Genomic DNA, 70018 nt, shown 5'->3' with positions numbered 1-70018 from the left:
CCAGCAGCTTGGCATGCTGCTGCTCCATGCCAGCCTTGCTCTGAGCCATCCTCTCATTGCAGTAGAAGATCCTCTCACCCACGGAGTGTGAGCAGGCAGGGAGCATTTGATCCACACTGGTCACGTCACATGGGTCTGCGCATTCTGCCGCTGGATGTGGCGTCCCCGTAATGAGGCTGGTACTTACTGTGCATTAGAAGCAGCCACTGCTTAAGCCTCAATATCTCGGCCATTTAATTTAATGGGTTTTTTTTAAATACCAAAAGCAATTAAGTTCACATTGTGAGCTAATCGCCTACAAAATTTCATTTCAAAGATGCTCAGACTGTTTGTGAGGGAATTGCTGGAAAGCAGCCCAAATATGCCACCTCATCTGTCTGTTTGTCCTTCTTTGCCTTCCCTCTTTCCCAACCAGAGTTAAGCAGACTTCTCAAAAGGAAACAATCACATTCTCAGTTCCTTGCATTTCTGATAGTTTTTACCTGGTGTGAATTTTGGATGTCTAAGTTAAATGCCAGTGATTGGTGAGAATTATAGTGCTCAGCTGGTACTACAACAGTAGAAAACAGGGTTTTGAGGTCTGGCTGATGGGCAAAAGCCAGGCAGCTGTTATTGGGGAGTGAGTGGGCACACAGATGTGTACCCAGGCCAGGAGGATACAGTGGGAGCTCTGATATTAACTTGTGTCACCACTGCCTTGAGGCCATGTGTCTGTGCTACTGTCCCTGGGGTTATAAGAGGTGCCTGAGCAGTAACACCCAAACCTTGCACAAGCCCTTCTGCATTGGAAAAGTGTTCTGGGTGCACTGTTGGCAGCATGTCCACCGTGTCCGACGGTGGCTCGCCTCACATGCCTGCCTTCCTGATCCTCCTCCTTCCTTAGCAGCTCCAGCCCACAGCATTCATCCGTGGCAGTCCCTGCAGGGACCAGCTTGCCTGTAGGCTGCAAGGCTTTATCAGATTGGAGAAGAGCCGGAGGTCTTTGTCAGAGATTACTTGTTCTCCTAAACAACCATGTTACTGAATATGGAATAATCCCTCCTCAGCATCTAGCTGGGGGTTTTGTTTCCTTCACTGTGGGCTATCATGTTAACGCTCTCTCCTTAAAGCACCTTTGCCAGCTGAGTCACCCACATGATGCCCATCACCTGACCAGCACAGTGGGCAGGGGCACACTCCACACCACTGCCCACCTGTGTATTTGGCTGAGCCATGCATGGCTGCCATCCCATTTTGGCTGTGGTGTTGCCTTCTCCGTATTCCCATTGCCATCCCCCCAGCCGGTTTCCCTGGCTGGCAGTGGGGAGGTGATTTATGGAGTCCCACATGCACCCAGTGAGTCCAGCTCTCTGTGTTTCAGGGAGATCCATCGCACAGGGAGGGGAGGTCACTGCGTTGCAGGTTTGCTAACCTTGCCCGCTTATTAAAAATGGTAAAAGCGTCCCTCAGGACTCGTGAAGTATAGATCCAAAGAGCTCCATATGCTGTTCCCCTTAATGAGATGTCTGCCTGAAGAGCAATAGCAAAACACACCATCCAGTGCAGGGTCCCTATAGCTAGATGGCCTGGCTGTAAACAGAGCCGTCCGTCTTAATGGGCTATCGTGTAAAAACTTCTCCCAGTCAATAAATCAAAGGGGCTCCATTTATATCATGTGCTGCCTTCGCTATTAGGCTGCCTCTGGATGGCATGTTCTGATACAGAGCTCCCCGGGCCTGCCAGACGAGGCCAGAGGCTCTAATAGGCATTTAATTTAGGCTTCCCCTTGCTGATACCCATGCAGAGTTCAGCATCTGGGACTCGGCAGGGGCTCCCTCATGGTTTGAGATGGCCCTGCTGTGCAGGAAAGGGCACCCATGGATCGGCACCTGGCAGGCATCACCTCTCCTGCCCTGCTGGGTAGGAGCCTCTGGTGTACAGAGAACCAGACCCTCTCTGTGAAGGGGTGTGTGGGTTTGGTGAGCACCCCTACTCGTTCAGGAGCAGCAGCCAGAGCCTGGCGCAGTTATTTATTTTTCATCCCCTCCCTTGCGCTGCTCGGATGCCACCAGAGGGAAGTTCCGCTTCAGCCACCATCCCAGGCAGAGATATTAGTCCTCATTACTAATTAAAGGAAGCAGGAGTAATTGACGGATGGTGGATGGCAGGGGAGCCAGTGTGATGAACAGCCCCTGTCCCTGTGCCGGGGACGCATGCTGAGCACTACCTGTTAGCTACAAATAAACAAACCTGATAAATAATAAATAGTTTGAGAAGAGTGGGCAAGCATTATTTAAATTAATAGGGATTAGAGGAAGAGGTCTGAAAGAGCATTCCTCCAGATGAGCTATCCCTGGACAGACAGGGACTCATTTGTTGCAGACTGGAGTAAACAAGGAGATGGGGAGGATTCATCACAGCAGGGCCTTGCAGCGCTTCTCAGGCTGGTAAGAGCGTGGCTGTACTTTTCCTGGCCAGCCCTGCACCAGGGCTCCTGTGTCCCTGCTGCCTCGCTGGTGTCACTGTGCTGTCACACCTCTGGTGCTAGGCTGGGCCACTGGGTGCTCTGAGGGAGTCAGGGTGCTGTGGCAGAGCAGTGGGGAGTGGATGCTGAGCTCTGGCTGCTGGCAGGGTCCCACACCACGACAGGACAAGTTTTCCCAGACAGCTCGATGGCCCCCTGCAGTCTGCCTCCACCAGGTACAGGCTGGTCCCAGCCAGCGAATCCGGCCGCAGAGGGGGTCTCTCCTCACCCCCTGACATTTGGATACCACCCTGCCTGCTCAGGGGAGGAGGCTGGGGGTGGCGGAGGAAGGGGGAATGCTGCGGGAAGCAGGGGAAAGAGGGGAGGACAGACGCTCTGCTCGCTATCACATCTACTCCATCTTATCACCACAGTAATTTGATGATAAAAAATAATCCGAGGCTGGAAAGGAAACACGTGTAGTGGAGTAAAGATTGAATGTAGGTGGATTGTGCCCTGGGGCGGTGGCTGGGAGATAGAAGGAAATGTCCTTCTGTTTGACATACTGCCGAGTCGCAGCCGTGCCCCCGCCTCGCCTCGCCCTGCCCGAGGCACGGGGAGCCCGCTGGCCCGTGGGCCATGTGCCGGGCAGGAGGGTGCCTGTTGCGGCCCCCCGACACCTCCTACCCCTCCACCTGCATCTCCTGTGACCCCAGTACCCTGCGGAGTGCTGGCCCCTACCCTCCCACCCCACAACTCGCTCCCAGCACACTTCTGGTTATATTTTTTTTCCCTTTGGTTATGCTTCACAACTCATTTTATCAGCTGTCAGTAACCAAATGTCTTTTTTAAGGAGTGGGTTATAGCCACTAATGTACTGAATGCTATTGCACTGGCTGCAGTTAGTGTTCCACGGCTAAATTACTATAATTAATGTTCCACTAGAACTGTTTGTAACAGGCGGCTGCGGGAGCCCCAGGTCTGGGCTTTCACAGCCACTGAATTATCTCCTCCCCGGAGAAAGCGCCTCCCGCAGAGCGGGGGACGAGGTCAGCACCGGGACGGGCCCGCGCTAGCCGAGCCAAACTCCAGCAGATGAGTGGCCCGGGAGGTGTTCCCGGGGCACAGAGTCCCGGTGTGTCCCCATCTGGGCTGCTGTGCCCCTGGGAGCGCAGCTGGCTGTGCAGGGGCTGCGCTGGAATTCCTGCTGGCATTGTCAGGGCGCTGCTGCATCGCCAGGGCTTCGCTCATCGCCCTCCGCGATTGCGTTTTAAAGGTGGAACACAGTGCCTAGAGAGAGAAACGCTTCCAAAACTCGCTAAGGGCAGACAGCAGAGATGTTTCCCTGTGCCGGACATGGCACTTCAGCCCACGCTCCACACCAAGTCTGCACCCAATACCATCCCTGCCCTCCCTGCTCCCCCATCGCCTCCCAGTGAGGCCGGAGGTGCAGGGAAAAAATGTGCTCGGCGGGCACACACACCCCTTGTTTCGCTAAATGCATTGTTCAATACCTGCAACAAACAGATTAGCCGAGGCTTTATCAGGGACAAGAGAAGGGAGAGCAGTGTGATAATGGTTTTCAGCAAATCCTCGGGCTGTCACAGATTAGAGCCGCGGCAGGAGCATTATCAGCCCTTTCCTCCTCTCCCCATCACCTCCCCCTTTGTCTCTTCTCACCATCGGATTTCTCCAGCCAATCTATCCCTGAGAGAGCCGGGCAGATACAAGAAGAAGTCGGTTTCCATCTGATCTGCAATTGGTTTTTCTCAGCAGCCGATCCGTGTCGCAGCATTGATCCGTGGGCCCCCCAGCGCTTGTCACCTTGCGTGTCTGGAGAGGAAGGTGGCCGAAGGAAGGGGGGCTGGGGTGGGGGTGCTTTAAACTTGCTGTGTGCCATTGATCTGCAGGCGGGAGCGTGGCCAGGCCAGCCCTGCCAGGCAGGAGGGCACGAGCCTCCTCATCAGAGGAGTTTAAGTGGCTGTGACCTTCTTAGTAAAGGAGAGGAATGTCTTTGGAAGGCCAGCAGAAGGAGGGGGCCGGCCCCAGGCCCTGGGACAGGTGTTTGGGAGCTGTCCACCCCTCGTCATGTCACCAAGGAACAGCCCGATGAGACTGACACTGGGGTGCTGGGAGCCTCCCAGGCACCCTCGTCTCTCAGAGGTGTCACCCACTTCACCCACATCCCCATTTCTGCTCTCACCTCTCTGTGCCACACTGCAGCATGGCCAGGCAGGAGTGGGGACCCCTTGTCTTGGCTCTGTAGTTTGCCCAAGCCTGAGGGAGAGAAGCTGCTGTTGGGTTAACTCCAGTGGGTGGGCAGCTTTCTTAACGAGACCTGAAGCTGCAGAAAGTTGTTTTTTCCTTCTAAATGTGGGATACAAGGCTGTCTTTTATCCCAGTGACTGCAGTCAGCTCCCACAGGCCCCATCGGGTAGGGGTTTGTTGAAATACCTGGATGCTGGAGCCACAGCCCAGTGCTGCACCAAGCAGGACCCAGCATCTTTGGAGTCAAGCTGGGACATCCTGTCTGTGCCACCTCTCCCCCTCGTACCCTTCTGCCAGGCTCCTGCTAGGGTAGAGCTGTGGCAGCTCTGCCTCATCTCGCCTTTTCTGGCTGACCTGAGGGATGGTATGCCAGTGGGTGGGAGGGCAAGAGGGGATATAACAAGTAATGGCCCCAAGTGTGGAAACAGTGTTAATAAAGTGTATTTCACTTTTAATTTTGGCATATAATGTAATGATCTTTTTTAAGGCCCTATCATATTATCTGCATGACTAGATTATTGAGTCTTCATCATCTCCAGATAAATTTATGACCAGGATGATGCTTGGAATTTATTATCAGTCAATAGAGCTCAATACTGTAACAAGGCGTGTAATAAGATATACATATTTAATGATCCGGAGTAAAACAGCCCCGCTAATGGGCAGGATGAGACGGAGGCTGGAGCGTTAATTTCCATCCCCTGCCCCTTTCCATGAGAGCTTGCACCATTCAGCTGGGATGCAGCCCCAGGGTCCCGTGCGTTGCCTGAGGTCGGGAGCAGGGACTGGCTGTGGGGGATACAGAGGAGCACAGCCCTCATGCTGCTGTGGCTGTGAGCACGTGCCTGCTGCACGTATGCGCTCGTGGGAAGGCACATGTGCCACCCACCCCTGCAGAGATGTGCAGGTCTGTCTCACACAGCACACAAATCTCTTACATGGCTTTGCAGGTCTGGCTGACATCCCCGTCTGGCTCAGGTAAGGACCGTCACACATCTGCTTTGCAGGTGGCTCTCTCCAGCCCAGCAGTCTGGGCAAGCTTTGCACAAAGCTGCTGTTCCAGCAGCTGCTGAGATAGCTGGAAAAGCCACAGAGTGCTTTTTGTGTTCCAGGGGCAGGCCTGAAATCCTGCCTCTGGGACAATGCAGGGCTCTCCAGCTCAACAAGCAGAGCCGGGGCAGACAGGTGCACTCTGTCCACACCACATGAGGACATTTCTGGCCCAGCAAAGCCTTTGGTGGGGACACCGTTGCATATGGCCTCACAGAGGGACCCATGCTCCAGCTCACCTGGCTGTCTCCGTGTCAGGAGACCAGAGAGCACCAGAGCAGGCACAGCCCAGGGACATAGCAGGTCTGTGTGCCCAAACACCCTGGCCCTGTGTGTAGCTGCCTACAGACTGTCATGTTGAACAGAGGGCCATCTCCTTTGCCAGGTTATATTTTGAGCTGCCAGCGCTGATTTTTCCAGCCTTTTGGGATGTTATTAAATTACTTCCCAAGGACTTTTAATAAGCACTTTTGTTACCTTTGAAGCGTGCAGCTTTGTGGGAAGATTACAGTCCCGCATCCATCTCGCTGGGAGAGAAACAATGGCAGCAGGGCTGGTGTTTGATCTCTCCTCCAGAAGGCGAGAGAGGGTTTGGGTTAGACAAAGAGGTGAGCTGCTGATTTAGAGCTAATGTTTAAAAATAGGCAGGTCTCCCTCCAAGATAGAGAGACCTGCCCTCCTCTGTGTAATCGCCTGCCTCTGCCTCGCTGGACTTGCAGAAACACAGCTCGCTTTATTTGAAGGCTTCGAGTGCAGCATCGCAGTTTGATTCTTGGTCCTTTTAAAGCAATAACTAGGCCATCTGACCAAGCTTTAAAGAGCAGGAGAACTTTCCATTAGGACTTGCGACACACTCTTGGCAGCACTGGAATTGCATTCTTGCCTTTCATTTTCTTTCTCTGACATCTCATGTCACTCAGGCAGGAGAAACTCAGCTTTATAAACTCACTCATATCTACCTTGAAATTTCTCCCTAATTAGGGTCCCCATCCCAGTGGTGGGACTGGGTGTCAGGGAATGGATGTGGAACACAGCCAACAGCAGTGGTGTAGGTCAAACCAAACTGCTCCCTGCAGCTCAGAGACCACCTGGCCCCAGCAGCGTCAGGGGCAGGGAGACGGTATCTCCCATGTCTGTGCCCACAGCTCTCACACAAGAGAAACAAAGCCACCATCCCTGCCATGCCAAGCATCTGCATGCCAGGCTCCCGTGCTGCCCTCGGCAGGGACCATCGGATGAGTTACAGCACCACGAGCACCCAGCTCCTGCCAGGCATGCCTTCACTGCAGGGAGAAAAGGTGTCAAGGGAGTCGAATTCCCTTTATCTGTGGATAACTACTGCTGCCTTTAACAGCCTGGAATAAACTAGCCATAAATATCATGATCATAAGTGCTTAGATATGGCAACTTTACACTGAACAGAGGTTTTAACCTTCCCTGCGGAGGATATCCAGCTCTACATCACTGACTGTTTCCATTCAGCTGCACGGCCAAAGACAAGCTATTGATGAGCTGCTCAGAGCAGCTGCACCAGCTACTGGCCACCTCTCAGCCCAGTCTTACCCCAGTCCTTATCCCAGTTTTGGACTCCCTCCTGCTTTCAGGTCCAGACAAGAGTCCTGCTGCCCTCTCCCCCACTGCCAGCATTCTTTCTTCCTCTAAGGAATCACCTGCAGTTTACTGGGCTCCTGTGGGGATCCCATCTTATATTCTCATTCCCACCCACAAGGAGGGTCCTGAGCCCCCAACTTCTGCAGCAACTTGTCCCTGAGCCAGGCCAGGGGTCTGGTATCAGCAAGAGGGCAGTTTGCATCCTCCCTGCACCTTGCCAATGCCCCGCCGTGACTTTATTTTGCATGGCGACTTTGAGGGGAGCTGTAAAACACTCAGACGAGTTAAATAATACACGACAGTGTACGGTATAAATTACAGGAAGCCAGCGGTGGAGCGACATTGTATGCTGAATAAATTAAAGGCTGCGTGACTTACAGGCAAGATTGATCTGCCGAGCATTTTGTTTAGTGACGTGCTTGTCATAAGGGAGAGCTAATTACAGGCGCGGAGGCGCGCGGCTCCGGCGCTGGGGAGCACAGAGCAAACTGGGCTCACGAATGTCAGCGGGGTCCTTGCACTTCCAGGATTTGCTCTTTCTGAGGCCAGCCACATGCCAGACCCCGTTAGCTGGATGCCTGCTGTTTTCCCAGGGTCATCCAGCACTGTCACAACCTAGGAAAAGGACTGTGCTGTCACAGGGAGCTGCCATGGTCTGGAAGTGGGTGTGCTGGTGTGGGGGACACAGGCAGCTGGTGGCTCTGGGGTCTGCCCTGAGCAAGGGCTGGTGTTGGGTCTGCCTCAGCAGCCTAAGGGAAATGGAGATATCCAATGCTGAGCCCATTCTAAATGGAGCAGAGCCATATAGGAGTGCATCCTTTGCTCCTGTGGCATTTTGAGCCCAGCGCTGCTCACAAGGTGACACAAGGATTTCACTGCTCTGGGATACCCAGGGCTGGCTGAGCAGCAAAGCTGAGAGCTACGGGGGCTGATTTGGGGACTGAAGAGTACAAAAAGGCAAGTACAATTCAGAAATTAAGTAGGGATCTTGTAATAGCAGCATGCTGCCATGAGCCAGCAAGGGAGGGGGCAGTCTTCTTCAGGTCAAAGTTTGGACTGCATAATTTTGGGGAAGATGTGCTTTACCCACAGGAATGTGGGAGACTGTCGAGAGGCTTGGATTCAGCTGGATGACTTTAACCACTAAACTTGGGGCTGAGTTTGGAGGCTTGTCCTGCTGGGCTCCAGAGCAGGGATGGCTCCTGTGCCAGGACATCTGTCCCCATTGCCTGCACACAGCTGAGGGATGCCATGCAGGCTGTGTGCAGCCCTTGAGGTCACAGCAGAGGCTGCACCATGGGGCTGGTGGAACAGGGACCTCCCTGGCCTGCCACAAGGGTGCCGGTGGCTGGAGACCACAGTCCGGAGCGGGCCGGCCGTGGGGATGTGCTCCCCTCCGGCTCGGCCGGCTCGGCGGTTGTCTGTCACTCGCTGGGATTATGAGTAGTGAGTGTAATGCATCGGCGTATGAATAGGGTTGTCTGGCTGATGGTGATGTATCGTTTTTCATTACTGCCTCTCAAGCCCTCCCTGCTCCACGTGTGGAAATTCTATTTATTCCCTAATTTGTAAAAATTCCCTCCTTATCTGATACCAATCAGGGAGGGGTAATTGGCTCTCCAGGGCTAGCGGCTGGGGTCCTGATGAAGAGATATGTGTGTCTGCTCTGGCTGTCCAGGCACCCTGCCCTGCTGCACCAGCGACACGGGCCACAATTAATAATGATTTGCAAATGGCAGACAAGCAATAACGCAGAAAGATGTCCAGCCAGCCTCCTGCCCGCCCCTTAATTTCCTTCTGTAATATAAATGGCACAGGAACGAAAATCCAGCGCCATAAATTCTGAAATTAGTTATTCACCGTAATAAATGGTTCCCTTTTTGGTGCACGGTCCTCCCCATCCTTCTCCCTTGGCTCCCCCACTTCCTCCTCTCCTCCCAGCCCCCTTGCCTGCTACCTACTTCATTTGAGTCCTAATATGCAAATGCTGTAATTTAACGGGATGGTGAAGTTGATTTTCATGTTAACTTAATTACTTTGATTTATGAAGGGCTGGGATCTAGACACAGCTCCATCCTTACCCACCTCCCACCCTCACCCCTCTGCAGTCCTGCTGACCCACCACCTCTCTTCCCTTTTCTTCCCTTGGCTCAGTCCTCTTTTCCTCTTCTTCCCAAGTTTAGTGTTTTATTAGCTGCCTTTAAGTGGACATAAGTCCTCGCGACAATCGCATGATGCGGAGGACAAATTCCCCGTCCTGCCTTGTTTAATCGTGCCTGGATAATGGATGTATAATTGACTCATTTGAATGCTTTTGCCTACAGGAGTGCAGAGCATTAAATGTTTGATTGCCTTAATTTCCAAACAGATCATTATCCCCTTCTTACCCGCTCTTAATAAACACTTTATGAGGATTTTTTTTGTAAAGGAAAAAAATCTCCACTCCTCGTACTTCTCTGAAGTGATAAACTCTAATTAAGTCTAATATTTAAAAATATGGTAATGGTGACTTGTTTGAATAAGTGGCCTGCATTTCCATAATTTCATTATTACGTAAAACACGCTAATTATTTGAAGTGTGCTTATTACTAAAAGAGAAATCTCCTTCTAATAAAGATGAAATTGGCTTTTTTCCCTGTATTGCCGTGCATGCCGCTCCCCTTCTCTCCTGGATGGTGAGTGGCCACAGCCAGGAGTGGGGTGATGGCAGCATTCGCTTTGTTTGCTCAGGGAAGGCTGCCAGCCAGGGGATGCAGGGACAGGCAGAGAGGCTGAAGGACAAGCTGAGGTCTTTGTGCACCCTGTGTCACCCTTGGCCCAGCAACATTGGTACCCTTTGGGCTCATGGGCTCCAGGAGTTGTTTGGAAGACTGCAAGACAGCCCAGCCCCTGCTGCCCATTCCCTCCAGCAGGGATGCCCCAGCTGTCATGGTTTGCCCACCTGGCATCGCCTGTTCCGGGCTATCCAGCAGCCTGTGGGGCTGGAAGGTGTCTCAGCAGCCAGGTGTCCTGTAGTGCAGAGGCCCCAGCCACCCAGCTCTGCCCTGGGAGGGAGCCAGCATCATGTGTGCATGATGGGAAGAGTGGTTCCCAGTGCAGAAGACAGGAGGAAGCGTCCTGTCTCCCACAGGGTGACAGTGGCCAGCCTGGGTGGGACCAAGAGAGTGCCCAAGCAGCAGGTTGATGACCAAGACTAGATCCCTTTTTCTGCACTTCCTGCACTTCCTCTGGGAACTGCCAGTGATGACCAAGACTAGATCCCTTTTTCTGCACTTCCTGCACTTCCTCTGGGAACTGCCAGTGATGACCAAGACTAGATCCCTTTTTCTGCACTTCCTGCACTTCCTCTGGGAACTGCCAGAGATGGGCCCTCCCGGCTCCAGTGTCCCTGCTGGGGTAAACTGGATTTGGAGGTCTTGCTGACCCGTGTGCAGGGAGTGGGACAAGCATCCTGTCCCCCTGGGACCAACACAGGTTGAGGAAGGATGAGTATGAATTGTGTCCAAGCCCTCTTCAGAGCCTTTGCGGGTGCTCTGTGGTGGGGCAGGCAGGGAGGCACTGGGATGAAGTCAATATAAAACTAATTTTCTTTTCTTCATGAAGAAATGAGGTGTGTGGCAGTAACGTAATTGCAGATAATGAGGTAAGTTATTCTTAATATTCTGCACGTCGCTGTCAGCTCCACCTAATATACCTGCCGGCTGTGTGGGGCACACAGAGCCCCTTGCCCCATGCGCAGGATTATGAGGCCATTAATTTGGGAGCAGCTCAGCAGGACCATCCCTGGCGTCCCTGTGGATCCCTGGGAGCTGGGAGCACTTGGTTCTGACACGTCCTTGTCGCCACTATGGTGGGCATCCTGGTGTCCCCACCTTACCCAGCATGTTACGGTGGGGATGGATTCAGATCAGACACAAACTCCCTCCTAGCTCCAGTGTAGACAGGGTGAGTGACACAAGAGCCTGGCTCTGTGTGCTGGGAAAATGCTGTCACTCCCTGCCCTGACAGTGACATTTGTGCTCACAGGGAGCAGCACAGCCCACTGTGGGGACACAGGGCCCAGTGCTCCCATTCATGATTGCTGGGGACGCCAGCAGCAGTGCCAGACTGCGTGAGACCTCGGAGGTCCGCGTGGCTGCCGCCGCTCACAAGGCCACCTGCTGTCACCCGGGGGCGGCGCTGGAGAGGCTCCGGGTGGCGGTGGCCGGGCGGCCCTGTTTCCGCTTTGCAGGGAGCTGTTATACAAAGGCAGCGGTGATATTATTCATTAACAGTAATCTGCCATTAGAACATTGACAAATGGCCCCTCAGCGCCTGAGCATCAGTTCTGGTACAGCCCATAAAGCATGGGGACAGTTTAAATATGGACCTGCTCAGCTCGGGCCGGGGGTGATCTGTCTTCCCGGCCATAGCACAGGTGCGCTGGGGTTGCCTCCAAATGAGCGCGTTTGGGGGGGCCCTGCAGTCCCTGACCACCCACGGCCCAGTGGGGCAGCTGCTGGGATGGAAAAGCTCCTTCCTTGCTCCAGGAGCGTCTCAGCCCAGTGCACGGCAGTTGCAGCAGCGCTCAGCCCCTGTGGTAGAGGTGTCTGTGTGGTTTGATCCTATGGGGAGGTGGGAGAAATGCTGGCAGGGCAGCACGCACAAGGATCCAGCCCCTACCCTTCTCCCCAGTGCCTGGGCTGGGTGTGCAGGTGATGCTGTCCTGGAGTGAGCATTGCTGCTCCTGACAGCCCAGTCCAACAGCACAGACTCCTGCTGATGGAATCCTTGAGCTCATGCTGGGTTCACAGCAGTGCCACCATACAGGGACTGGCAGGAGGACGTCAGCCCAGTGCCATGGGCTCGGGACTTTCTGCCTCTATCTCAGCAGAGGAGTGCAATGGGAACGTCTGTGCCCCTCCAAGGACAAGGCAGCCAGGGATGCTGAATGGCCACAAACTCCAGCCTCAACTAGGAGAACGTCCTGCTGCCCCATGTGTATGCACGTGTCCCTGTCCTTCGCTGTCACCGCAGCGGGAGTTTGGCAGGACGTGGAGCGGGCTGAAACGAGGGTGTCGAGGCAGTGTGGTGTCACAGTGGGTAATGCTGGAACACACAGGGCAGGAGGGTTAAAACCTGGTGGGCTAAGCAAGCCAGGGCGAGTGGAGGCTGGGGTGTTACGTTAACCCACACTGCACTGGCAGCTGGGCCAAAGGAGGGTCCCAGAGGCAGCCAGCCCCAGAACCCAGCACCTCAGGGCAAGATCAACCCCAGCCATCCTGGGCCACTGCACAGGGCCATGGGGGCAATGCTCGGAGGCAGCACAGCAAGCTGAGGGGCAGGGAGGCAGGGCACAGCCAGTGCTCTGTTTGCATGAGGCAGGATAACCCCAGGCTGACCCCTTTCACACACACCGCACAACACCCCTAAATCAATTGCATCTTATTATTACAATATCAATATACAATATTCCTACAATAACACCATTGATTTTCTACTCAGAGGCTGCACCTAAGTCTGTTTTAAAGAGGAGGGAGTTAATAGTGCCCTCATTAAAAATCTATAGATTACCCCCCACCCCAAAAAAAAGAAAAAGCAGTTTATATTCATTAGGGCTATTGAATATAAAGTAATATGTTTGTGTAGGACATTGGAGTAATGTGATAATCCGTCCGCATATCAGGGAGAAATCCACTTAGCAACCCTGTCAGCTTGACAAGAAAAATGTGCCCATAAAGTCGGGAATACATTGAGGGAGTGAGCGGGAGGAGAGCAGGGGCGTGCGTGCGTGTGCGCGCCTGTGCAGAGCCGTGCTGGCCATCAGCGTGGGACCACCTTCATTCACCCCATCACCCTGCTCAGCCTTGGGACACGGGTGGGCACCACTCAGGCCCCTGGAGGTGTCTGGGGCTGGGACACACCAGGTGTGCCAGGATCAAGCTGGGGGGCTCCGCAACCTGCCAGCCTCCCCGGCCCCAGGTATGGTCACCAGATGGGACAGGTTGGTGGGTGCCAGCCTGGCGCCAGCCTGATGCCAGCCACAGCCATGTGCCCCCCAGGGAGAGCTGGGCTGGGTAGGGGCTATAGGGTGGTCAGGGCTGTCTGCACCCTCCTGTCAGCCTCAGACTCTGCTTGTCCCCTGCCCCGTGGTCACCTTTGCGATGGATTAAGCACTGAAAAGCAGCCGAGCAATCCCAGTCGCGCGCTCTCTTAGGCTGTCAATTGCCATTTTTGTAATAGAAATTCCTTTCACAAGGTAACGACGGCCAGATTTAGAGGATTTCATATTGTTAATAATTCCCCAAACAGCCATCTGACTGTGTTGTTTTAAAAGCCGCTTAGTTTTTTGCTTTGGAGTTTATGAAAATCTCCCACTCTAATATCCCGAGAGCCAGCCTATAATTGTGTTATTAAATCAATCGGAGCGGATTACATTGTAAAATCAATAGATGGCTGTAATTGCATATTAGAAAGTTGTTCTGCTGTTGTTGATTTTTTTTTACATGGATAATTATAATAAGCGTGTTTACCTTAGTGCTGATTTGGAATGAGTCTCACTAAATGACGTATGATGAGCTTGGCACACTCACTGCCAGGGGCAGTTTGGGACAGCAAGGACAGCACTGGCATGGGTATGTGGGTGACACTGACCCAACAGGATCCCACCAGTTCGGCAGGGCGGCAGCTCAGACTTCAGGGTGTCTCCCTGCGCTGGCACATGGCAAGAGAGCACACTGGGGTTTTGGGGAGGCAGATGATGGGGTGCACTAAGCAGACAAACATGGCAGATGGTGTCCCCAGTGACCAGCCTGGGAGTCCCAGGAAGTGGCAAGGGGTCTCACTGCCCATCTGGCAGCTGCCCAAGTCTCTGTGCAGTTCCCCTTCAGCAATATGAAGCAATAGTCAAGTCCCAGTGCCCACTTCAGCTCAGGGCAATGCTGCAGGCTGTGAGGTTGGCAGTGGGACACCTAGGGCTGTGCTTTCACAAACTGCTCACTTGCCTTGCAACCCACCTGCCACAGCTCCAGGATTTGCTTTGCTGTTGCTTTTTGGGGGTAGCAGGCCAGGGCTGGCTGGGTGGGGGCGTTTTGGCCACAGACAGTTGCATTCCTCTCACCTCCATTTCCCCAGCTTTCAAGCCACTATTACCTTGTTAGATCCCACTGGCAGCTGGCTCCAAGGGCTGAGGGCTTTCCAAGGGGCACTCAGTTGTCTGGGGGATGAGATGGAGCAGGTGATCCTAAGGACAGTGAGGGGGTCGTTTGAGTGGGAACAACCTGACAGCAGCAGGAGCTGGCATTGAGGCTTGGCTGGGCAGGACACCTGTCACCTCCAGGGGCCTTAGGCAGCCATCAGTGTTACCTCGGCAGAAGAGAGGACGAAGGCACAGAGAGATTGGGCTCACCTCTGCCCTGTGCCACCCAGTGGGCTGGGGACCCCCTCTTTTGTTGGGCTGTCCTCATGCCCAGCTGCTGTCCCCTGTCTGGCACATGAATGACAAGAAGGGGTGCCACGAGAGGGTCTTGGGGACACTTCAGAGGCATGTGGCACTGATGGGGACATTACTCTTCCACTGCCAACCATCAGCCAGGAGGGTCTCTGGCAGCTCATAGCAGCCCTCAGGAAGCTGCACATGGGGAAAGTTCTGAACCTCCAGCAGATGCTGGGGGACAGGTGGTGGCTTTGCTAGCAGGTCACTGGGCATGGTGGGGCTGGGCAGCGCTGCTGGTGGGGCAAGGAGCATCCAAGAGGCTGGGCAGCCCCATCCCTGGAGGCAATGCCTGGCAGCAGGACAGCGCTGCCCGGCTGCGGGGGGCCCTCAATCCGGCACGCGGCACTGTCAGCAGGCAGCCTGCTGTCTCCTAGACAGTGAAATATGGCCACAATTAGCCCGGATACAGTTCAATTATGATAAACAGCGTTTGCACCCTTTAAGCTGTGATTAAAAGGCCTCCTCCCGTTGATAGAGAGACCTAATTTCACATTATTATCGCTGTAGCTTGATTATAAAGCACTCCCTGGATTTACAGTTGGGAGATGGATGTGGAGGCTTCTTTATCATTTACACATCAGTAATGATGCAGCCTTCCCTCCACCACAACATCCATCCAGCAGCGGCGGGGAGAGGGGGGCCTTGCCTGCACCCCCCCTCCCGGGGCACCCTCTCCCCATGTCAGCCAGGCCCCGCTGCCACACGCAAGTGGGCAAAGTCACCCTTACGGTAACAGCTTGATAAATGGGCGGGCGGTAATGAAATGGAGACATCAAGGCGTGGGGCGAGGAAGAAAGAGTGGTAATCGGAACGAGTGGAGCTGTCCCGAAACGGAGGGGAGCGGGAAGAAGGATCGCCTCTGCGCCGTGTGCTGTCAAGGGAGAAATTACACATTTACTCTTGCTTTTTCTTAAGGAGACGGCCCTCATAGATCAAAACATGGATTTACAAGCCAATTTTCAACATGAAATATAGACACTAGGAATCAATTTAAGCCCAGCTTCTATTTTAGCAAACTGTGCCTGAGTTTAGTCCCAGGTAAATAACACAAGAGCCTTCCCCCTTCCCATCTTGCTGCTCTGCCACGGCCCAGCACCAGGAGTGGCTGTGGCTTGCCATCCCAGCCACCTGCCACGTGTCAAACTCTGGTCAGTGGGCATAGGGAGGCACCGCGGGCTGGCTTTGGTGGGAACATGGATGACTCCGACCTTCAGGTCCGGGGTATGGGTCCAGCTCAGTGCAGCACCGGGTCATACTGGGATGCAGGTGGCCAGTGCTGGGACTGGGAGCTCTGCAATCTTGCTACATCACTGCAAGGTCCTTGGGACAGAGTACCTGGACTGGTGAGGACACAGGCCCAGTGCAGGATTCAGAACTTGCTCCAACAACTCCTCTTTGGATCATGCCTCTAACCCAGTATCTCTGTGCTCTCTCCTTAGATGACTGCAAGAACATTGCCAACATCATGAAGACACTGGCCCATAGAGGCTTCATCTTCAAGCAGACCTCCAAACCTTTTTGATCCCCGAGGCAAGCCAGGCAAGGGCTGCATGCGCCCGGTGCCGGCAAGGCGGGGAGGACGGGCTCCAGCATTAAAAAAAAACCGGCAACCGAGGCCAGAGGAACCGACACAAAAAAAATCTCAATTTCAGCTGTTAACTCCAGTAGAGGTTGTATATATGGGAAGGCAAATCTGTGTAGACCTGATGTGACTCCCTCTCTGGGCTGCTCCGGACATTATGCCATGCTAGCGGACAGCCGCGTAGGGCGCTTGCACCACATTTTAGACTTGTAGTTCGTTCTTTTTCTTTGGCTCCTGATTTCCGTCCCTCCCTCCATATCCCGCCCCGTCCTCCCTCTCCCACCCCGTAGCCAGAGCATCCCCCATCTCCACCCTGGCATGGGCCATACCCACCTTCCCTTCTTCTTTCTCTTCTCTGGTTTTATGTTTTCAGGCCTCGATGGCTGCTGCAGCGATGCCGGTGTGTGCCTGCACTCGGGCAGCACTCACGGAGGCTCAGCGTGTCGAGACGGCCCCTCGCCCTCCCCGCCAGCTCCCCCCGCCTCTCCCTGAGCGCCTTTTCCCCTTTTTGAGTCAACACTAACCCCTCTCTGACTCCTGTATGTGACAAACGCGATCCGTCTCTTTATGTTCGAGGTGAAGTGCCTGTATTCTCCGCTGCAGAGCCCCTGGCAGCCCCACCGTGGGCTGCAGGGCCCCGGAGGGCTCCCTTCAGTGAGGCAGGGGCCCAGCGGACAGGCGGGCGGCAGGAGGGAGGTGACAGTGTCCGCATGGAGCCCCGTCCCCTCCCCGTTCCGTCTGCTCGTGCCTCTTGCGGGGCTGGGTGGGATGCCCAGCCCTGCCTCGTCCCCGCCGATCAGTTCCAGCTCCATGGGGGACAGGCCCGCCACAGCACCGTGTCCGTGTCCGGTGGTGGACGTGCCAGCGCGCGCTGGCCCCCGGCCCACAGGTACCTGAGCAGGGGAGCTGCAAATTGCCCCAGGCCCCTGAGCGTGCTCCCTGCCAACCTCCCTCGGTTCCCGAGCTGAGGCTCAGCCCCTCACGTGCCCACGTGCTGTGCCCCTCACAGGTCCCCGCGGACGCTCAGCAGCAGCTGGCTTGTTGCCTGAGAGAGTTGCCGAGCACATCCCCGGCTGGGTGGGCTCCCGGCCGGCCAGGGCGGTTGGGGGGAGCCGTGGGGCGGGCTGAGGGCGCACGTCCTCTCAGTGTCACCCAGCCCCAGGGCCCTGCTGAATGGAGCCCTCGTCCGGGCACTGACCTGCAGGGAGGCTGCAGCCCCAGGCCCGTGCGTGCATGGCCTGGAGCGAAGCCGGTGACGGCAGCCAGAAGGGCAATACAGGCACTGAACTTGGCGGTACATGACTGCATGGTGTGTGGTGTTCCAGTTAAACCAACCGATAATGCAACCCCAGCATTTTCATTGTCTAGTTATTCCAATCCTTGCTGTAAATGTGCCACATGAATAAAGTTTGGGGGTAAAGGAGCCCAGGCTGTGCCCATGCATGTGGAAGTTTGTATGGGGGGCAGAGGCAGGGGAGTGCCACCTGGATATGTGGGAGTAGGGTGCTCCCCATATAAAACAAGGGTTTTGGCTGTGAAAGGGTGGTCAAGGTTCCCTGCTGCCGGGAGCACTGCCCCACTCTCCAGCATGGGCACTGTGAGTGGGCACCAGCCCCACCACCACCTCGGGTTTGCTTGTGCCCCAAGGCAGCTCTACCCTGAGGATCCCACCAGCCCATCGCAGCTGGACCTTATCCATTGGTGCACCCCACACACTTTTCTGCCCAGTGCCAGGTGACAGCCACCACTACATCCCACTGGCACATGTCACCCCACCTTGTAGCCTGGCACACCGTAGCCACACAGCTGCCACTGCATTTGGAACATCTTGGCTACAGAATGGAGCCAGCATGGCTCTGCTGGACCCTGGGGCATCTGCTCTGCCCTGGCCAGCTGAGCCAGCATGAGTGCAACACCGTGGGGTGCAGGAGCAATACCCAGCCATGCAGGAACCAGCACTGCATCCAGGTGCCCAAGGAATTTGCCCTGTGCCAGAGTTCCACTGGGTAATGGGGATGCAATATCCAGCTAGCACCGAGTGGGCAGCTCCCAGACAACAGGGGCAGTCCAGCCAACTTGCTCCATGCAAAGGTCACAGGGGTTTTACCAGTTCCCTCTGTGCAGCACCTGATCAGCTTTATTGACCCTTTTTCGATGGGAGTTGTCTAATTAGTTTTTTATGAAAACTAAGAACTTGGCCTTTGCCCTCTGCTCCTGCAGGCGAGAATGTGACTCAGAGGACACTGTCACGGTGGATCGATGACGGCCACTTACACTTGGAAGGCAGGTGTAGGGGACACAGGGTGGGCAGCAGCCCAGAGCAGGGCACACAGCCAGGGCCACCAGTGCCCACAGTGGGCAGCACATAAACCCAGGCTCCCACCATGATGCCTCAGCCCCTCCAAGGCCCTGCAAAACATGAGATGCCCGGACCAGGAGCCCCTCCCACCAAAGACTGAAGCCTTGGGTGGGGCAGTAGGAGGAACTGTACTGACAGTGAGTGCTGGGGACAACGAGTGTTTCCAGCAGGGGCAGCCCCTCACTTAGGCAAGGCAGCACCTGCAGGTGTCCGGCACGCAGGAGTTACTGGAAGACAGCAGCTACAGAAGAGCTGGGCATGGGAGCCTCAAAGGCAGCAGGGGCTGCAGCAGCTCCCAGTAGGGTCAGTGGCACCCAGCCTGTCTGGGATGGGCGTGAGACAGCTCCATGCACCAGGACCAGTGGCCACAGAGCAGCCATGGGTGCCCTGGGGCAGAGCCTTGCACATCCCTGGGGCAGCTCTCCGGCACCTACTACAAGCACCTGGAGGTTGCACAACTCCAGAGGTCAGATGGGGCTGGGACTACGGCACTGGGCAGAGGATAGCTCCCACTTTTCTCTGGAGCACTGCAGTGTTTGTCCCAGCAAGGCCCCTGTCCTGTCCCATGGCTGCAAGCAGCCAGCTGTCCCTAGGGGCACTGGGACAGCCAGCACTGCCCCTGCACCTCCTCATCCTTCACCCTGCACAGCATGCTTACAGCTTCTTCACATTCTTGATGGAGAACGAGCTGGAGGCCAACTCCCTTCACTTTCTCTGCTACAAAAGGGAGACAGGAAAGAAAAGAGAAACCAGAACAGCAGGTGGGACCATTTGGATTGTGACAAACACATCCACCTGTCCCAGAGCTAGCTCCAGAGCTTCAGCAGTAATCCAGGCAGTGCCAAATGGACTCCACTGTCCTGGTCCTGCGTGACAGGAGGGACAGAGCTAATCCAGCGGTGACAAGGGGGTGGGACAGCACCCTCACAGGGGATGCTACCTCCCTGACATGAACAGGGCTTTGGGATGGTCAGGAGGAAGGGGCTGAGCTCTGCAAGAACTTGGTGGCCCCAGGAGCCCTGACTAAGCAAGACAGTGTGCACCAAGCCCTAATAAGAAGGACACTGAGAGAGGGGCAGAACAGCACTGTGCTATGGGCAGCTGTGCCAGGGATGCTTCACATGGGACAGGACAGAGTCTGGAAATGCTCCTCTGCCATCCAGATGTGCTGTGATGTGGCCCAGGAGCAGATCAGGAGGCTGACAGAAAACCAGGGCTCCTCAAAAAACCCACCCCTTTTCTGGGCAGTACACACCAATATGCCTGAATGAGGCCTGGCAAGCTCCAGGGAGCTCCCCTTCACAGAGAAGGTTCAGGGCTGCACCCAGCCCTAGGAAAGCCGGGGCCATTGTCACCAAGTGAGACTTTCCCCACAGTGAGACTGTGCCAGGTGCCACACGGACCCTCTGCCCACAGCCACAGCAGGGTCAGCACCCGGAGCTGGGCTCTGCGTGTGGGGTGCCCCAGGCACGGCACAGCTCCCAGGTGTGCTGGGTGCTGCAGCGACAGGAGGTGCCAGAGCTCCGGGTCCCCACTGCACAAGGCACCGCAGGCCAGCGCTGTACTGGCACAGTGACTGCACTCTGGTGCCCGCCGTGCCCGGCCCCACAGCCCTCCCCTGTTCCCGCAGAGCCACTGCCCCAACCCACAAGTGCCCAGGGGACGGCCGAGGCAGCAGGGACCCGCTCTCCGGAGCCAGCCCGGCCTGCCCATCCCTGCTCCCGCGGCCCCCGGCCCTGCGTGCGCCTGCTCCCGGCGGCAGAGCACGTCGTGGGAGGCCCCGCTGCCTCCCCTGGCGGGAAGCGGCCCCCAGTTCCCGCCGGGCAGACGGCAAACAGAGCATGGAATTTGCACGGCTGAAAGTTAAATACAACACACACACGGATTTCGTCAGAGGCCCTGGCACCGCTGCCTTCGCGGGATCCGATTAACGGGGAAATAAAAGGGCCAGAGAACCCACACAGCAGAGTGAGCAGATGCCCTATAAAAATCAAATACAGGGTAATCAAGGGGACCGAAAGGTACATTTAAAAAAACAAAAACCCACCCTGGAAACAAAGGAGCTGGGCTTTGTGGCTTTCCTGGGAGGGCTGCAGAATTAATGGGGAAGAGCACATGTGTTTGATAATCTTTATATGGCAAAAGACCCATCTTTCAAATATGTCACAAATTCATATTAATCACCTTCCTATTGCCTTCCGTGGCACAGCTATTCCAGTTGCCTCGGGCAAAATTGGGAACTGTCTGGTTAAAAAAAATGTTTTACATTATAATTTACAAGAGCTTACAAGTCTAGTTTCTTTTAATGGAAAGAACGATTAAAAAAAAGAGAAGAATATATATACACCCTGGTATATATACACTATATATATTAAAATATATATATATAAAAGACAGATATTGTAACTCCATCTGGAAAGAGAGAATGTTTGATCTTAACAATGTAACTTCTAGCTTTCAAACAGGCTCAGAAAACAAGAAGTCAGCAGGAGTTCAGATAAAGGAAGCTTAAAAGTCAAATAATTCTGACTCTGAACCCGAGACTTCTTAGACTCAAGGTCCTTTCCTTTACCCATTAATGGGCTGACTTGTGAGCTCAGGAACAAAGTGCTGCAATGTGAGGATTTCTGAGAGTCACTCATTACAGATCACTGAGTGGAGTCTGAGTTGCGGAAATCAAAGGATCCAATCTGGAGTAACTGGCTGAACTTCTGCTTGGAACTAATTTGTTCCGAGTTCGGCTCACCTTTCACCTCCCGAAGGCCCCGAGTAAAGTCCCTACCGGGGTCAGCCTCAAACAGCACTGGGGGGATCCCAGCTCAGCTTTAATGGTCAGCAATGGGCACTGCAGTCCCTGGGAGAGGGTGGACAGGTAGCCAGGGTAGGAGAAAAGTGGTGGACACAGCAGGGCAAGACAGCACCAGGCTTCCCACTTCCCCATGGGCTCTGAGAAAGATGCCTCTCCCAGCCTGGCTAACACACCCTGCTGACATGTCCCCCATGCCCACTGCTCGCCAAGCAGGGTGGTGGCAGACAGCTGCTGACAAAACCGGTATCTCGAAAGACCCTGATGTGCCTTTGCCCATTCATTCCAATTCCTGGGAAGGAATCCAGGCAGCACTCATGAGTTAGGACTCCTAGTCCTATTCCTGGCTTTGCCACTCACTCTCTCCAACATCTGGAGCAAGATACTTCTCTCCAGGGAAACAAATCTGGCTTCAGGGGAGCAGCTGGTTTGGAAGCTGAAGTAATCCATGCTTAATCCAACATGTAGAGTGCCATGGACAGGCAGTGCTAGACAGCACAAAGGGATTCTCCAACTCAGAGGAATTTGAAGGAGGGAGATTAATTGATTCCCCCAAAGGCCCTGGCAGCTCAGTGGCAAAGCACACGCTTGAACTCGGGAGTTCAAGGCTGGCATGGCAGGGTTAAACCACTGCAGCAGGACAAAGGCAGGTGTCATGGCCAAGGACCCACAGCTGCAGGAGCGAGGGAAGGAACGGCCATCAAAAAGCACCACTGTGCTCCAGAGCTGCTTGTTCCCACCACCAGGCACACTGCTGCCCTGCTGCCAGTGCCACGGGGCAGGGACAAAGCGCTGTGCTTCCACAGGCTGCTTCCTCTGCACCGTGCCCTGGCCCCGCTGTCCCCACCACGGCCTGGACACCTTGGGGCCATCGCCATGCAGAGTGGGGACACATGCATGCACCCACCAGCCATCCCCCTTCTCAGTGCTGACTGAGCCAAACAATCTTCCAGAGGCAAATTTCAGCCATGATGCTGGACAAGAAGCACCGGAGTTGCATCTGCCAAGGAGGATCACCAGGACATGACCTCTACTCAGCTCAGCCTATCTTTGGAAAAGCTGGCTGTGGGCTGCAGGGCGTTGCTCTCTCCTATGTTGACACCACCACATAGCCCAACAACTGTAGAAAGGTTCAGGGCAAGCACAGTGCCAGGCCCTGCCTGAGTCTCCAAACATATCTGAACCAGGCAGATCATGGGACAGAAGCCCCTTTCTTTTCCTCTCCAAAATACCCCTCCAGCTGGGATGTAATTTCCCCCCCGCCCCCAAAAGGTAGCAAAAAATGGTCACAGTGTGAATGTGCTTGACCTTTTGTCTTGGACTAATCTAATTGTGTCGTCTTTGTGTAATCAGCCGGTAAAGGTCAGTGCTGTATTTAACATGGGGGCCCTTTAGGTACTGAATTTGCCTTGCAGTGAATTAACTTGATTATATTTCTTTCAAATATGTCAGAGACCAGGTCAGTTTAACCCTCTCTGTGCTGCCTGGGCCCATGCCTTTGTTTCCAATTCCAGGAGGTGGCACCGAGGAACAATGTGGTCAGAAACACACTCATGGGCTCCCTCCTCCTGCAGTTATGGCCACCACCACCATCTCTCCCACCTTCCCAACAAGCCAGTTCTCAAGGGAGACCAAGTGTACTGTAAATCAGCTTGAAAGTTTGTGAACCAGGACACTCCAGACCGCAGGGAGGGAGGGGTGAGATTCCAGATTGAATGCAGTAGGGGAAAAAAAATAATAATTCAAAAGACTCCTTTACAAACATGAACCTGTCTCAGTGGAACTCTTCCTTACGACTCAACATTGTCACAATCAAATAGGACATTACTCAAGTCCAGGTTAACGTGTCGCCTCTGCCGTCGACAGATAAGGTGTTCTCAATATCCTGCAATACATTATACATTTTAGAAAGTAAAGGTCTGTGCCGCTACCAGGGGCAGTGCGTTGGAGGCGTCAGGGATGCCACGGTGTGGAGATGGGCAGCTTTCATCAGGCAGTTCAGCTCAGCTGTGCCAGGGGACTGCACAGAGGGGAAAGCAGCCACTGCACAGAGGGGAAAGCAGCCTCAGCTGATCCCCAGGCTTACCCTTGACCCTGAGGCAGTGGTGAGGGGCTGGGCAGCCTGCCCTCCTGGAGGCAGGGAGGAGAGGCCGGTGATTCACATCCTGCAGAAGTACATGCACAGGACATTGCCACAGGGCTTGCACTGGAAGAAGCCCTAGGCCTGGCTTTTCTTTCTTGGCACTGGAAGTAGGGTATAAAATCCCTCCTTTGCTCTCCAAACACCTCTCTCCTTCCCAAGCCTCCTGCTCCAGGCAGGGCTACTGCTTGACTCCAGGGTCTTGGGCAAGTCATGTCTCATCACCTGAAGACTGCTTTCCCCACTCGCTTCCCTCTGCTGAGCAACCCTTACGAGGCTGTGTCTAGAGGAAAAATGCCTCAGGTTTGCAGCTGTACTGTTGCTGCCTTAGAACAAGCTCTCATCACCCAAAGCCTCACCGCTTTGGTCCACCCACACCAAGCTATCTGCCTGCATGCAGGATGTAGAGAAAGCCCTGCTGACCCCACCTGTAGCACCAAGAACACTGTCCAGCACAGGAGACAAGCCCAGAGAGCAGCACTGGGACTTGGGGGGGAACAGGCGTGTTCTGCTCCCTTGGACGCGCATGCCTGGAGGGAGAGCAGGGCAGCATCCCCAGCGCTTGTCAGGGCATCTGCGTCGGAGACCTGAGTGCGCCCTGTTCTGCCCCCCCGACCTTCCTTCTCACCGAGTTGGGGGTCAGTGGTGCTCCTACTACATCAATGATCTGGTCCTTGGTATCTCCCTTGCCCTCCTCGATGCCAAGCCCTGTCTGGCCATCTGGATGGGCACCTTCCACGCTGAGGGGGCCGATGCTCCCAGCTTTGGCCAGGGCCTCGTAGCGGTGCCGTAACATCTGCAGCTCATACTCGCAGTTGGCAAAGGCTTGTTTCAGCTCATACAGCAGCACCAGGTCACTCCGCAGCTCGTTGAACATCTGCACAATCTCCTCTGTGGGCATAGGGTTGAGATCTAGGGAGAAAAACACCCTCTGTTAAACACCCAGACCTACAACCCTATAAAATGAAAAATCCCTATAAAGGTTTTGGCTGCTCTTTCATTCCCACAGATACACCAGGAACCTCACTCCAATCACATGGATCAGTATCAACTGGTATCCCTAAGGGCTGGGCTGTCCTTTGGTTCTGACCAAGGATTAAGGGTGAACCTCCAAAGTCCAGCACTCAGCAAGTGAAGGATGATGGAAAAACCAGATGATTGAACCTTGCCACCCACAAGGTCACATATGAAGGGAGCTCTGTCTTACAGAGAGACTGGATCCACATTGCTGCAAAGGGCAGAAGAGCTCCTGCTGTTCCCTACACTTTCACCAAAAGAGGGTGGACAGGCTGAGCTCCATTGCTTCTTATTGCTCCTCCCTGGGCAGGTCCAAGGCAGAGAACTGCTCTGCTGCTGTGTTACAGACCTGTTTGTAGCAGCATCAAATCACCTCCCCACACCTTGCATTCTGCTGCACCCCACCATGCACACACACAGCAGTGGGCCCCGTCTGCAGGGCTGCCCGCATGACCCCCTTCCTGCTGGCAGGGTGTTCACCCCCACAAAGCCCAGGTGTGGTTCTGCACTCCAAAGTACAGCAGGGCTGGAGCCCCAAGAGACCCCCAAGGTATGTGTGTTCTTTGAGGCAGGAACCCCTCCTTACCCTCATGGAAAGCGAGCTCCAACTCACATGTTTCCCCCAGGCTTCCCTAGTAAGCACAAATAGCAGCTCCCTCAATTCTACAGCCAAAACAGGAAAGCATCCTGGCTGAGCCACTTTCACCAGCCACGGTAGGTCTTCAGAATGGCACAGTTTCCGAGACAACATAGCGAGCCATAAACCAGCTGGCCCAAAAAACTAACAAGACTTAACAGAAGTCAGTGCTGGGAACAGGCTCAGTAACCTTTTGTAAATCATTAGTAAGGCTTCTATTTTTCTCTTTTCCTACCTTTAAATATCTCTCCAGCCACCATGCGGGAGAAAGGGATCATCAGGTGTCTAATCAAGAGACACTGCATGCTGGGACCTGTAATACCTGTAAACTGTCCCCACTGCACGGAGAGCAGCCGCTGGCCATGGGCTGCACTTCTCCCCCTCTAGCCACGAGCAGGTATTGTACATGTTAAGTGAACCCTTCTTTCAGCTACTAAGACACTTGAGTTCAAGAGTGAGGGATGTGTGTTTACTCGCCTTTCAGCAGAGATGCTCCAGATTTTCACACAGCATGCAACCTATAAAGGGGGGACGAACAGTCCCAGATGCATTTTGGACTTGCCACCGTGAGCAGTAAATTAAGAGGAAATGAGGCTTAAAAGCAAGACAGGGCAGCCCTGAACAATGCGCGTGCCGTGGTCACTAACACACTTAGAAGTACCTCTCCCGGCAAGGCTGAGATTTGCCTTCCTAATACTGCGCTGCCTCTCTTGATGGTTAAAAAGGCCCAAACAAGAGAGAAACAAAGGCTCTTTTAAAAGATTTTTCTACTGGGAGGAAAAAAAAAAAAACCCTGTGCATCTTGTTCTGGCTTTTACCCTCTCTTTTTTTTTTTTAAACACATAAAATATTTTAAAAACCATTCACATACTGTTATTCAAGAAACTGGCTGTATTACTAGGGGAAAAAATAGCCCATCTCGAGAACAAAGGCTAGCTCTGTGTGTCTCTTTCTCTCTCGCGTGCCCCCTTTACTCACCTACTCCGAGTTCCATCAGCATCTGCTCCAGGGCTTTAATCTTCTTCTGTCCCACCGAGCTTGGCAGTTTCATCTGGAACACAAAGGTAACAGAGCCACACAGCTCAGAGATAGCCCTCACTCACAGCCGTCTAGTTCAAAAGGCAAGAGAGCTTTTCTTTTTATAGTGCAGGGGGAACAAAAAAAGAAAGGGAGAGAAAGGAAAATCAAGTGGTAAGAGAGGGAGACAGGGGCTGAAAGTTTTCAGACTAGGTCCGAGGGCAGGTATTGAAAAGCCCGGTCGTGAGGGCTTTTATTTTCTCTCTCGTGTGTGTGCAAGACACGCTGTTTTACAGTTTCCATGTGTCACTGAATTAACAACAAAAGTTCTTCTTGGCTTCAAACCCTCTCCCGCGGTGCCCAGCCCATCAAAGGGCTCATTTACACAGCGGCTAATGTGCAATGCTGCCCTACTTTATTCGCTTTAGCCGGCCTGATTAGACTCATGCGCTAACAGACTCACTTCTCCTTTTACCTGCTGAGCCCCAGACCTGTGGGATTCATTTACAGAGCAGGCTTTGTAACAAAGGGGAGAGACAGAGAGAGCACAGTTACTTGACTGGCGGAAGTGTGCACACACATTTACATCGGAGCTAAGGGGCTAGGTGAGAGAGGAAGCATCAGATGTGAGCTATGAAAGGGAATTGAAGCTGGCCAGGAGAGGAAGAATGCACACACTTAGCAGGGTCCTTCCTCTGCATTCATTTGGGCTCTAGCAGGAGTGCTAGCTGCTCAGACCAAGCATTTATTAGATTATCAGCAGCACAAACGCAGCTGGCACAATATGGCAGTGAGAACAGGTTTCCAAGCCCTGTGGATATACCCAAGAAAAAATGAAAGCACTCAGCTATGCTAGAAGACACACCAGGAAAGAAAGGGCTCTCAACACTGCATTGTCAAACATCCTTCTGCACAGGCACAGGCTGCCCCCCTCTGTATCCAGCCCTGGAAAGGTGACCTCACACCTCAACCTGGGGATCCCATTCAGCAACCCAAGTTGCCCAGCAGGCAAGAGCATCCTGCAGGCACCCTGCACACACTGCTTACTGACCAGGGGCCCAAACCAACCATCAGTCTGCAACGTGGCTGGGAATGACCTGAAGGAAGAAACATTATTCACTCCACCTTAAAACTGGCCTCTCAGGGAGAACACACTGGGAGGGCCTATGGTCACCACCTTACTTCCCATAAAGCACAGGCTAAAGTTGCCCAAAGCAGGCAGCTCAACATCAGTCTCCCAGATTAGACCCACAGCTTCCAGTGTTTGCTGTCCCAACATAAAAATGCCAAGAGGCTCCATCTGGAACTTCCTAATTCCTCTGAATGCAGGAGCAGTGTGTGCACGCACACATCCCCAGATTCTGAGAGCTCTAACCTTAACTCAGCTATGGCTATGTCCGTATCATATCCATATCAGCTGCTCCACACCACCAGTGTAGGACCTGTGGAAAATTCTGCCTTCTCCATGACATCACTTCAGCCAAGAAACCAGAGTATGGATGCCATAGAGCACCCCAGGGGAATGGGCCTTTCACAGTACAGGCTGGGAAGCACCAGGTTCTTTTTGACAGATATTAACACCACAAGGCTCCAGCAAAGGACCAATAGGACTATCAGGGGAGGATTCCTAAGAAACCAGCCTGACCCAGAGAATCCAACAGGACCACTAGAGAAAAGAAACAAAACCACACCTTCATGCAAGCACTTAGCACAGGTAAGGACCATGGGATGCCTCTGCCTTTTTGGTTTTTACCCCAAAGGTCTTTGGCTTAGTGCTGGGGTTTCTGCACAGCAGTCAATTTCAAACTTCTTTCCTACTACTAAAGAAACCAATTCTTTGCAGTTCACCACAAAATGATTGTTTTAGCAGAAGAAAGACTGTCAAAGTTATCATGTATTTGGATTTCAGTCAAGTCTTCAGGCCAGCGTCTCAACTTGAGCATAACCTCACTAAAACAGGTTTTCCAAGGAGCTCTGTTGCACAGACAACCTGCACAGGCTCTGCTGAAAAGGACAGGGCAGAGCCCTAAGATAAGACAGCCCAGCCCTGGGACAGGAGATGGATGCCTTGTTGCAGCTAGCAGCAGGATGCCAAGGAAGGAAAGGTCACTTTGCACAGCTTAGCAGAAGACTGAGTAGTCAAGTCTAGAACATCAGGAAGACATCCCTGAAAGCAAGAAGATTCAGCCCAAAGAATTGCTCTGTGCCACGAGGAATCATACAGAACATCTAAATGGGTGACACACCCAGCGCTGCCTCAGCTTGGGGATGTAGGGGCTGATCTAGTCAGGAGGTACTGCCCTTAATTGGGGTTTAAGGATTAACAATGAGCCCAGCATCTGCCCACTGAAGAGCCTGTGGACACACAATAGTTGTGTGACTATCACAGCCCTGAGAGTCTGTCTTCACCCCTGCCCCAAGAGCAGACACTGGAGCCTTTTTAGCCAAAGGCAGGATTCCCTTCTGTTAATTTCCCTTCTGGCAAAAGCACGCTGGGCACCAAGCCAGCCTCAGGAACAAAGGACAAGAAGAGTTCACCCTTGGCTAGGCTAGGTATACAGACAGGAGGTCTTGGTTTGTTGGTTACAGGAAGAGACCAAGCTTTCCATCTGGGAGGCCTCCACTAGCTCAAATAACTACTGGTAATGCAAACAACGTGGCAAAGCCTTCAACTGTGATGTGAAGCACATCTGGATCATGTCCCACAGCAGTCTGGCCTTCACTGACACTCTTGAAGATTGAAGGCTGGAGCAGGGAGAGGCAGGACAAATTAATTTAACTTCAAAGAAAGGAACACTAGAGGTGCTGAGGAAGAGTGGGACTGTGAGTTTAGTTTAAAACCACATCAATTAAGCTTCTTTTTAATTCAGGCAGGAGGATCTGGCCTGCAAACAGGAAGGCTTCACTGGTTTCTCAAAGCAAGAGTATATTTTAATTTTGCCATCATTAAGAAAATGTTATGATTTATGTGGCTGCTGTCGGACTAATATCTTTAGAATTTAGCTGGCTAAGCCAATTCATCTCTAAGACTGATGAAGGCTGATTGCTCTCTATGCAAAATGTATTAAAACTAAATGAGCAGTCTATTACTCAAATGCTGCTGATAATCTGTTAGCCAAGGTCCGTTAGTTGGGCTGCCTTGTTGCAAGAGAGAAGTCTTCATGCTCTATACAGCTCTGATAAGACCAAGCTTACTTCAGGAAGCCCTTCTTTGTTTTGGTCTTTCAATCAGATATCCAGAAAAGCAGCACAGTGCTGGAAGTGCTGCTCACTTACCCCTCATTCCCAAAGAATGAGGCAATCTGCAGTGGCCACAAGTCCCAGCCAGTAGCCCAAAGAAGAGCTCTCTGGCTCATGATATCTGCAGTGGGATATGTGGTTTCTGCGGGCCATATCTCTGCATTAATGAAAATACCCCTTCAGGCAACCTTACTGCTGACACCACAGCTCCTGGGATGTTCTTGGTGTTGTCATGGATGGAGGCCTCCAAGGGGCCGAGGAAAATTATGTTCCTTGGAGAACTCCAGTGAGCAACCACAGCTTCCGAGGTGAATGGCATTTGCCCTTTTCTTTCCTTCCTCATAGTAGACTATTATTGTTATTTATTATCTTTAAAGTCCCCATATAATAATAATACCTGGGAAACAGATTGCTCCCGTCAGAAAACTGATTAGCTGGGATTTTTGAGGTTACTATATTTTGGATGCTCTTCTCCTCTGACAGCCTCTCCCTACAGCCCTCTTCGCAACACCAGCCTGTGCTTATAATTACACCAACATCACTTTTGATTTAAGGACTGTAATCCTTTGTCCTCGCTATAAACAACCTGCATTAAACACATGAACTGCGTGTACCAAGAGAAAAATAAAGAGCTACAGAAAATTGTGAGTCAACACCACAAAGCCACAGTACCAGAGCCTGCCTATGCAGAGAGAAGCCTGGGATACATAGGCTCTGCTGGAATGCACTTGGTCTGGGAGGAATGGAATACAGGGCACTGACCTGCTCTGTTTCCCCCTGAAGGAGGAGGATGTTGCAGAGTTGAGTTGTGCAGTTTAAAAAGAACAGAACAGAGCTCCCACAACACCTTCATAGCAAGGGCTGGGACTGGGGTGGACCCTCTGCAGTTCAGTTTTTGTACAGGACTTCACCATGGAGTACCCTTGAGGTTTTGCATGATACAGGGTTTTTATTTAATGTTCGAGGCATTCTGCCAACAAAACCTTGCTAATTCACACTAATGACTAGGGGACCTACTGCAAATTAATTGCTAATTGGCAAAATTCATTAAATGAACAAACAGGGTAAGAAATAACTGAAGATACAGCCTCCCCAAACAGACTCGGTTCATTTATTTTTGTGTGCCATTCGGTTTTCATGATTTATGCTAATACTTTTAAGCATAGTTGTAAATGTATTTGAATCTATTTTAGGAGAGTAATGAAGTCTAAGTAATAGCAGAGCTTGCAACACAGTTCTGTTATGTCTCACAGCATCACCACCTGGCAGGTAGAGACTGTCATGGGGATCTGCAGTAGGAATGGAAGAGGTCTACAGGATCTACAGATTCTCACGGCCCTTGAGTAATTGTGTGTGTGTGTGGTCATCTTAAAGGTCCCACTCTCAATTCATCACTTTCTTCATAAATGCTCCTTTTCTGATGCTCCAAACTTCCTACTCCTCCCCAAAAAATCTCCTTTTGTGCTGAAGCCTTTTGTTTGGTCTGTCACCAAAATACAAGGTTTTTTAATTAATCAGTGGTTATTTGAATATTTCATGTATGTGATGCTACACTTCATTTTAATTCAATTTTAAGGTAAGTTTCTCCTTAAAATCAGCCTTCCCCAACCGTAAACAATGTAACTGTCCTAAAAACATTCATCCTAAAATCTCCACACATCTGACCTGTGTCTGTACAGCGGTAAACTGTGGTTTTATGCACCAGCACCAGTATTGTTCAGCATTATAATACAGATCACTGACATTGAAAACCACCTTCCTTGTAGATTTCAGCAGCAAGAAAACTTTCTCATTAGGCACTTTCTTCTTGGAGATCTTTAGAGTACTGAATAGTTTAGTGGATTTCCAGGAAAGAGCACTGAAGTTTCAGAAGAATAATGTTTTCTGCATTTTCTGCCTGAAGGTTAAACATTCCTGGGCTGCATGGCTTTACTCTGCAGGAGCAGAGAGCCTCCACTCCTATACAGTTTTAACACTCAAAGGGAAGAACCATATCAAGTACTTAAGTCTTAGAGTTCTAGAATCTGAAAAACCTCAGCTGAAAAATTCAGTTTAAGATATGAACTTGCCCATTTCTGAAATTCTGAAGTGCTTCACAGCATGGAACCGAAGTGCTGCAGTGGAAGGTGGACAGGCAAGTGCAATGGATATATGCAAAAAGTAGAAAAGGGTGAAATTGCACAGCTATTCTCTGTCTCAATGAACATATATGCTTCCCTCTGCCCCAACTTATAGCTATGGACTCTGTCTTCTGTCTATGCCTGCTGATCTGCCACATTAACATTTTGCACAGATCAAAGTAAGGAGTAATACCACTATGCCATCTCTCCTATGTTATGTTGCACATTAAACACACAGCCATCTCTCTGGAGAAGCACATGACCATCAACTTGCTCCATCAGTGAGGCTTAATGACAAATAAACAAATCTTTTAAAAAGAAAACATTTCTACAGTAACTTATGTAAATGTCTATTTAAGGGGTTTTTGGACTGTGGCTAGACATACCTCAGAAATTCCCAAATCAGTTGTGCAAAACTATAAAATCTATACTTGTATCCTCCTTGTAAATTAAACCAGTTTAACAGGAATATACCTAGTGAAGGCTTTGTCAAGATGAGGGAGGCCAACCAGAAAAGCACAACACACCTAGGCCATATATGGCAGAGAAACAGCTCACTGATCCTATAAGTATTAATGCCTCATTATTCACCTGTAGCACTGACTCAAAGGGTAAAGCTAAGATTTCCTGAAGGAACCAAAGTCCTGGGGCATCAATGTCACAGCATGAAGGGTTTTCACCAGTGCAGGCAAAAGGGTCTTCAAGGCTTTTATACTCTCCCACCCCTTCTCCCCAGAAAGGGGGTACAGATTGCTTTGAAACGGCACAAGTGACCTAATATTAGAGCTACTTGGAATCCACATAATGATGGCTGAGAACCTGGAAAGCAACAGCTTTCTCCCCATTTGACACACAAGCTATGACCAGAAACAAGACACCTGAGAAGAAAAGAGGAACTCACACCTTGTTAAGACTTCCTGCCATTTTGAAGATGGACATTCTCTGGCAAGTGAAGTATTATTGGCCACTTACCACTCCTGAGATTCCTTGTCATTAAATACCTTTTGCTTTCAAAATAGTGCAAGCCTATAAAACAAATGCAAAGGACTACAGAAAGTGTTTCTGTAGGAAAAAAATAAAAAAAAAATACATGGTGCAGAAGAAAAAACTGCACAGGACATTTTTACTGGGGGATATTTTATGCTAAAAGCACATTACCAGAATGACACTACAGCAGTTTGCTTTAAGCAGATCTGCAGATTCCCAGATAGTCCTGCCCCTGTCTCTCACTACAGGCATGGAGACCAAGATGAGACCTATAGAGGTGGCTGCAGAAAATGGAAATGGCTGCACCCTCTGAGCTGCATCTGACAGAAACAAATCAAGAACTCAGCAATGGATGCTGTGATTGCAGGGAGGGTGCCCTAAGACCACAGGAGGGGGGAATTACAAGGGCACTCTACCATGGTACAAGAATGTTATGTAAACTTCCAGATCAGACACAGGAAAGTGTAGCAACACATGCATCTAATCTTGAATTGATGTTGCTTTTCTTTTAAATAATTTAACTGAATCTCCACTTACACAAACAACCATAGTGACTAATTACAGGGCAATCATTATATTGGTTACACTAATGAAAGAAAAAAGGTTAAAGGATATATATGGAGCTCTGCACATGTTACACACAATAAAACTGGCTGATGAATGACACCCGAGACTGTGTCACTATGGGCACACAAAGGTAGTAAAAGCTTCTCAAATCCAGGACTGACAAAGCTCCCTGAGGCCACATACTGCATGGACACTGTTTGGTACTGGATGATTCAACAGAAGCAGCAGCATGGAGTGTCCTTTCCAGAACTCCAATTTATTTTAAAGATCCCATTCCTGCACCCAGAGTGCTTTCCTTATACCTGAGAACCTACTAAGGCTTTGGTCCAGAAGCTCTCCCACACCAATGACCTCCACAAAAAAAGGTGATGGATTCATTTTCTTTCGGCAATTTAACATTAAGCGCCTTTTGGTTTAGCTAAAAACAAGAATGGAGGAAAAATGTGTTGGATTCACCTTCTCTAGTTCATTCAAGATTTTGTATCCTTTGCAGTTCTCTTTAAAAATAAATATATGAATATTTTCATCTTATTTCATTCTCTACGGACAGGAGTTTGATTAGGAAATGCACCAGCACTCTCTTGGCCCTAATTAAAGGGCATGTAATACAACAAATAGATGGCAATGCCACAACATGAATTCGATCCAGCCTGCATCATTTCTTCATAAGTTTTATTCACAGAAATGAGAGAACTACTTCCCTTCTACACCTCTGTCAGGCTCCCCGTGGAAATTACTCCCAGCCACTCTCTTGTAGAGTGCAAAACATACAACTTCACTAATGAAAAATTGCTAGCAGAAGCAACAAGCACATCTCAGCTAACTAATCCATGGGATGTTCAAACCTGGAAACATAAACTTTCCCCACCTAATAAGGGTTTGCTGATCTCCATGAGATTGATGTCAGAACGCCTTGGAGTGCAATCAATACAAAGCAAATAAATAATTAATTGCTTTAAGTAATTAAATTTATCAAATCCAAATAAGAATAACTGGTATTTTATGGAACTGCTTCCAAAAGCTGAACCTCTGAAGGGACAGTATTGATCACAGGAGGACAGACAGATGTGTCACATGTTCCCTGCCAATGAGGTCTGGGTTTGCATTAATGATAGGGAAGGAACAGAGCCAGCAGCCTCCAACGCAAGGTAAACAGCCAGCATGCTTGGCCATTTAATTATTGGTTGAATCAAATACAGAAAATAAACATGTCTAAACAAATACATACAACCCCATCTTCCTCTAGAAATATCATTCACCTTGGACTTGCAGGAAGCACTTACTTCTCTTCTCACTCCAAGGGAAAAAAAAATAGAATAACTCATACACATGCTTTCCCCACACTACCACAGTAAATTCTTATTCATTAATCAGTGCTAAAAAATGCTCAAAAGGCTACTAAATATTTAAAAGCTGGTGAGTGTGAATATTTGAATCAATGAGTACTAAAGTTCTACTTGTACTTTTCCTTCCTTTCCTTCTTTCTTAATTTGTTCAACTGGCAAATTGTCTACAAGCTCCCAGTTAAGCAGATGGAGTCAGGCTGCTGGCTGGAAGCCTCTTCTGAAAGGAGGAGGCCAGCTTTGAATGATTTAGCTGGAGCATCCCTCAGTCTTTTCTGCAGACTGAGAATTCTACAAACATCTTTAAATCACAGTTTTTGGGGTTTTTTTCCAGATGAGACACCACTCAATCAATTCTCTTCCAGTTCCTTTGCTTCTGAACCCATGACAACAGAGCAAGGACACAGACATACACCTCAACATCCACCCTTTCCCATTCATCAACCTCCTTCTTAAAATCACTGCTGAAACAATTCAACAGCATTACCAAAATTGTAAGTTAAAATCCACAGACAGGTCTGAGAGAGAAGAACAACTTAAAACACACTGCAGAGAAATTAAGCATGCCAAAGTCAAGTGCTCTGAACACAACAAAGGTTAAATTTAAGAGAAAGCTGAACGTAAGATGGTACAGAAACACTGTGGTGAAATCAGAACAAACTCAGTTCTGCCTTACTGAAGCAACATCATGCCCAGATCACAAACATGTGGTTACTGTTGGTTTGTCTGGATCCTAGAAAATATCCAAGTTCAACAGCTCCCATTCTCCTTCCCTTCAGGAAGATCCGCAGCAAAGCATTCCTTCCTCATATCTCCCTGCTTTCCCTTTAGTCTTTTCTTCACCTTTCCCTGGTAAAATTCCCTACACATCTGTTTTTCTCTGGCTCTTTGGCTGTCTGACCTCCCAACTGAGCAGAGCTGGTGTAACAGAAAGTTTTCCAGAAGTAATGCTTAGGATTAATAACACAGTTCTGATGTCATTTTCATAAACTGTTTTACTAACATCAAATGCAAAGGTCTAAAATTCTTTTCAAGAAACTCTTGGAAGGCTCACCCCATTCCAAACATCTACTACTGCCTCCTGTTCTCAGCAGCACCAAGGCAATACACCGCCTTGAATTAAGAGGAAGCTTTTCATAATGCCCAGCTTCCCACTGCCTTAGAAAAACTTGCAGTCTGTGCTGTCAGGAGGCAGAGGGAAATCCCATGCAGAGCAAGGGCACGGGGGCTGTGGCCTTCTTTGCCTGTGGCCACAGTCCCATGGAGAACAATGGGAGACTGAGGCCAGTCTGATAGAAGGCAGCTTGTTGAAGTCACTGCAGAAGATTACTCTTCAGCGTCTGCTGAAGGAGAAACTTTCAGTTATGAAGAATAATGGCTCCAAGTGACCATTAATCCTCACAGGGAAAAAAAACCCAGTCTTCAAATTCAGCCTGTCCGTAAGATCGTGTAAGCTGTAACGACAGGGGGAATTTGAAGAGCCATGGCTATTGTCATAAAAACTACTGGGAACAAATTAAGTTGAATACAGATTCCTAACTTTTTCTTCAAGGACTCATTTCTATAAATTAATTTTAACTCAGATTCCAGACTAATTGTAAATCCTCAGGAAAAAAAAAAAAAAAGTCTCTAATCAAAGAATAAGTGCTATTATCCTGGGGATGATATGGTACATTTTTCACACATGACAGAGGTTGAGCCCTGATTTCACTGAAAAATCCAACTTCACCTAACCACAAAGGCGTAAAGCATGGTAGCAAAGAATAAAATAAAGGAGGACAACAGAAGCCTTTAGGTGAGGAACTCTTTAGGTCTTCAGGCAAAAGAACTTACTGCAGGACAGCACAAGCTTTAGAAATCATTTTTCAATGTGCTAAGGGCAAAACATCTTATGTTGGATGTTGCCAGAGTATGAACTTCCATTCCAGTTCCTCACTTAGCCCTAGTCAGCCTCCACCCTGATCAATTCCACATCACTGGAGTTCAGAGGGTTTGCCATATAAATCCCACAAGTAAAATAATTTGGATTAGCATGGACTGTCAACTCCATAACATTTGGCACTTCAGCACCTCTTACCAGTTCAAAAGGCCTGTACTGACCTCATGTAATTAATTCTCCCCATCATGCATCTGTGAGGCAAGTGAGTCTAATAGCTCCCATTTAAAAAACAGGGATGGCTTGGAAAAGTAAGCCAGGTGACTGGCTAAAAGCGACAAATGAATTCATGTTTCTGGGTTAGAGGTAGGTTTCACAATCCAAACAGCAAAGTGCTGTTTTTTCACCTAGATCAGTGATGAACCATCTTTTTAATTCACAAACCACTGGTAATTCTAAGAACAGCATTTATCTCCTTAAAAGTTTCAAGAATAACATAGGAAGTTGTTCTAGGTCACTTCAGGAGCTTGGATACTGCAGGCTAAAAGCTGCTGAATCAGACTGCCATGCCTCAGCTTAGCACTGCATCTTGTGAGCATTAAAAGGAACAGATAAAAGCATGTAGCACCCATTTTCATGAAGGCTGGCATTTGGATTGTCTGTTTGGCGCACAAAGAGGCTGCTGGCTTTGCCAGATGGTTCCATCACTGATACGTTATTGCTCAGCTTCTCCTCCAGAGGGGGTAGAAAAAATAGAAAAGATCAACCATTACTTATTAGTTTTCAAAATACAAATCAATCCCCATAAATTACTCTATTTATCTTAGTGTTGGAGAACACATGTGCCACGTCTCAATAAATCTCAACACTTGCACTGCAGTCCTGCTTCTCTCTGGAGAGGGATTTCCTCAAGGCTGTAGCCCCTCACTCAAACAGGTATCCTGCAGATGGTGGCACTGGTACACTGAAGGAGCCAGCATCCCACCTCTAACAAACACATGCTTCAGTACATCAAAGCAGAATTATCCTTAACACATTTCTATTAACAGCCAGCAAGATCTGAAACCACTCTGATATCAAAAGAACATTCCATAAAAACAGTCTTTCAAATTTACTATGCCAAGTGAGGATGCCAGGGCAAGGTATGTACTTATCTGACTTTGCTATAATAAAGCAATTAAAAATTGCTTTAAGAATATTTTTTTTTGGCTAGGAAAAAAAGCAAAATGTACTTGTATGTGCACACAGGATTTTGCTATCAAAACTTCTCTGAAAACACTCAGTTGACCAAACAGATTTAAGTTACTTGGAGTCTCAAAACCTGTGGCTAAGAGGCAAGTGTGAATTCTTGCTGATATAAGAAAGCAATACAAAAACAGCAAGAAAGTTCTTTACTCAGACGTATCTCTGCAACAGCCTGAACACAGGGGCTTTTCCAAAAAATATCTCCCAAGATAATGTAAATAGAAAAGTTAAAAATTATATGTATTTATGTGTTTCTGGTTCTTTCAAGACACAACCTGAGCATCCAGTTCTTAATCATCTTATCTGGATGACTTTTAAGGTCCTTTCCACCCAAATGACTCCTAAAGAACCTCTCAGCTAGTAACACGTGTGCTTCAAGGAGCCCATTAGTACTGGCTGTGAGCTCTGGACTAGACAGCTCCATTTGGTTCTGTTACAGGTGTCTAAAAGCAGAGCAGGCACACCAGTGTCAAACACCAGCAAGTTCAGGTGCCTCTGCAAGGCAATGACTTGGCTTCCACAGAGCCAGCATTCCAGGTTTCTGAGTCTCCACATTTATGGAATGCCTTTCTTATTTTAGAGGCAAGAACTTGACTTTTTTAGCTATAAAAGGATGAGGAGAGAGCCAGGCATAGTGAAAGACATTAACAGAGGTCCCATGGGAACAGGACAAGAGCCTACCCTCTGGCTCCGAAGCGTGACACCTGCAGATTTGAAGTCAGGAAACTTGATGCCAGCAGTCTCAGGAACAGCCTGAAAGAGATCGAAACAGGATGTGTTGATGGAGGAAACAAAAGAAACACGAGATTTCATATAGAGACTGTCTGAAGGGGAAAGACCGTTTCCTATGACAGAGAACCACCTGCCACGGCCACATGCCAGAGCTGAGGCAAGAGGAAAATCCCAGACAACGGGATTCAGTGGGAAAATCCCAAGCAATTCATTGAGAAGAATACTCCAGTTCAAGGCATCTTTGGAAAGCTCAAACATTTTTGGCCAGTTGGTTTAAATGCACTGCTCTGCACAGAGCCTTACATCCACCCACACAGAAACCCTGACCCTACATAGTATTTGTATGTATTTGTACAGTATCATCCTTATCCAACTTAGACCCATTTCACTGATCAAAACAGCCCAGGACTTCCCTAAATCTTGCCTTTTGACTGTAAACTCTCTAAGGAATGAGCTGAGAAACTCTGATCTGTACAGACAAGAGCCCACTAATGAGGATGCAAGGACTGCCCCTTCCCAGGGAGACCTGCTGTTCATACATGTTTTGTCATTTGTCCACTCATTAGACAGTTTTGTTTCTTACTTCTTATTTTAAGCACAGCATTAAAATGCAGCAAACTTCCAATGCTTCTGCTGCTAACAGTAGAGCATATAGTTGAATTTCAACAAAATGGAAAAAAATAAATGCAATCCCTTACAAATCTATGCTGATGAAAGCAAAAGGTGAGCAGACTTTAAAACTATTAAACCAGGCTATCTGTGCACTGAATGGTTTGGGGTCCCCTGAATGGGTCAGCAGAACTTACGATTCAAGCTAAGAATAGCTACAACCTCTGCAAAACAGATGCACAATTGTGGTTTTCCAAAACTAAGTCACCTTCAATCTCCCCATTTCTTTGGAGACAGCACTTGCTTTGCTGCTCCCAGATTTCTCTACAGAGAGACTCTGCAGCCTGCTCTTTCTTTGTTCCAGACAGGGCTGAGACAGCCAGGGCTGCCCCAAAATCATAAGAGATGCTGAAGGACAGTGACTCAATTTCTCAAGTTCCCTGCCAATAACTCTCACATCCCTATCAGCTATCTCTAGGTTTTTGTCTTGAGGTGGCAGCATGCAAACCACTCTGCATGGCCAGGCATTAAGATTATTTTAGTTATCTGTTGCCTGTCCAATAAACAGAGGACCTGGGAAAAGATTCCTAAACATGACCATGAAGGAAAAAGTATTCTCTAACCACCAACAGGGCTAATGAACTTGTAGAGATCACTTTGATCTTTGGCAGGATATAGCCTCCCTGTTAGCATTGTTTGAGACAAACAAGGCTGCAATCAAAAAACCAATCCTCTCTGCTTCCTTTGAATGAAGGCTGGCTTCCAAACTCCCCGAACTCTGCCCCTCAGCCTGTTGCTGAACACCCTGACACAAGCAGTGTGGGGAAATCAGCATCACTGCCTCAGCCAAGCCAACTCTGAATTGCATTCAGCAATAAGCAATTAAATGGGTTCTTTTGCCTCATGTGCCTGTACAGCCTGTACATGCTGTAAACGCTTCAACCTCAATTGACTCTTTGCTAAATGATTTTCCTTTGTTGAAATGATGCTGATGCAGCTCCCGATTCAAATTCTTAGTTAAAATGCAATTTTTTCTTAACATTTCCTGGCTATAGTTGGTAATTGACTCCTAATGGACTCTGTCATGGTTGAAATGATGCTAGTGCAACAACAGAAACTGCTTCTCTGCCCACCCTGGTGTGCCTATGCACTACATGCCTGCAGACAGGTCCCAGCCAACAATCAGGGGTGGACTCCCTCGCCTTGGCATCCTCAGTATCTTTCCAGCCCCATTCTCTAGCTCTCTTTTTTTCATTACCATCAATGACAAACTGCTTTCTTTACAGGGAGATATGCCAGCCATGGCTGAGCTTTCTCAGAACAACCCTTAAGGGAATTCAATGCACAAGGTGCCCAGTGACATTACACTCATCACACAGCAGGGACACACATGGGACACGACACACCAAAGGAGTGTTTTGAGGAAGTGGTGGCCATTAGGCACACTTCAAGCAGTAACTGTCTAGAATTCACTGCTTCTCCCCCCTCTCTGTACAGAATCTTTTGGAGAGAAATGACACAAGTGCTCTCTGTTCACAAGGTGGAGGGACAGGAATTCCAAGGGATTCACTTGAAACATCTGAGATTTTTTAACAGTCCTTTTTCCTACTGAAGGTGCTGAATTTAGATCAGTCCATGCTGTCCTCCCCTTTCCAGAAAGGGAAACTGAGGACTGGGAATGTGAACTGAAAGCTGTGTTCTGGCTCCTTAGAGTGCAGCTCAGCTCATGGAGAAATAGCAATAGCTCCCAGAATACAAGAGTCCCACAGCAAAGCTGGTCTGATCACAGCTGAGGATCAGGAGAGGGGCAGGTACTGAGCTCGGGGAGATGCTGCTGAGATCCTAGAGCTGGGGAGAAAAGGAAAGCTCGAACTAGACAAAGAAGGCAGGTGAAAGACAATGGGTTTGTGGGCCAACCCTACAAAGCAGTAACAGAATACACTTGGAAGAAGCAGGGAGACAGATGCTTCTCCTTGCCATGATGCATGAATGGCTGGCATTATTTCATCCCTTTTCTCAAGCAGGGAAAGAGAAACAGGACTTAAACCAGCATTTTTCAAACTGAGGAGAGACTGAGAGCACACCAGGGGACTCTGACAATGGCTGCATTACACAAATCTGCCTTCCAAAGATGTAACCAAAACACATCTGCCAGAAACCAACTAGCAGTTACTCCCCCTACCCAAAAAGGGCCTGATCCCCATAGGACTCCTGCAGAAAACATGTTACCCAGCCAGAGCATAAACAGGGTAAGGGGAAAAAAAGAGAGAGAAATGTTTACAGGCTTCTCTGTCTCCTTCTTCTGTGGCAGCTTCTTCTTGGGAGCCTTGCGCTCCGCACGCCTCTGCTCAGTGGTGGTGTCAGCAGCTGTGATGAGCTTCTGCAGGTCTTGGGTTCTCTTTTCTCTCTCTTTCTTCCTGGTTTCAATTTTGCGGAGCTCCTGGATGAGGTATTCTTCTTCTGCCACCTGCAGACCAGAGCACGTCAGAGCAGTCACAAAGCAGAGGAGGCCTGGCAAGGCAAGGGGGCCATCTACCGATAACAGCTCTGTCCTGGGCCAGCCCAAGAATGATTTTATGCTCCTGCCTAACTTCCTGGATTTGTAAAGCATGTTTCACTCCATAACCTTACCCTGCACCCATGGCGATGCCACTCTACAATCTGGCAGGTACTGCATCACAACATTTATGATGCACCGTTCAACAATCCATAAATTACTAATCCCATCTTCCAGAGACCAAAAGCACAGAAAGAAGGGTTAAAAAGCCCAAATATGCTGTAGTTATAAATAAAGTGTTGTGAAAAGCTGGCTCTCCTCCCCAGACATAGCATGTAGAACCCAGAGCAGCTATGCCTAGTACTGACACCTGTCAATGGGGGGAAGAAGCAGAGTAAGTCACATATGAACTTGTCCTTGGAGGGAACAAACTGAAAATGATGCTCTCCCTCAGCCTATGGAGAACTCACTTTCTCAATCTCTAAACTGTAAGACCATTACACAGTTTCAACACAGGGAAGAACTAAGCATGCAGACTTAGTCTTTGATGTTTTCTGGAAAGTTTTTTACTCTCAAATAAATAATTCTCCACAAGACTCTGGTACTCATAAGGACACTGAGAATTTGCTTCTATCAGAGGACTCTACACTCTCTACAACTTTCTGAAAGATGGTTGTAGTCAGGTGGGGGTTGGTCTCTTTCACCAGGCAGCGACTGACAGAACGAGAGGACACAGTCTCAAGCTCTGCCAAGGGAAATATAGGCTGAACATTAGGAAAAAGCTTTTCATGGAAAGAATAATAAAGTACTGGAATGGTCTGCCCAGGGAGGTGATGGAGTGACCACCCCTTGATGTGTTTAAAAAAAGACTGGATGTGGAACTCGGTGCCATAGTCTAATTTTGGTGTTAGGATATGGGTTGGACTCTATGATCTCGGAGGTCTCTTCCAACCTAGTCATTCTGTTGAATTATGTTGACTAATACGGTCAGTGTCACTTACAACATGGGAGTTACCAGAGACCATGTAGGCCTTTTCTCCTGGATAGTCAGATTTCTCAATTATTGTCTTTTTAAACTCCTTAAAGGGACCCAACAACAGTTGTACTTTTTTCTTCTCCAGCCCTTCTTTACCTTTCCCACACTCTGGCCTGCATCATACACCTACTGATTCAACTTATCAATCTTCTGGAGAAGTGGTGTGCTCTTCCCCACGTTACCTGCTCTGGTGTCCTATTGTAAAGCCTTTCCAGCTGCTCCTTCCTTCGTCTCTCATGGCCAGCATCAAAGACTGGGATTTTCAGGTCTGTGCCTGGAGCTGCACGAATGTTTGCCAGCTTGGCACAAATGTGGTAATACCGTTCCTTCAGGTCCTCCACTGACCTTTTCTGTGGAAGACATCATAGGAGGACAACATTATGGAAGAACTAAGCCAAACCTTGTGTAGTAGCCACCTAAGGACCACTGGCTGAAGGATGTCACATACAGTACAAGACAATGCCTGGGAGGTGAGCAGGGACCCTTGCAGGTGCTGGAGGAATGACAGGGAAGGAGTTTCTCAGTGAGCTGCATGAATTAACTGTCACATTTTAAAAACACCCACCAAAAGATCCAACAGTACTGAGGGTTTAGAGCCAACACAGCAGTGAAGCATCCTGAGCAGTGAAGATAAAAGGATGCAAGGAGAGTTGAGAGGAGAAAGCCTGTGTGCAGGAAACTGCAACTAATGTGCAGGTCTCCAAACTGCTCCAGACAATGGTCATTCAACACGCAGCCAAAAAGGTATCAGCTGCATCAGTTCACTACCCATGATTTCATGAAGTCTGAGCTGTGTTCCATTAACCCAAGCACAAAAGACATTTGGGCTGCTCAGCTGGGCATACTCTTGTTATGTTACTTTGCTACATGCTCTTCATGTGAGAATTTCAGAGGACAACAGAAACAGTATTTGGAGCTGTTCTGTAGATGTCACATCATTTCCGATGTCACCAGGAGGCATGGAACCAGTATAGGAGATCAGCAACCACGACACCAGGGTTGCAATTTCAGGCCACTGATGGTCCCTGTTTCACAGCAGAGGTGATAGAAACCTGCACCATGTCAGACCACAAGTCAGAAGCAGCACCAGGGAGAAGTCCCAGCCCCCAGGGTTCATTGGCAGACCCTTCTCCAAGGGCCTAGACTGAAATCTACACCACCTAGCCTGCTCCAATAAAATCCCCAGCTGCCTTATCTTCAAGGAACAATGAGCTGTTCTCCTGGCAGGTGCAAACCTTCTAACTTTCTAATAAAACACAACAGAGAATGAGAACAAGTCACAGTGGATTTAATTACACACGTAGCAAGCAGCAATGCCTTGTGTTGGAAATTCAATATTCCTTGCCGCCAATAATTCATTATTTTCCCCTAATTAAGTTGATATAACGGGTAATTTTGTCTTTCAAGTGCAGAAAACCCTGGACATGCCATAGCAGCAGGCTGCTAGCAGCAACTTGGCCCCCAGGACTCACCTTGAACTGCTGGTGATCGTAGCGGTCGTGAATGACCACAAAGCGCAGATCAAAGCGCCGAGCCAGGTCAAAGAGATGGTCTGTCTCAGCTTTGGTCCACGCATCGTCGTGGAGATACATCTGGTACTCCTGCTCTGAGTAGACAGGAACCTGCACTGTCTGTGGAGAGAAAACCATGGCAGCTCTCCTGCAGCAGTGCCCTCCTCACTGCCAAGATACCTGAGCCAAGAGCATGAGCACAGCAATGACAGGAGGGGACTGCCAGGACCCTGAGCAATGAGTCTTGATAGGAAACATGATGAGCAGGCAGAGGACTTGATATGGAGCAATGTGTGGTCCCAAGACCATTTTGTGACATTCAGGGAAGCCTACCAGGAACTACTGCCTAGGAGGCTGAAATCTATTTCAGATGGCTGACACAGGCAGAGGTCAGCAACCCACATCCTGACCATGGGTTTCAAAATTTCAGGCTAACATGACAGTGAAGCCAAGGTTCAGCCAGCCTCCCTGCATTCCTTCCATACAGCAAAACCAATACCTCGGCACAAAGTACTCTGACAGTTGACTCTTTACTTATACAGGAAGAACAGGAAAGGCAAGGAACAGTAATCCCCAGCCTTTAGCACACCTGCTTTGATACTCAGACTACTTCTTTCATGTTTGGTGCAGACAGTATCAATGAAGATCTGAAAGACTGTGTACTGTACAACTGAAAGCCATAAACTTTGTCCCTCCCTTCCCCATAGACCTTTTCCCCAGCAGAATAACAGAGCCAAATGACAGTCCAACTCTCACAGTGTCCCAAGTGCCTAAAAGACCAAGCCCACACCACAGTTTCCAGCCTGGAACTGCTCTGCAAGGGCTCTATCCAGAACACAAGTGTCACATGAGTACTAAAGAAATAGCAAAAATACTTAGTATATTAGGGGAAATCCTAGCATGTGGTAAAGCGAAAGTGTAAATAAACCTGTGCTTTCCTCCCTTATTCCCCCTCAGTCCCTTCCTCCTGCAGCAAAACTTTGCTCAGCCCGAGGAGGTCCTGCCTTCAGAAGAAAACTCTGCATGCAAGCAGCAGATGTGCTTCAATACCTCTGTGGTTTTGTGTCCTGTCACTAGGAAAGTCATACTCATGAACTCCATACAGCTTGGAGGAGCATTTCTGAGTCTCCAAATAACAGCTTCTTTAAGTCTACTGCCCTTCCTTTATCACTTAGACACAGAAATTCAAAGGTCAAGCAGACCTCTTGGGGATACACTGAACCTCAACCTTCAAGTACCCCTTCCACCAGGAGCAAAGCCATTTTACCAGACACTGTAAGGATGTCCCATGCACATCATGAAACAAAATAATTTCAAGAAGACATGCACACATGAGAAGAGCCAGCAGGACCCTCTGCAGTGGATGGAAGGGAAGGTGGCAGATGCCTCATCAGACAAGAGAATGCAACAAGAGCAAAGACACTTCCAAAACACTGCCCCATTCATGGCTGCTCAGGTGAGAACCACTGAGAAATCAGAAGCTAGGAACAGCTTGGGCCAACCACAGGCTGACTATACATTCAAATACAACATAACCATGAAAAGGCAAATATAACCCCCAGAGAGGGATTTGCAGCAGAAACTGGCAGTGTTTCAACAGCACAACAAGAATACTGGTAGGAATATCAACTACAACACTACTGATCCCTGGTCAGGAAAGATGCACTGAAATGGAAACAAGTACAGAAAAGAGCATGAGTAATAGGGAGGTGAGTTAGTCTTCCCACAGCAGACTGGAAGAGAATGCAGCCTAGCAAAGGAAATCTGAAAGACAATCTGACTGCAGGCTTCAAGTATGCTAGATGAAATGAAAGGTATACTCATGGGAAGAAAAGAACAACTGAAATAAGAACAAAGAAATTGACTTGCTAAGAAATGCCAATTTAACATGGAAAATTTACCCTGAAAATGAAATTGAGCAAAGACAGTCTAGAAGAGCTTCCCAAGGAAGCACAGGGGCAGGAAAAGCCAAGTGCTTTTCAGAAGGAACTTGATCAGTTTTGAAAGGGACTGGATTGTGGCAGGACCTGAAAGAGCCAAGAGGAGGATTCAATGGCCCAGAAAACCCATCATTCCAACATTGCACATTATAAACTCACAAAATTATGAGTATTAAATTAGCTGAAACTGCTCAGGATCCTGGAGCCATGAGACAGCTCTGTGGAAACATCAGCACAATGCCTCATAGAGGTGAAAATACAAACCAAACAGTAAAAATTAGGAGAGAAAGAGTAAAACAGCCCACATAAATCCACCATGCTCTCGTAAGTGGAACACTCACTCCTAGTCCACCCTTTTCAGAAGAAAGGATATTTGAGAACAAAGGAGTGCACAGGAGGTCATGTCACATTACAGAAAACAACATACACAGCAAGGACAATTTACTACATCATGTAACACAAGATCTCAGAGGGATTAAACCTCAAGGCAGCAGTTTGAAATGATCACAAGAAAGCACCTTTGCACACCACAAAAAATTAACCTGAAGAACCCATTAGGATGGGTTACTCAGGAAGCAGCTTTCTGCCCTGAATGTACCTAGCAAGAATTATTAAACACAAATTTCAAATTAGGAAACCCTTAAGCCAAAAACCACCAGAAGGTAGGAAAATATGTATTTGCCCCATTCTCATACTCTTTTGCTAAGCTTTTACTGATGGTAGCCAAAAAAACCAGTACTGGCTGAGAGAGAGCTTTGCAAAGCCGCTTTTATGCTCCTGTTTCACACCCTGAAACAAGCAAAACCATGCTTTTTGCTGTAATGCTTTCTTGCATTACACCATGTTCAGTGTGCATGGTGAAACCCAAGTTCACATTTTGGATCTCACAACAAAGAGGACAGAATTGTATTGGAGACCAGAAGCACAGAGAAAAGGGAAAGCAACCGAGCAGTGACCCAGGAGCTTAGTTAAAGAACTTGAGTGAAGAACTGGACAGACTACACAGAAAAACAGGCTCATGCCAAGGGGACAGAAAGATTCAGGCAGAGGTATCAAGTATGTGAGAAGAAACCCACGAAAGAGTCTGGAGAAGTAAATTTCCTCTGATAAAGTAAGTATCTTCAAAACTCTTGATCAGTGCCTTCAATTTTCTTAACTACAGCACCACAAGGATAACAACTTGCTCCTGATATTATGTAATTGTGCATTTGCAGATCGCAGAGGTCTGTACCACTAATCTAAAGGTTACAGCCTTGCTGAAGGCTCTTCTGTCTGTCAGTTCACAGTACCTGATAAAGTTAAGGAAAGGAGAATCATATAATTAAAACACCCATATGTGATGTGTGGCCCCCTCTGATAAACTCAGTTGAACTCAGCCAAAACCAGTTCCAGCAGTAGAGTCTTAGAGACAATTAGCCTCACAAAGTTTCACTCAGACAGCTAGGTAGGTGCCTCGACTAAGTGAGTCATACTTCAGACTTCCACCCCAGACATCAGAGAAGAGATACCACAGGAGGCTCTTACCAATGTCCCAGCTAGAGGAAAAGCATCAGTCAGAGCTTGAGCCTTCTAACATATGAGGTCAACCAACCACTTAACTCTGCAGGAAGCCAAGCTTTGTTAGAGCTGATGCTCTGTGGGTTATAAACTTAAAATATTGTATACGGTTACACACAAGCAGAGCTTTTGTGGAATCATGTTAGCACATGGTTTTCTCAGTCTTTCAGATTTGCATCATGAAGGGAGTTAAATTACATTATGGAAGCACCCTAACTCTGCTCCTTCCTAACTTTGGAGGTCCTGACTTTGAAGTATAAATCTTGATGTAGTTTTCTTTGTGCATACACATGAAAGGCCCAGCCACTCAAAGCAGATACATCTGGGACAAAAGACAGCAGGAGATTACAACAACACATTGTGACAATTTAATGTAAGACGCAAAGAACAGGGGACTGCACCACACTGATACCATGAGAGCAATTTCAGAGGGAACGCAAAGTAATTCAGCATCTGCGCTGGAATCTGGCCAAGAGGTTGCAAGCCACCTTTTTGGCCACGAAGCTCAAGCGATTTTTTCATACTGAGCAAAATAACAAGACTTATGACTTTTATGTCTCACTCAGAATAGAATACCTTTTACTATCCTGAGCCTGTAATCAGAGGGAGGATGTTGGTCAGGAACAGAGGGAGATATCACGAGTCCTCCTCACCAAATCCATGACTGCAAACCTGAAACCCCAGGGTCTCTAGCAAGGTCTGACCGCATACAAAGCCCACTTCACCTAAATGATTTGGAGACATCAGTCCATGGTCACATGCCTCAAAATGCAATTACCAAATCTAACTCAGCCCTCACTTGTTGAAAGAAACAACTTCCTCTCTGGACAGCCAAGAAACTGACTGAAGGGTATTTTCCAACTGCTATTTATATGCTTTTGATTGAAAGTGCTCCCACTTACTTTATTGAATCTGGCAAAAGGGTAATCCTTCCCTTCCTCTGCTGCTCTCCTCCAGTGGTAGAACATTGCTCCATCTTTCCTCGCTGGGTTGGTGAAAGGCATCCACTTCCAAGGCCGGACTTTCTTGGAGCCCAGTTTTGCTTTGACTGTTCGATAACCCTGAGTTGTATCACTTGGCAGCAGCGGAGGTGCATCCCTGTGGTGGACAGAAGTGCTGGTGATGAGAAGCAAGGAACAGCCCAAGACAAACCAAAGAGATTTTGGGCTCAGAACTCTTTTTGCAGATATAAAAGCAGGTGCTATTCCCAGTTGAGATTAAGAAAGCATTAGCTACAAAGGGTAAGAACACTGGTTTGTTTGTATTAGACTATTTTGCCTTCATCCAATTAATTTCCTATATTAAGCAAACTCCTCAAATTTAGAAGAGAGAAAACAGACACTGTCCATGACTAAGAAAAGGGCACAAGCATGGGCCGAGCACAAAGGAGAATCAATCTGGGAAGCGAGACTGCTCCTGGTTTCAAGAGGATTCTGCCCTGCCACCCAAGCCCAGGCCAACCAACAACCTGCACAGATGACCATGTGCTCTTACTTTTTGTCAGAATAGAGGAGTGCATAAACTTCTCGGTGCATTCCTTCTGGCCTCTTAAACGTCAATGTCTCTGAAGATTTCTTGGATTTTTTCTGAAACAAAAGAATTGCACTTTAGATTCAGAAGTAGAAATTCCTGAGGGAACTGTAAAACTGTATAACCTGGTGCCCTGAGATGGTTTTTACTTTTATCTGGTTTTAGACACCTTGAATTTCTCCAGGAAAGTGCCTATTCCTGGTGGAAGACACTGACAGACAAAACATACCCCCTTTCAGTGATAGGGCTCACCAGTACCCACATTTGCTCTTGCTGATAACACTCTTAAATTCCAAGCTGAACATCTGGCTGTAGATTGCAGGGACTGGTGCACTAAGTCTTTTCTTACTAGGCAAGCACTGTCCTCCCTCAGAGGTATTAAAGCATTTAATTGATTCTCTACCTTTTTGAGAAGATAGTAGGAAATGTCTTCACAGTTTTTTATAGTTTTTGTCACTTTGTTCTGCAGCAGCTACAGTTTTTACCATCTGTGATTACACCCTTGCAGCAACCTCTTGGCAAAACCCCCAGTATCACCTATCAAAGTTCTCCAGTCCCAGCTCTGCTCTCCCATTTACACAGCAAACAATTTTTTGACAGTTTCTTCATAAGAGGAATTTGGTGTGCACAACTCAGCCTGGCCCCTAGGCCCTTGAAAGAACTGATGGTCTCTAAGACACACTCCAACTCATAACCAATCCAAGTTTATCAGTAATCAAGTCATCAGTTTTGGATTCAGGGAAGTACAGTAACAGCCACATTAAAAAGTTACACTTTATTTAAGAGGGAAAAGTTTACTGAGCATTTGGTCTAACTGTACCATCTTTATAACTACTACCCCAGTCACTACTATTACATACTTGCTTACCATATCACTACCAAATTTTAAATCAGAATATTTTTCAATAATAAAACTAACACTGCATCATAAATTGCGTTAAATCCATACAGTCACCTTTATCAAGTAAATTCAAGATTCCACTGAAAAAATAAAACCCTGTCATCTTGGACTACAGCTGCTTTCCATAAAACTTCATGACAGACATGCATTATATCAGCACCTTTTCATCCCTAATCAATCACCTTTCTCCTAGTATGTCTGTCACTTTGCCCAGGAGCAAACTAAGGCAAACTAAGGCAGTTACCCAGAGGTCAACACATAACCTGTATGAACACAGGCTTCTGGAATTCCCCCAAAGTTCCCAGATTTATTAAAAGTTAATATCAGCAGGCCAGAGATCAGCTCAGCCCGCTTTTAAGGAGCTGAGAACAAATTACTTGGTCATGCTGATTTAAATGTTTTTATGCCTAGTAATTTTTATTTTAATATTCTCAGTCACTAATGGACTGGAAAGTACTTCATGGTTCTCTTGTGATTTCAAGACAGCAATCTGTTTCTCTTCTAATTGAGAACAGATCTATTTCCTGAGCGAGTGCTGCACTGTTATTAGCAACTCTGCACTCTCCATGTGATAACAGCTTACACCTTTGGTTTGGCTTAGTTTCTGTACTTCGTAGAAATTCAGAATGTTTCCTTCAAGTGGCCTCCTGCACCCCTCCCAAAACTTTTCACTGCACCTTTCCTTCGTCTCTCTTCCCATTACAGTAACTTGAGGAGGAAACCATCTTGGTCCCTGCTCCAAAGAGACAGCCAGCAACCAGTACTTCTTTGGCTCTCTGCTGCCTAACACACAAACACATTTATGTCAAAGAACTCTCAACTCCAAAAGCCCAGTGGCAACACTGCAGGCTGAATCCAGCCAACAGGCTGCTCACCAGAGACTGTTCACCAAGACAGCTGATAACTGGGAATTTTAACATTTCAGCCTTTAAATGACTGAAACTCACTGGTTTTCCATTACACCAATTATACTGTGTGCCCTAGCCCTAGCAAGGCAGTGAAACCACAGTGCTTCTCCTCAGAGACAAATGTTTCAGTGGAGGCAAACAGTGACAGCCAGGACGTGCTTTTAGGGATGGGGTGGTTTTGTACATTTAGTGTCATTCTGATTTTTTCCCCAAATAGACAGGCTTAACTTCAAATCAGACCATCTCTGTATCAGAGAGCTTCCTGGGCTCATTTCAAAGCACCTCCACCTCTCATAACTACTCCTAAGCTGACCTTCCCAGCACCTTACAAAACATAGGACACCCACGATCTTGCCCAAATTTAAAATACAGAAGACAACAAGATGTTGTAGCACATTACCACACAGAATGCAGCACATCATGTAACACATCTTTAACAGACCTTACTAACTTGCCATATTCCCACAGGCAATGCATCCCCAGTTGTCCCAAGCCCCAGCCACACACCTTCCCCACACAGGCTGGAAGGCTTCTATCATTCAGTCAAGTCAGACAGTATTTTCTTTCTTCTAAAACATGACTGTGTTATATTATTTCCATTTGCTTTGGGGCTAGATACTTCACAAAATGAGAATTTTAGAGAGAGCTGAGAATGTTCTGGGGCCTGGCCCAGCTCAGCAGGACACCGCTTACACAGCTCCAGTTTAAATCCCACAAAGGATGCCATGGCACAGGTAACTAAGAAGGTACACGCTTTATTCCACCTTTTCTTCCAATATTCACCCCAAACACCACATGCAAGGTCAGTGAGTGCCTAGAAATCACGCAGCAGCCCCTCAGGGCACTGTAGTTCACCTTATCCGAGTTGATGATGTCCTTTTTGTTGATGGTGCCGGTGTTCTCTGACTCCACGCCTCCCAGCTCCAGGATGTCCCGTACATCTGCCCCCGTCGCCATGTCTCCGCCTGCCCTCTGGCCTTCTCTGCGCCGTCCTGTCCGTCCCCTCCAGCTCTGGGAGGGCGGGAAACCGGGGGTCGGGGGTTAACGGCCGCGGGGGGATCCCGGACTCATACAAACACGCGTAGGTGCGTGTGTATACACATACGCACACGAATATCTGCACACACACACGCATATACATGCACACGCACACTCACACACTTATATCTACATAGACACACACCCCCCTCGGCCGCCTCCCATCCCCCCGCCAGGCCCAACAACGGGGCCTTGCACCCGGCGGGTCCCGGGGGTTCCGCACGCCGCGCCCGCAGCCCGCAGCCCCGCGGGGGAATCCCGGGAGGCCCGCGGGATGGAGTGCGGGACGCGGCGCTCCCCGCGCGGCCGCGGTCGCCCCGCTCCGAGCGGGACCCGCGCACCCACCGGCGCCGGCTCCGCGGCCACCGGGACGTGCGGCGCATACGGCGGCCCGGGCAGCGCCGCTTCCGCTCCCGCCAAGAGGCGCCCGGAAGTGCCCGGAGCGCTTTGGGGGACGCACCAAGCCGGTGTGAGGGCGAAGGAGAGCGGGTTCGAGTCCCGCTCCTGGCGGGTCGTGGCTGCCCGACCCGAGGCCACCGGCGCCTCTTTCCCCGGGTCACCGGCCAGGCCCAGCCGGGTCCCGGCACCCCCCGTCCCGCTCAGGGCGCACAGCCCGCTGCAGACGCAGCTCGTCCCCGCGCCAGGAGGTGGCAGCACCGCCGCGCTCGACCGGCGCCTCCGAGCCCGGCCCGCGGGGCGGGGAGAGGGCCCCGCCAGTCCGCTCGTCGCGCTCACCGTGCCCCCCCCCAGCATTGCCGCGACCCCGTGCCTTCGGGGACTCTGGCATGGGTCGCTGTTCTCCCTGGGACTGACCCTAGTTTCCCGCAGAACTCATTTTCCCGGCTCCTTTCCCGAGGTGCTCGCTGGCACCTGTGCCCTGTCCCGTTCTCCTCAGCAGCCGTGCCAGGGGCCAGCCCGCTGCCAGCCACACCGCGTGGCACACCCGGGCCGCTCGGCCTGGCTTCGTGTGCCACAGCGTGTGCTCCTCGCCCTCATGCTCTGTGCTCCAGAGCACTCACATGGGGCAGCCAGGAGTGAAAGTTTTATTAATAAGACTGTCCTGTTTCCTCTTCCCCGTGGGAAGAGATGGGGGAACAAGGAAAGGGGTGAAACAGGGGTGTGGGGCCAGGAGGGACTTGGAGAAATCCCCTCCCTGGCAGATCGAGGCAGGGCAAGGCTGCCTGGCAAAGGTTTGCCTGAAGGAGATGGTTTCTGCACAGGGCACAGAGATGCACTGGGACCTGTGGCCACCTGGGATAGCCCAGAAGAGGGGGTGCCTCTGAGGGGAATCTCCCGTGCAGCCCTGGGATGAGCTGAACCCCACTTGCTCTTGCATGGAATCCCTCAGCACCAGCCAGGCTCTGCTGTAGTTACCACCATCCCCATCCTGCTGGTGAACCCTTCTCACGAGGACTGGCACATCACCTTTGTGTCATGGCCTAACCGATGGCAGTGTGCCACAATGGGAACTGGTGACACCCCCAGAGTACCATCTGTTGTCCCCAGAAATCATTTAATCCCTTTTCTACCCCTTTCCACACCACCAGGGATGGCTTTTAGCATTTTAGCCCTTCCAGAAAAAGAGAGCTGATCCTAAGGTTTTGCCTGTCCTGCCTATTTGCTTTCAGCACTGCCTCATCTACCCAAGTCCTCTCCCATCAGTGTGTGTGGACATTGCTAATAATTTCTAGAAGACTTCCTTGTTCTCTTGCCACAACAGGCCTGGAAGTGGGGTCCACACTCCCCCAAGGTAGGCTTGCAGAGGGAGACAACTTTTCCCAACTTTTGCAGTTTCTGCCTGCCTGGCAAGCCTGGCACTATGGCTCCATGGAGAGCTTTGTAATACCAAAAAAGGGGGCCCCTCTTTTTGCCACTCACGGCGGGTTGTTTGCAGTCCATTCATCCTGTTAAGCAGTACTTAAAGAAAACAAAAACCCGTTCCAAAAATAAAACCCGGGGACAGATGGGCCATTCAGTGCGTTTTTTGATTATATCTCCCACTTGCCTGCCTGACTTGCTCAAACCCTCTCCCAATAGGACTCAATCTCTGCCCCAGCGCGGGGTGGCCATTTCCTCTTCAACAGTCTGCAGCACGTTTTGAGCTCATCTCCCCAGGACAGAGGCTTTTTGATCTCGTTAATGATGGAGATCATGGGCAGCCGAAGAGTGCTGTTTCGCAGTTTCACATCCTGCCTCTCCCACAGCTCTGTGAGCCTCGGGAGCTGTGTCCCACCAGGAGCTGTATGGACCCGCAGGTGAAACACATTAGCTGGGTGCTTTTGCTGATGGGCTCATCAGCAGAGCAATTAGCACTACTTCAAGGGAGCTTGGAGTTATTGTTTCTGGTCACTGCATCCCAAAGCTTGCAAAAGGGAAAGGCTGGAAACGTGAGTCACGTACATGGTCCCTCACTGAGAGTCCTGTACTGGGACTGCCCAGATCTGACCACCAGGGTCCTGACTCGCCAGCGCACAGGGAGAACCGAGGGAATTCAGGGAGTCAGGGAAAGTCAGCAGTGATGAGGAATCCAGTGCTTCTGTGCCCTGGAACTCTGGCATCACTGTCCTGTCATTGCAACACCTTCACCCACCTCCAGCTGTCCTGGATACATCAGGGATGTCCAAGGTACCAAAGCCTGGGCGATCTGCCACCAAGTAGCTGCGGGAAAGATGTGTCCCCAGATTTAGCCCTGGCAGGAAGGCCCCCTCCAGGCCAGCTCCTCACCCACCTCAGAATGCTGGGGAAGGGTGCACTTCATGCCCTTTACCCATCCCCTGGCTGACAAGCATGACCAAAGGTGGCCCCAGGCCAGAGGTGTGCGTGCATTCGGACCAGGGCTCAGGGTGTGTGTGTCTCCCAGCCTGGCACCAGCGGGGGAGGACAAGTGCAAACACTGTGGCCAGTGGGGCAGGAGAAGGTTATCTGGGGCCCAGCAGTGGAAAAACTCTCGGTGTGTGACTAAGGCACAACAGTGCCAGGTGTGGGTCCAGGCAGGGCAAGTGAGCCGGGAGTTATCGCTTCCCCATGGGTTCAGGTGCCTGAAGCCAAATGTTTCCTAAGGGTGCGGTGACAGCCACAGCCCCGTTATCGTGGTACCTGGCCCACCCCAAGCAGCATGGACACAGGGACCAGTTGCTGGACCTTTCCCCCACCCTGGCAGGGATGTGGCACTTCCCACTGCTCTTCCAATGGGAGCTTCAGCAGGGACACCTTGGTCCTGGGGAGCCGAGTTCTGACCTCATGGTGAGGAACGGTCTGCGTCAGCCTGTCCAAGCACTCCCAAACTCTCTCCCCATCCTGGAGCACCCAGGCTGCATCCTACCTACAGCACTCTTGTCCCCTCCTGAGCTCCATGCTGTCCCCATGGACCACAGCATCCCCAAAGTCAAGCCCTGGCCAAGGAACCCTCAGATCTGCAACACTCCTTCTCCCTATGGATCAAGAATCCCAGACCAGCTGTGGGACCTGCTGGCTGTAGAATGGGGGATCCCCATGAGCTGGGTCATCCCCAGACAGCAGAAACCCATTCAAACCTCTCTTTCACCCCTCTCCAGCTTTGACGACCCCAGGGCCCCACTTCAACTGGCAAGTGACTGTATGGTGCCAGGCCATACTGTGGCCATGACTCACACTTCTGGGAGGTGTTTCTCCATACCTTGCTCCTTCCTTTACCCGCTTTCCTCTTCATTGGACCAGGTCAGCTGTACCCCAAAACCATGGGGCTTAAGAATTACAGAGGGTTCAGGGACCTCTGCACAGTTCAAAGGGTCCTTTTTGACAGGAAGTAACCAAGGTGGAAAAGGAAGGGAGGGAGACATGACTTAGCTCAGGTTCTCCAGCTGACTGCAGGTACCCATACCACAGGGATTGCACCCCAGCTGTGCCTCCCTAAGTGCTGCCCAAGGTGTTTTCTTGCTGCCCTTATCACTTTGCAGGGCAGGTTTTGCTGGGGACAGGACTGACCTCCCTTGTCCAAAGGAGAGTGTGTCTTGGCCCAGGCAATTGGAAGAGGGTGTTTTTTATTAACAACAAATTAACTGTAATTGTCTTTTCCACTACAGCCACTCCTCCCCAGCCATGAGGTGATTCCCAGCCATGCTGGTCCATTTGACTGTCATGCCCCATTGTGTGCCTGAAGGAGTGTCTTGCCCCAGGCACAGGGGATCAAACCTGGAGCAGCTCTGTTTGGAGGAGCCAAAGCAGCCTCCCCTGCTCTCGCCTCTCCGTGTAAGGTAGCAGCAGCAGAGCCGGACCTCACTCCTGCCCTGGCACAGCAATGATGAAAAGCGAGAAAGAACTGGTTTGAGCTCTGATCTCAGAGCTGAACCTCAAAACAGCTGTGAACTGTCACTCCAGCTCCCAGGATGCTTAGGGAGGACAGGACAGCAGAGCCAGCCTTTCCAGTGGGACAGGATGGTTGGAGAAATTCATCGTTCCCCTGGAAATAAAAATAATAATCATAATAAAAACACAAAGCCAGAGATTACTTATACGCACACAAACACGCAGGCACGCACTCTCCCCATCTGGCTTTGCCAGCCTGACTCATCGCTAATTCAAACAGCCCACACCTTTCCCTCTCCCTCCATGTGACATTTTGAACAAGTCTCCACGGAAGAGGCAGAAGTTTTGCCCCAGCTATCCCCTGGCAGTGTAGCCCTGTCCTTGGGTTCTGGTGGTCCCAGGAACAAGACATCCCCTGTACCTCATCACAGGCCACGTGTCCCAACAGTCACCCTTGCACAGGCACCTCTCAGAAAGTGGGGCAGGGCAAGCAGAGGGTGGAGGCAGCAGTGGAAAGGACAAGTGATTGAGCCTGATGGATCTGACACCTGTGGATGCAGCCCCATGGTCCTGATCTCAGGCCTACAGGCAGAACACAATGTCCCAAACTGCTGCCACCCTGCGTGGAATCACCCACGCTTTTGTACCTACTCAAGGACAGACCACAAGGCTGGGTGCTGGTCCCAGATCAAAGAGCCCAACACCAAAGTATTAGCCACTCCACAGGGGAACATCGGACCTGTTTTGCCATTCCCATCTGAGCAGGAAGGAGTAGGATCAGCCCAGCTACATCCCACTTCCACTTGCAGGGCAAGCAGCCCTAGGGCACCTCCAGCCCTGGCCAGCCGCTGGGGGTTGCAGTGGTGAGCAGAGGAGGAGGGAGCTGCTGCTACCACCACCCTGGGCCACGGCATCATACAGCCTGTGTGCTCCCTGCACTGCCAGCATGGTGTCAGGTCTGGACAAGTTCCTGCCTTCAGAGGGATTCGTGCATCACAGGTAATCAGCTGTGGGAGGGAGGGAGGGAGGGATGGAGCCAGACCTGCTTGCTGAGCTTGGGACCTGCCAGCATGCTTGTGCTGAGTCACCACCTATTAACGCAGGGAAACCTCAGCACCTGAACCCCGCCAAGCTGCCAGGCCATCCCCAGGAGGACAGCAGAGACAGCACCCAGGACCAGGCAGCTGACACCAACCTCCCTCCTGGTTGTGACCACAAGGCTGGTACTGTGGAGCTCCCACTGTGAGGCACAGCGGGACGGGACTACTCAGGAAGAATTCAGGACCAGCAAGACTCTCAGTTGAGTTTCGGCTGCCATTCCCTTTGGAGATGACTCACCGCAGGACCAGTCACACCATCCCAGTGCTGCAATTGCCCCATCTGAAGATTAGGGAAACTGAGGCACAGGGAAGTGGGGTGACTCAAGAGCTGTTGCACAGGAGATGCTACTCAGATGCCGAGGCTTGGGCGTTCCCCATCGATCCTCCGCAGCTAACTTAAGCAGAAATGAACATCGATGTAAATATTTACTGACAAACAAGCTCAGCCTCACCCTCTCCTCTTAGAAGAAACCTTTAAAGTAAACTCTCCTGGCTCTTTCATGTTTACATCTTGTTTATTTATTATACAGCAGATCACAATATTTCAACAGTTTGCATATAAAGAAAAGTAACATTTCAGAGTGCAAGAGACCTAACGTGCCCAAGCAGAGAAATGTTAATTAACAATATACACAGATGGGAACAGTGCACTTCCCAAAGCTGAGACTCATCTGTGTTCCCAGCTGGAAGAAAAAAATATATTAAAAAAACAGAAACATTATATATTACTGCTTTGTTTAATTTACAACTTGCTTTGCAGAAGCTGCACATAAAAAGACTCATTTTCCTTTGAGCTTTCTTTTTGTCCCCCCCTCCTACAAAAGTTTCAAGTATAGCAGAGACCTGGGTATTCATAGCTGGACTCACTGTCCTTTACATACTAAATTTTAAAAAGCAGCATGGGGAAGGCAGCTGCAGCAGTACCTGGTGTCATCCTGAGGGGAAGAACAAGACAAAATAAAGCAGACAAGAGCCAGGAGAGACATTTTAGGCTCTTGAGTGGAAAACTGGGAATGGTCAGGACTGGACTGACCAGTGGGGTCCCAGGCTGGTGACAGGAGCATCCCTGCCCTCTGTGCAAGGTGATGCTGTGCTGCCAACACCTGCAAACTTTTATAGCATGAGCCAGTCAAATCCCACCCTCACCCATCCACTCTGAGCTTTGGGTCAGGAGATTTGTTCTGATGATCACAACTGAGACAACCAGCACCCATTTCCCAGCACCACAACCAACGTGCCCAACTGGCATGACTCTCTAGCCAAAAAACAGCCAGTCAGCCAGCACAGCCCCTAGAGCCAGGGGAGTGCCAGAATCTGGGAAAAGAAGGTTAAGTTGAGGCCAAATACAAGCCAGGAGTTCTGGGGACAGATCCCTTATGCACCAGCCCCCCCACTCACCAGGTACCTGGCTGGGGGGAACCCTCCAGGTCATGGGGAGCTGAGTGGTGATGCCTGGGCAGGTGTTTCTTGCAGTTTTTCTCCCCATATACATCCCCAAAGCAGCCCTTTGCCACCACTTGGCTGGGCCAGCTCTCACAGGGGTAGGAGGAGAAAACTACTTATCAACTATAAGCAGAGAGGGCTGGGTGGCCAAAGCTGCAACCCCCCCATTGCCATCCCTGGCCCAACACTATTTACACCGTGAGGTGGCTCCGGGGACATCGAGTCCGGCTGCAGCCACTGCTCACATGTGCCGCTTCATGTGGAGAGCAAGGTGGTCTGAGCGGGAGAAAGCCCGCTCGCAGAGGTGGCACTGGAACGGCCGGTGCCCTGTGTGCTTGCGGTAGTGGCGGGTCAGCTCATCGGAGCGGGCAAATTTCCAGCCACATCCTTCCCAGGTGCAGTGGTAGGGCTTCTCGCCTGCAGAGGAGAGGGGGTGTCAGTGGGCTTGTAGGTTCCCACCCTCCCTACGCCTTCAGCTCTGTGGTATCCTACCCAGCACCCCGTTTTCAAGGGCGCTCCCTGATGCCTACCCTTAGGAGATGGGAGCCCCACTGCACCCCTCTGCCTGCCCAACTTTCCCCTTCTGTCCCCCATTTTTCTGCCCTTCTCCATGTGCAAAGGTCTGTTCTCTTGGCATACCTGCCCCATTACAGGTCTCCTCCTATGCGCCCTTGCTTTACTTTAAACTGCGGGTGGTCCCCTGGTCATCTCTGCTGTGGGGTGCCACCATGTGCCCTATCCCAGCTCGGCCAGAGGGTCTCACCATACAGCCCCCCAGTCTATCTCCTTATTCTGCTTGTCCCTAGCCCAAGTGGAGGGCTTCTCTATGTTCCCAAGTTCTACCACCTCAGGCACCCCCGGGCCCCAAAGCCAGCAAGTAGAGGCACCACAAGAGTGGTCTCGCTACATGCCTCGGTCCCTATGTGTCCCTGCCCAACCCCACCACGGGGGTCCTTCTAAGCACATCGGGGGCCATCCCCATTTCCCCCTGCCCTCCACGCAGGACGCCTCCACACAGTCCCATGCCGACTGTGGGCTATCTCTGGGTGCCCTCACACAGCCCCACCACGGGGACACACCGCATGGGTCTTCTCCAAACGACACGCCCCCCCCCTCCTCCCCCCGGTGTCACCGACACCCCTTCCCACCCCGGAACCACGCTCGCAGCTCTCACCACGTGCTGCGGTGCCCCCACCCGAGACCCTCTGCGCGTGTCCCCGCCCCGGCGCGCCCTTACCCGTGTGGGTCCGCATGTGCGCCTTGAGGTGCGAGCTCTTGGTGTAGGTCTTGCCGCAGCCCGGGTATTCACAGTTGTGCGTGGCCGTTCGCTTGCGCGCCCACGAGCGCCGGCCGCGTTTGGGCTTGCAGTCCTCGGGGGGAGCCCCGGCCGGGAAGTACTCCAGCACCGGGGAGTTGGGCGGCGTGACCAGCAACCCGGGCAGCCCCGCCGGGCCCGGCCCTGGCCCCGGCCCTTTCAGGGGCTCCCTGAAAACACTGAAATGTCCATGAAACTGCGGCGGCGGCTGGGGGGTGAAGTGGGGCGCATAGCGGTGCGGGGCCACGGCGTAGTGGGGCGGCAGGTCGCCCAAGAGGTGGGGATCGGCGCCAGGCAGCGGCTCCTCAGGGGGCCCCAAGCGGCCGTGGGGGAATCCCGGGTAGGGCAGCGGCGGCACCGGTCCCGGGCCGGGACCTGGCGCCACGCGTGGCTTGTGCTCGCCGCCGCCCGGTCCCAGGTACTCGGCAGCGGACATCCCCAACATGCAGGCGCGCTCCTCCGGCTGCTCCTTCTTGATGCGGGGCACGAAGGACTGCGCGGGGTCCAGGGGCAGTGGGCGGGCGAGGGCCGAGTGGAGAGGCGGGTGGTGATGGGGGTGAGGGTGGTGGTGGGGGCCGCCGGGAACCCGCAACTCCGTGTACTCCCTCCGCTGCAGGTCGTAGTGGCCGGGCAGGTCCGGGGTGAGCAGCTCAGCCACGTAGCTGTGGCCCTGGCCCTCGGGGTAAGGCGCCGGGAACTTGCCCGGAGTGGAGTACGAGCCGTCGCTGTCGTAGGTCGTGCCACAGCTCTCGGGGGTCTCGGGCAGGGGGTAGTTGGGGCCGGTCGGCCCCTGCCCGCCACTGCTGGTGTGCGCCAGGATGAAGTCCAAGTCCACGAACTTGCCCAGGTCGTCTTCCTCCCGCTTGACGGCAGCGGGGCCATCCTGCTGTAGCATCCTCTACGGAAAAATGAAGCGTCAGGATCGGCGGGGAAACGTTTGCGGCGGCACCCGCCACCCCAACACCGCGGCCCGCGCCTCCCCCCAACCCGTCCGACGGGTCGGCAGCGCTCCGGCTGCGCTGCGCCGCCCCCGGGGCGCCCTCCCACGGCGGGAAAGGCGACCCGCCCCCCACTCCCCAGCCGGGCTGAGCTCCAGCCCGGAACGCTCTGTCCCGTACCCCCCTTGCCACCCTCTCCCCGATGCCAGGTGCTTACGTGGAGCATGTCGGCGGGCCGCTCCTCTAGCGGCATCAAGTTGGCGAAAGTAGAGATAGAGGGCAAGGCGCTCTCGTCCACGGCCACCGCCATGGCGAGCCGGGCCGAGGCAGCGGGGCCGGGGCGGGCTGGGGGAGCGCGGTGCGCGGAGCCCGGCACCGCTCCGCTCCCCGAGGCAGCAGCGCTGCTCTGCGCCGCCCCGCGCCCCTAAGCTGTTAACAGCATGGCTGCGCCCCGATTGGTCCGGCTCTCATTGATATTCACCGCTGCCGCTTGCCATTGGCTGTGCTGCAGCCAGAGCCACGCCCCCTTGTGGCGGGGCTGTCCCGGCGGGCGGGGGTCGGCGGTTGCCGCTGTCCCGACCGCGCTCGGAGCCCGCGCGGGACGGGAGAGGACGGGGCAGAGCGGCGGGGTCTGCGCACCCTGATTTGCCCTGCTCTGCGAGAGTGTCCCACGGGCGAGGAGAGACAAGGGTGCTGTTGTGGATCGCGGAGGCCAGAACCCTGCCCGCGACGTGAACGGGGCAGCGGCGCCCTTAACGCACTACGAGCGGGGAGGGAGGCTGTAGGCGGCAGAGCCGGAGCTCCCCGGCACGGTGTCCCGAGGGGGGTAGGGGCAATGGCTGTGTCACACGCACCCGTGTCTGGAGGCAGAGGGTGCCGGAGAGGTCTGGCGTAGGACTACAGGTAAAAGCATTCCAGCCGGTGTGCCGGGCACTAGTCTCGCCACGGGGGCCATCGAGCGCGTCAGCGAGCGAAGGTGCAGTCCCAAAAAGGGGTGCTTGTGCCACAGTAGAAGCTAAACCAGACAGCAGAGCCCCGGTTCCCCCACACCCCCACGCCATTCGTTTCATGTAAGCGCACCCTGGAAGCCGCGTCCTCCCGCGCCGCTGCTGTCGGTGAGGCAATCAGCAGCACAGAGCGTACGAGCTCGCATCTGCCTGCGTGCAGGGTGCGTGTGCGAGCCGAGATAACTGCTCGTCGACCCTGTCGGGGGCTGGCACCCTGCCGGCATCTCCTCATCTTGCCCGACAGCCCCCACACAGCACGTTTGTCTGCCCTTCCTAGGGACCAGTGCTGTGGCTGAGTCTCCGACCACCCTGGCACAAGGGGACATGAGCCGGCTGTCCCACCCTGAGCAGCCCCTGGGACAGTGCTGTCCTCCTGAGAGCTTCCCATGGCAGGGGACGCAAGGACAGCAGGTTGTTCCACCTTGCAGGAGACATTTAAGTCCCTCAGCCCTTTCTGGCTAGCTGGATGGCAGCACAGAGACCCAGGGCACTGGGCAGGCCTCCCCGGGGGCTCTCTGCCTCCCTGTCCGGCTCACATCGAGATCTTCTCCGTCTGGCCCCCATCCAGCCAGTACTAGGAATGGCCCTGCTACTGTTGCGCTCCTCAAGAAGCAATGGCCCTTATCTCTTGGAGCCTGTCTCCCTGCTCTCTGGAGCTGTCCATCTCCAGATACCTTTCTAAGAACTGAGGCTGCTGCCTGCTCTATTCAGAAGCAAGGAGTCAATTTAAAAAAAAACAAATATAAACACCAAAGGTGAGGTGTGCACACACACCACACGCACATGCCGCTTCTGAATCCAAAGCTACTCTACCAGTTGCTCTCATCACCACGCTTTAATTATAAGGGTGGAGCATTGCAATAAATTATTTCAGTAATCCAGTGGAACAACAACAATCCAGATCTTCCCCCTTTTACCAAGAATCCCTGCCCTGGTTTCCAGAGCACATGTTGGGCTGCTGCCTGGGCCCTATCTGCTTGTCTGCCAGCGAGGCAGCAGGTTTATTAATGGCACCTATTGGGTCAAAACACATAGGCTCCAAAGGCCTTCCTCGGAAAAAGTCACCTCCAAAGTGGCAAAGAAGCATGTGGGCATTACTTGAAATTACTTTTAGTTTGCCTCCCCAGAGTAGTTTATTCAAGTCACCAGTTAATCCCATTACTTGTTTCTTGGCCAAATAATAATTAATAGCAAGGCAAGTTCCTGCCCCAAAGTTTTACAGATAAGTGAGAGAAGCTGCCATTGGAGACAAACACTAATTTCTCTTGGTATTCCCCTTTCCCAGGCAGTTTTGGCATCTGCACCTGTGCTGACTTATTTTGAGAGGCATTGCCAACAGATCGGTTTAATTTTTACAGCCAATATTTCTTGCAAATGTGGGATATTCCCCAGGAAACTCTTTTACTGATGCTCTGGTGGGAGGGCCGGCGCAGCGGGGAGCGGCAGCATGCCAGGCACCACAGCAACACAAGCACTGCCAGTGCTGACTGTGCAGGGAGCCAGGAGTGCGTCACGGGCAGGGTTTTCCTGTTGTGAACCATGGGGTGGGCACGGGGGGGTCCCTGCCACTGTCTTGTCAGTGCCTCGGCCACAGAAGCCCCCTCTGAGGTGAGTGGGAGGCAAGCAGAAGCAGACAGTTCATGCACAGCCCACTGTTGACAGAAGCCCATTTAGGAAATGTGGGTTATCTCCCAAGCCACTACAGCAGACTGTAAAGTCACTGGCACCCCAAGAGATCAAACAGCAGCCAGGCAAGAGAGCAAACAGAAGGTGGGAAGGGCCACCCACCCAGGTGATGGCTAAAGAGGAAAGGGCTAATGGTTATCCTTGCTTTTGGCACATCTGGCAGCAGAGGAGTGTGGCTTGCCCAGCATGGTGTGTCAGAGGTGGCCCTGTCAAAACAAGAGCATTGTCAGCCCCGCCAACACTTCCACAGTGTTATGGCACCCTCCCCAATGGTACACAGCACATGTAGGGTGGGCAGGGGGACAATGCCCTGTGGCACTACCAGAGGTGGAATTGGTGCCCAGGTTGCTCAGTAGGGCTCCCAGGAGACTCAGAGGGGTCCCCTACCCCACAAAACATTGAGGACTGAAAAACACCTGCACTGCATCCCTTTCTGTGCTGTCACTTGGAGCTGGGAGACTAGAATGAACCCAAAGACCCTCTTTCAGAGCATCTCCAGTGTCCCCTCTCCAACACCACCTACAGCATCACAGCCCGGAGAGCTTCTGCTTCAGCGGGAGGTAAAGCCCAAGTTCCAACAGCTCCAGAGAGGACCCCATGAGAGGTGCCAGGGAGATCCACTGCAGAACAACCTAAACAGCTGTGACACTCCAGGGTTATATCCCTGAGAGCAGAGAATTAATCTAGCTGGGTTTTACTCTCTGTTGTCCCCTCTGCATGGTACTGGCCTGCCTAGAGAAGGGTCCAGGAGCCTCCAGACCTGCCTGTACTCCCAAAGCCCCCTTCCCCTCCTGAAAAGAAAAGAGGAACTGAAAATGAAATTAAAGCATAATTCAATCCGGAGCGGGTCCAGAGTAAAGTCATCTGCTCTTATCGTGTGCTGGCAGGCTCTTCCCGCTCCGCAACAAACACAATGTTATCAGGGCACAGAGGGCAGATTCGTTTGCACCGGCCGAGCAAGCTGCTGTGTCCGCCCTGCCTGCCCGGGGGTCTGGGGAGCACCGGGATGCGCGGCCGAGGACCGGGGCTGCCAGGGGCTCGGGGAGGCAGGCAGCACCCCAGCAGCACTGACAGGGAGCTCAGTCCCAAAACAGGGTGCTTTGGGTGGAGGCCATATCCAGCCTCCTGCACAGCTCTCTGGCCAGAGGAGACAGGTCGGGTTGCTCCCAGTGAATGTCAGCACAGAGTAAAAGCTACAGAGGGACAGGGTCCACGAGTGATGTCTTTGCCTGTGGGAATATACATGGCCTCATCTTCCATGGGTACTGCCCAGCTGCTTGGCCAGGAGGCTGCCAAGCTGGCAGATCTTGGCATCCCACCCCCTGGTGAAGCAGTCCAGCAGCACCCCCAGACCCCGCACACACTCCCAGCCCCACTGCATCGCCTGGACCGCATCCTGCTTTGATCTCTGCCTGCTGCCTCGCTGTGCCCTGGTGGCTGCGGGGCCAGCGCAGGCCTCTCTGTCCTTCTTTATATACCCCTGTTATTTTTAACTCTGCCTACGCAAATCCCGAATCCGGAATGAGCAGCGGCCGGGGGCCAAGGGGAAATGGACATGGTGCAAATTTCCTGCCCTTTTTACCTCTCTTCCTCTATAACATACAGCAACGTTTTTCCTCCACTTCTTAACTTTCACTGGTACAGGAAAGCTGAAAGCTCCAGGGTCTGCACAGAGCCACAAGGTCCAGCAATGGAGGGGGTATCCCACGCGGGAGGGACATCGCACTCAGCGTGGTGCCAGGAGACATCCCTACCAGCAGCTCACACCACACCACAGGCTCCATCAGCAGCGCGATGCGCTGGAGGCATCCGGACAGCCCTCATGTGCAAACACGTGTGCTCACGTGCCAGCCCAGGGGCCCATCCTTCCCCCTGTCCTGGCGAGAGCTCCGGCCCCAGCCACAGCAGCTGGGACTGGACCACAGCCATGGGAGCCGTTCCCTTTTGCCACACACTAAAATGCTGGACAAGACCTGTGACACCCCAGCAGCTCCAGGAGTAACAGGAGGAATTGCTGTTTTCTGGTTCCTTGTAAGCAACGAGGAGGAGGAACACAGGATATTCTTCCCAACATCTTTGGCTTAGTCTTTAAAAAAAAAGCCACACCACAGAGTACCACAGCGAGTTGCACAGGGAGTCTTGCAGAGGATGTCATGGTATGGCTGCAGTGCCCAGGGAATGTGCATGTTAGAATCCTTCTCTCACGTGCTGGAGATTAATAGCTCTACATCGTGTAAAAGCAATTTGTCTTGTTACAAAAGTTCCAAATTACCCAGGTAAACATCTCTGCCACTCTTTTCTGAGCAGTGTCCATCCCTCCTCCCAGCTATACTCTAAGGTATTCAGTGTCCAACGAACCTGGATTCTCAGTGAGTGGGGAAAACCTCCCTTGCCATGCACAGAGGCAGGAGAAGTGTGGATGCCAAGGCCAGTGCTGGTCAGACCTGATCCGCTCATCTGATACACAATTTCCCAGCCTGGAGAAAGCCTGGCTAGCCCTGGAACCTGGACACTGGTGTGGCTGAAGTGTCCAGGCATTGCTGGGCCAGTGGGAGAGCAATTTTCCAATGGGAGCTGTGGGATGGGGTTGAGTGAACGGTCTGCACCATGAGTCACTGGCACCCATGGGGAATCAGCTCAGTGTGAGGCAGTGGGGGACAGCCCAGGTGACAGCAGAACAAGCAGGGAGCTGGAGAACTCTGTGTAGAAACTGTTTTCCAGGTAATTTGATTCTGTTATTCCTCCCGTGCAGCTATCTGCCCAGAGCCAGTGTAAATCACACACCATAGTGCATTGCATGGAAAACTCATCCTGCCACCTTCCCATGCCCCTGGGACACTGCACCAAGGCCACCACAATGGCACAGGATGCTGGAATCAATCACAGTCAGCCACATGTGGCTGCTGCAGTGGTTTTACAGAAGCAGCCCGCAGAAGTGTATCCTCCCACCCTCAACACTTGTTGGGTGTCTGGCAGGATCAGTGGCCAGCCTCTGTCAGGAGCAAACCCCTCTGCACTGGCATTACATAGGGTGCTTCATTCTGCTCCAGGAAGTGGCATTTAATTACCCAGCCTCCTGGTAGTAAATAGGTTTCCAACACATTACAAAAGGCTGTATTACATTTTTTTTTATCCCCAGCCTTGCTCATGCTCTGCGCCGGTGAGCTCATCCCCTGGGAATACCGTCTCCAAAATAGATTCACTCCCTTGTTGGAAATAATCAAATGGGAATCCAAGCTGCTGAGCCCAAGCCCAATTCCTCCTTTTGTTCTGGGGCTCTGGCAGTGAAGGGGTTCCGAGCAGGGTGACAGGAACTCGCCTTCTCTTTAATTGACCTCTGATGATGAAACAATCAACCAAAGGATTTAGAAATGTGCATCCAGTGAGATCATCAGGAAAACTTCTCCATGAAGGGGCCTGGGGAAAGGAAGGTGCAGTAATCCACCTGCCCCAGCTGCCTCGGCAGGCCTCACTGCGTGGCACAACGTGGCACAGCACGGCATGGTGTGTCACAGCCATGCAGCGCCTCTTGGGCTACCTTGCTGTGGCTTTGTGCCAGAAGCTGCCTCACTAGGTCCAGCATGGGGAAAAGAGTACAGCTAGACCTGTCCCAGTGAGGACATCTCCTCCCATGGGACACCTATTCTCCTTGTTTCCAGCCCCAGCCCATGCTATTGAACACCCATTTATCCCAAGCCAGCACCAAGCAGTAGTGCTGCCTGTCTCCACTCCCAGACTCACTGCAAGTGCTGCCATCCTGATGGGCATTTAGGACAAGATTCCATGATGTTGTGAGGGAAAAACCCTCCTAGCCCCACAAGCACTGCCTCCCTGGGGATTTCCATCTCTTGCACCCTTTCCCCAGCTTTTTGTAGCCTGGCGGGAGGGCAGCCACCCGGGAAGGGCTGGCATGGCTCCCTGGCCCCAGCTGTGCCGCTGGGGCTGCCCCGGCTTCCCCAGCCCAGGTCAGTGCACGCTGCAGCTTGGCATGTGGCAGGCACTAATTTTGGCCCAAAGGGTTTCCCTTCAGCAGACTCTGCCGCCAGGGTGGTTTTGAAGACAATCTTAGCCAGAGTCTTCCTTCCTCGACTGCCAGCGATCCGGAGCCAGGCTGGTGTGTTTGTGTTGTGTGTACATGTGTGTGTGTATCTCCAAACCGCAACAAATATTTCATATTCGTTTTCTTTCTTTCCCTTTTTTTTTTTCCCCCTCCAAGCCCTTGGCTGTGGTATTTAAATAGTAGGTGTGGTCCCGGTGCTGTGTGCCAAAACCAACACCAGTTCCAGAGCAGATAACCCTTCGAGCAAATGCAGCAGCGAAACCACACTAAGCTGCTGGGGGAGCTGAGCCGGGATGGGCAGTGCTGCTGGGTATGGCCACGGCATGGCCCTGGGGGCAGGCAGGCAGCAGGCGGGCACAGTGGCCCTATGGCTCCCTGGCCCAACACAAAAGCTCAGCCAAAGGGGCCAGGTGAAGGGAGGAGATGGTGGAGTCAGCATGTCCAGCTGAAGGGCCACACACTAGCTGCTCACTCTGTGCAGCCAGGAGCTGTTTGGGATAGACCCAGATGGTCTTTTGGGGTTTGTTTTTTTAATAAATCAAGGCAAAACATGTTACTTAATCATCTGTTTTCTGTGTTATAAGCAGTCAAAAAGATTTGTTTGTTAAAAAGGCTACTTTTCTGCCCCCAAAAAACGTAGAGCGTGAGCAAATGGGAGAAGTCCCTTCAGCGTTTTAAAAGCAGTTCGCAAAGAAACTTTCTTACGCCCTGATGTTTTTCTCATCCAAGCTGAAAGCCCTGAAATATGGTGAACGTCATGTATTTCAGCATGAGTCACCTGGAGAGAACCAGCTGCGTCACCTTCCCTGGCAGTGCTGGCTGTGCCTGTGTGTACGGGGGACAGTGGGGATGGAGGGGACCTCTGGGTGCTCCTCATCCAAGGATGGATAGAGATAAGTCAGTTCAGGCAGGAGAGGAATGAAGCAGGATTGCTGCAGACCCAGAGCTGGAATACCACCCTGCCCTTCCCTGGGGCAACTGCCATTTTTGGGGATGGAGAGGGGTTGCCTTGGAGCAGCCATGAAGTTTTGAAGATTCATGGTGTGAGCATAATACCCAGGAAGTTTTCAAACTCATCCACAGAGGAGTGTACACACAGTGCCGCAGACAGCCAAGTGGGTGCCACAGCACCCCAGCTCCATCAGAGCCTGTCCTGGCTGCTGGTGTCCCCCCAGAGCAACACCCACGTCTGAAAAGACAAAGGAAGATCCTTACTACAGCCCTCAATTCCCCAGCTTTCCACAGGGCTGGCAGGGCACCAGGTTTCTTGGAGGGTGGGTTCTCATAAGATTTTGCTCCAGACGGGACCTATTTGCCTTCTGCAGCCTGTGATATAGGGGACCAATGTCCTGGAACAGAGACTAGGGGAAGCCTGAGCTTTTCCAGACCTGGCACTCACACCTCACTCTCCTCCTCACTCCCTGGGTGGCTCTGGTATGGCATACCCTGTTTGCTCCTGCCCTATGCCAGTGCCTTGTGGGAAGTAGGCAGAAGGGGCAGTGCCATCCCACAACTGTGGTCTGAGCAGAGACCACTTAGGTGAATGGAACACTCATCCCCAGGAGATGGGGATGCTCCTCTCCAGCTGAAGCCCAATACCCTGCCCAGGGGATAACTGGGGATAAGTGTCCCCTGGCTGGACAGTGCCTGGGGTGGCCACAGGCTGCTTGTCCCTGAGCTGAGCTGCTGCACAGCCACTGCCAGGCGTGTGGCAGGCACAGCCAGCACACCGCTCCCTGCCTCCCGGCCCCGCCGCAGCTGCAGCGCTGGAGAGGAGCCGGCCAGGCGTGCAGCACTTCGCCAGCAGCACAAGGTGCACAGCGGGGCGAGGATCCACCCAGCCCGTGGCAGAGTAGGAGGGTCCTTGGCAGACAAGGTTCTGTTTTAAAATCCACAGCCAAGCCGGCTCCCTGCCCAACCTCAGCACGTGTTCTGGCTATGGGCAAACAGCCTCGAGCCTAAACCCAACCTCCATGGCCTCCATTTTCCCTGGCTCCATCTTCCCTGACCTGCCTCACTCCTGCTCTGCCACTGCCTCCCGTGTCAGCTCAGTGCCGTGTCCCGTGGCTCCCCGGGGACCAGTCGGCCCCACTGGCACGTGTCCCAGCGTGGAAAGGAAAATAAAGTTCGGATGTCACCTCCCC

General features: G+C 51.3%; 3 protein-coding genes across 8 annotated transcripts in view; 1 reads left to right on the top strand and 2 right to left on the bottom strand.

The window, feature by feature from the left end:
• ERI3 (ERI1 exoribonuclease family member 3) overlaps window positions 1-17851 on the top strand; it is a 131039-nt gene extending 113188 nt beyond the window's left edge. For 2 of the 3 annotated variants that reach the window (XM_015636135.2, XM_015636136.2), the window contains exon 8: window positions 16286-17851. In XM_015636135.2, coding sequence (XP_015491621.1) covers window positions 16286-16368 — 83 coding nt within the window. In that variant the 3' untranslated portion in view covers window positions 16369-17851. The remainder of the gene's footprint in view (window positions 1-16285) is intronic. The other variant, XR_001523100.1, reaches the window with a different exon arrangement.
• Window positions 17852-20903: 3052 nt separating this feature from the next.
• Window positions 20904-52470, bottom strand: DMAP1 (DNA methyltransferase 1 associated protein 1). Its single transcript, XM_015636134.3, has 10 exons — window positions 52387-52470; window positions 51859-52014; window positions 49159-49250; window positions 48567-48762; window positions 44129-44287; window positions 42839-43006; window positions 41405-41590; window positions 38464-38535; window positions 26366-26438; window positions 20904-24645 (listed from the first exon to the last, which is right to left on the bottom strand). The coding sequence occupies exons 2-10, from the start codon at window positions 51958-51960 to the stop codon at window positions 24299-24301; spliced, it is 1395 nt and encodes a 464-aa protein (XP_015491620.1). The 5' UTR covers window positions 51961-52014; window positions 52387-52470; the 3' UTR covers window positions 20904-24298.
• Window positions 52471-56041: 3571 nt separating this feature from the next.
• LOC107208475 (Krueppel-like factor 2) lies at window positions 56042-65624 on the bottom strand. 4 transcript variants are annotated; one of them, XR_004498482.1, is made up of 6 exons: window positions 65397-65624; window positions 61339-64020; window positions 60106-61081; window positions 59064-59285; window positions 57521-57820; window positions 56042-56479 (listed from the first exon to the last, which is right to left on the bottom strand). XR_004498482.1 is itself a non-coding variant. In XM_033516386.1 (5 exons), the coding sequence occupies exons 2-4, from the start codon at window positions 61429-61431 to the stop codon at window positions 59110-59112; spliced, it is 1245 nt and encodes a 414-aa protein (XP_033372277.1). In that variant the 5' UTR covers window positions 61432-64020; window positions 65397-65624; the 3' UTR covers window positions 56042-56479; window positions 59064-59109. The 4 variants fall into 4 exon arrangements, 3 of the variants coding, with proteins under 3 accessions (XP_033372277.1, XP_033372275.1, XP_015492407.1); XM_033516386.1 differs by lacking the exon at window positions 57521-57820; XM_033516384.1 differs by lacking the exons at window positions 56042-56479; window positions 57521-57820 and having other exon boundaries at window positions 57922-59285; window positions 65397-65623.
• Window positions 65625-70018: the final 4394 nt, after the last annotated feature.

Source organism: Parus major, chromosome 8 (assembly GCF_001522545.3).
Source record: "Parus major isolate Abel chromosome 8, Parus_major1.1, whole genome shotgun sequence".
NCBI lineage: Eukaryota > Metazoa > Chordata > Aves > Passeriformes > Paridae > Parus > Parus major.
Note: the sequence above shows the minus strand (reverse complement) of the source record. Positions and strands in the feature narration are given on the sequence as shown.

Coding starts and splice junctions, on each gene's coding strand:
- DMAP1 (XM_015636134.3), bottom strand. CDS start 51,960: ATGGCGACGGGGGCAGATGTACGGGACATCCTGGAGCTGGGAGGCGTG. Junction 44,288..48,566: donor CTTTTGCCAGATTCAATAAA/GTAAGTGGGAGC, acceptor TTCTCTCCACAG/ACAGTGCAGGTTCCTGTCTA. Junction 38,536..41,404: donor AGAAGGAGACAGAGAAGCCT/GTAAACATTTCT, acceptor GATCTCTTTCAG/GCTGTTCCTGAGACTGCTGG.
- LOC107208475 (XM_033516386.1), bottom strand. CDS start 61,431: ATGGCGGTGGCCGTGGACGAGAGCGCCTTGCCCTCTATCTCTACTTTC. Junction 61,082..61,338: donor GGCCCGCCGACATGCTCCAC/GTAAGCACCTGG, acceptor ATTTTTCCGTAG/AGGATGCTACAGCAGGATGG. Junction 59,286..60,105: donor GCACATGCGGACCCACACGG/GTAAGGGCGCGC, acceptor TCTCCTCTGCAG/GCGAGAAGCCCTACCACTGC.